Source organism: Phoenix dactylifera, chromosome 16 (genome assembly GCF_009389715.1).
Source record: "Phoenix dactylifera cultivar Barhee BC4 chromosome 16, palm_55x_up_171113_PBpolish2nd_filt_p, whole genome shotgun sequence".
Classification (NCBI taxonomy): Eukaryota; Viridiplantae; Streptophyta; class Magnoliopsida; order Arecales; family Arecaceae; genus Phoenix; species Phoenix dactylifera.
The window spans coordinates 9,129,812-9,200,430 of record NC_052407.1 but is presented as its reverse complement, the minus strand read 5'-3'; the positions used below and the strand labels follow the sequence as shown (position 1 = coordinate 9,200,430).

The 70,619-nt window shown below is 39.6% G+C and overlaps 6 protein-coding genes and 1 non-coding gene across 25 annotated transcripts in view; 3 read left to right on the top strand and 4 right to left on the bottom strand.

The window, feature by feature from the left end:
* The window catches only part of LOC103700808, a 6,450-nt gene extending 5,547 nt beyond the window's left edge, over positions 1–903 (bottom strand). For 6 of the 7 annotated variants that reach the window (XR_005506522.1, XR_005506524.1, XR_005506523.1 and 3 more), the window contains exons 1-3: positions 597–898; positions 374–503; positions 1–261 (exon numbers count right to left, since the gene is read on the bottom strand). The exon at positions 1–261 is cut by the window's left edge and continues 378 nt beyond it. Coding sequence is in view for 2 of the 7 variants with exons in the window: in XM_039114455.1 (XP_038970383.1) it covers positions 1–261; positions 374–503; positions 597–673 (468 nt within the window). In the remaining 5 variants the exon portion in view is untranslated. Of the gene's footprint in view, positions 262–373; positions 504–596 lie in introns of all 7 variants that reach the window. The other variant, XM_008782676.4, reaches the window with a different exon arrangement.
* A 4,296-nt stretch (positions 904–5,199) lies between these two features.
* LOC120104061 (protein arginine N-methyltransferase 2-like) lies at positions 5,200–7,375 on the bottom strand. The gene is made up of 2 exons (XM_039114454.1): positions 6,607–7,375; positions 5,200–5,583 (listed from the first exon to the last, which is right to left on the bottom strand). Exons 1-2 carry the CDS (start codon positions 7,295–7,297, stop codon positions 5,270–5,272), a joined length of 1,005 nt encoding a protein of 334 aa, XP_038970382.1. The 5' UTR covers positions 7,298–7,375; the 3' UTR covers positions 5,200–5,269.
* Positions 7,376–11,152: 3,777 nt separating this feature from the next.
* On the bottom strand, positions 11,153–14,551 carry LOC103700809 (subtilisin-like protease SBT1.7). The gene has a single exon (XM_008782678.4). It carries the CDS (start codon positions 13,983–13,985, stop codon positions 11,676–11,678), a length of 2,310 nt encoding a protein of 769 aa, XP_008780900.1. The 5' UTR covers positions 13,986–14,551; the 3' UTR covers positions 11,153–11,675.
* An 18,442-nt stretch (positions 14,552–32,993) lies between these two features.
* Positions 32,994–42,568, top strand: LOC120104060. Of its 12 annotated transcripts, none has more exons than XR_005506521.1 (7): positions 32,994–33,374; positions 34,529–35,383; positions 36,582–36,667; positions 38,132–38,266; positions 39,461–39,905; positions 40,200–40,262; positions 40,363–42,568. XR_005506521.1 is itself a non-coding variant. In XM_039114451.1 (5 exons), exons 1-5 carry the CDS (start codon positions 33,063–33,065, stop codon positions 39,585–39,587), a joined length of 1,515 nt encoding a protein of 504 aa, XP_038970379.1. In that variant the 5' UTR covers positions 32,994–33,062; the 3' UTR covers positions 39,588–42,568. The 12 variants fall into 12 exon arrangements, 3 of the variants coding, with proteins under 3 accessions (XP_038970379.1, XP_038970380.1, XP_038970378.1); XR_005506516.1 differs by having other exon boundaries at positions 32,996–33,374; positions 39,289–39,905; positions 40,150–40,262; XR_005506520.1 differs by having other exon boundaries at positions 40,200–42,568.
* A 798-nt stretch (positions 42,569–43,366) lies between these two features.
* Positions 43,367–43,469, top strand: LOC113462331. Its single transcript, XR_003384508.2, has one exon. It is a non-coding gene; the product is annotated as a U6 spliceosomal RNA (small nuclear RNA).
* A 3,789-nt stretch (positions 43,470–47,258) lies between these two features.
* LOC103700811 (uncharacterized protein At2g23090-like) lies at positions 47,259–52,102 on the top strand. The gene is made up of 3 exons (XM_008782690.2): positions 47,259–47,538; positions 47,646–47,686; positions 51,801–52,102. Exons 1-3 carry the CDS (start codon positions 47,466–47,468, stop codon positions 51,918–51,920), a joined length of 234 nt encoding a protein of 77 aa, XP_008780912.1. The 5' UTR covers positions 47,259–47,465; the 3' UTR covers positions 51,921–52,102.
* Positions 52,103–54,066: 1,964 nt separating this feature from the next.
* On the bottom strand, positions 54,067–67,927 carry LOC103698788 (casein kinase II subunit alpha-2-like). Of its 2 annotated transcripts, XM_039114448.1 has the most exons (10): positions 67,399–67,927; positions 64,235–64,364; positions 60,088–60,282; positions 59,298–59,455; positions 57,089–57,179; positions 56,864–56,929; positions 56,151–56,233; positions 55,932–55,995; positions 55,791–55,859; positions 54,067–54,430 (listed from the first exon to the last, which is right to left on the bottom strand). In XM_039114448.1, exons 1-10 carry the CDS (start codon positions 67,719–67,721, stop codon positions 54,371–54,373), a joined length of 1,239 nt encoding a protein of 412 aa, XP_038970376.1. In that variant the 5' UTR covers positions 67,722–67,927; the 3' UTR covers positions 54,067–54,370. The 2 variants fall into 2 exon arrangements, with proteins under 2 accessions (XP_038970376.1, XP_038970377.1); XM_039114449.1 differs by lacking the exon at positions 55,932–55,995.
* Positions 67,928–70,619: the final 2,692 nt, after the last annotated feature.

Here is a 70,619-nt window from a genome sequence, read left to right as displayed (position 1 = left end):
AACAGATGGAACAGTCACCACTTTCTCTAGTTCTGGCAAGGGACAGGACAGGAAAAGAGCAAGCTCATCCCTTTCTCCTTCATCCAATTGAACCCAAGCCATAGCCTTCCCCCCCTCACGTGTCAATTCCCTCAAAGAATTCTCCACCAGCAATATCTGATTCCCAATCGCCGCAACGAATTGGCTGTGCCGGGTCCTCGCGTCCTCTCCGGCCGAGCAAGCCTTATCACTCGACCTAACCGCCCGATCTAACTCCTCAAGCTGCAAATTATAATCCAACAATAATCAAAATCCCTCCTTGATCAGTAATCATTACCAAAAAACCATAGAGTAAATCAAATCTTAGCTTCAAAATTGCAACTTTAGAAGTCACCTGCCATTTTGCAGTCCCGAGGGCCGTATGAAGCTCCCTGAGGAGCTCGCCAGAGGCGTCTTCACCATTGCCGGTGTTGCTAGAAGCCGCTTTTCTCTCGGCAATCCATCTTCTATACAGCGATTCCATTCTGGAAAAGGGAAATCGGGAGAAATGAAACCAAAGATCCTTCGGCGACTAGAATTAGAGGAAGGAGGAGAAAAAACTACACAAAAATTGGTACCTGTCGGCGGCTTCCTGGACTTCCTCGGCGGCGGCGAAGAAGGGATCCTTCTCCCACCGGTCGAAGCACGTAGCCATCCGGAAATCTCTAGGACCGGATTTAGATCTCAGAAGAAGTATTTAACCCCAATCCCAAGCCTAGAACTCGGTTTCTAGGCGTATATTATGGAGGAAAAGGGAAAGAAGCCGATCCATTCGCTCTGGCTTTGGCGTGTGGGGACGAAGAAGACTGACGCGGCGCAGCCGTTAGCGGACCGAGGGGGGCCCACCGGAATTTGAGGGATCTCGCGGCATTCGGAGATGGCCGTGCATTTTTTTACCTGAAACTGACCGGGAGATGACCGGCATGCAAGCGAACCGCACGTGAAACACATATGAAAAATGGAAGGAAAGGAAAGAAAGAGGGAAAGAGAGAGTGAGCGCTGGTTATTTGACTTGGGTTGAGAGCTGACTCGTTTGAGAATCTCCAAATTTCTTAGGTTTCTAGATTTTTATTTTTTAAAAAAGATTGTTTAAATGTTCTATCTTCGATATGCACAAGAGTAATTATGCATTCTTTTTTTTCTCTTTTATTTTGGCTTAAGTACATCCTCTCTTTTTTGAGTTTCTTAATTTTTTTCATAGAATTTTTTTCTCTTTCTCTCTTGCAATAATCATGTAAACAGAAGGGACAATAATAAAATCTTTTAGATCAAAGGTTGCCGCAATTGCACAATTGCTAAGGAATCTAGTAATTGGAGCAAATATTTTATATATTGTAAAGAAAATTTATCGTGGATATAGGAGGTGGGGCCATTAGATTGCTAAGCATTATACTTGCATGTTTAAAGTAATCAAAAATTACTTAATGTCATAAATTTATAATAGGGATTATTGGAAGCCAATGAGATACTTTGTGGTAGAGACACTGGATGCATACAGTCACAACTTATGGAACCAATAATTTACTAATTAGAGGATCGAAAAGATTAGTGTTGCCGCCCTGAATCTAACTCCTAACATCCTGCTTAAAGAGCAAGAGTAGGTATTCTTTTGTAAATTTTATATAAACTTTTCAAATTGACATTTTGAGTTCATTTATAAATTCGTATATCCTTTGCTGCCATTAAAACGCTATCAGGGATTTTTGGAGAATCTTTTTCAAAAATATGATGAACGCAGGGATAAATAGAGCACCCACTTCCTCGTTTATAGGAAAAACTAATTTCTTTTGAACGCTTCTTTATCTTATCCAAAAACATAGGGATAACTAATTACTTTTTAAGAGATAAATTTTCTTATCTATAAAAATTAAGGATTAACTTCTCCTTTGGTCGCCCTGTTTCACCCCGGCATCCACTATATTTTATTAAGAACATGCCCTGTCAAAAGATCTTATCATATGTCCTGAAGGGAGATCTTATTAGTCATCCAAACATGCCCCAATATATATATATATATATATATATATATATATATATATATATATATATATATATATATATATTATATATATATATATATATATATATATATATATGCAAACTTTGTTTTCTTGATTCACATGGCGTTTAGAATAAAATAATGCTGTTTTTTCACACTGTTGAGCAACTTAATGATTTTTTTTAAAAAATGGTAATAGATAGGTAAATGTTGATAGGGTTGCAAACAAATTGGGTTGCTCATGAGCAGCTTAGGCTCAGCTTGCTCTTGGCTCACTTGAGCTCAGTCACCTAAAAAACAGCCTAGCTCAAATATGTTTTAAAGCTTGGCTCATAAATGAGCTGAGCATGAACATAGAGCTTATTCAAATATAGTAAAGAAGCTCGGCTTGGCTGATTAAAGCTCGGCTCAAAGCTTAACCAAGCCGAGCTAGGCTCGAGCAAGTCTTGTTGAGCCCAGCTCAAGTTTGTGCCAAAGCTCGAGCAACTTATTTATAAGCCAAGCCAAGCCCAAGTAGAGCCCTACTTTTTGTTTATTGGATGATATGAGAATCAAGCCCTAACAATGTCACCACTTCAACACTATACTAAGGTTGCCTATGGCATCTTCTAGGGCTAAAAATCAATCATCCTTTTAACGATGATGATGAAATGGTCGGTTCTTCCTCGATCATGGTTGAAGAAGAAGCTACAAATCAAGAAGAAAACCAAAAAAGAGCTCCAAAGAAAAGAACAACACTCATCCTCTAGATTGCCTTTTTTCTGTTTCATAATATCCTTTTACTCCCATTTTTAGCATCTTGACTTTTTCTGCTTCATAACCCAACTTTGTACTATAGGATTCAAATACGTAAGCCCTTGACATGGCAACTGAACTTTTGCCATCCAAAATGCATGAATAATGCCATGTAATGGTAAGAGAGGATTGATGAACTTTCCATGCACGCATAATGCAAGCCTTGGAGCATCTTCCCTCCATAGAAGAAGTCCACCTTTTTTTTTTATATATAAACAAAAGGTGATGTTATCCAATGCCTCTCCAGCATATCCTGATTTCACCCTTCCAGGTACACTAGGTAAGTTGTCTAATCCAGTCGACAGATTTGTCCACTAAAGAGCCAGTTTTGTTTTGGTAGGAGTAATAGCTCTGGTTTGGAGAACTGGGAAAGTGCAGACTAGTTCATGGTCTCCCAGTATACGATCCTCAGAAAAATCAGACTTTTATTCAAATTGGGCCCTGGAATTAATGTTGAGATTAGCACTCATATGAGTCAGCTTTTCTAATTAACCTGCTCCAGGAGACTAATAAATGCCAGTGTATGCTAAAGTTTGACATAAAATGATCCTATTATTTAGTGGTAATACAATCTGCTGATCTGTTTAGCAATAATTATTAATAATAGCAATTTCAGTTAAGGTCTGGTCGGCTGCAAGAAATTTTATGGAAAAGAGAGGAAAAAAAAAAAGAACGGAAAATTGTGTTTCCTCTCTGCTGCTTGGAATGCAGGAAAATTTGGATACATTTACCTCTCCAGAGAAGTGTGAGAATACCACTGATTTGATTCAAAGAACGCATCAGTTCCTTTTGATGAGGCATGATAGGACCAGATGAAATGATTTATGAGGAAATTCAGGAGTACAGTGCCACTGTCATACTTATAAAACAAGACCATACAAAACAAATCCTATAGAAGTGTTCATATTCCTAATGTCAAAAACAGAGGAAACTTTAGGAGTCGAATGGCACTGTTAGTTATTCATTTATTTGAGGAAAAAGTTTTCAAGGAATCAGGGTGCACATTTGCACCTGCTAGGATTCTTATGCTTGTCCGCTAAAATACAAAATGGTGACATGAAGCCTAGATCCCCAGGCAAACATAGAATTTTACTAACCTCTTTTTTTGAGATCAGGAGAGGCGACTCGAGGATCAAAACGGTAGAGGGCAAAGAAGAGGTACCATCCAAATGAAAGTTCGATGATGATTTTTCTGACTATTTATTACTAGAAATCTCACAGCATAAAGGTCTACCAACCACTCAATCAGAAACTGGCAGGGGAAGCCAGTTAAATATTGCAAAGTAAATATTTAAGTTTTGGGGCATCTGCATCTAGACATCAGTAAAATGATGGCATCACTGCCCATATACTGGTCAAAGACTAGGAGAAAGACATCCAGATGATGAGGGAAGGACTCGATTAGGCATTAATGATATATTTTTTTCTTCACCCTTTTAAAGAAATGCTATAATTATCCAAGAAAAAGGGAATTCTAATGGATGCAATCTTTGTTATCAAGCTGTTGAGAGCTTAAGTGGAACATGAAAAGGCTTCAGTCAGCTAGTTTGTGCTTACACAAGTATGGATTTCGTTACAACTCAAATAGTATTAAGCAGTCTGAAAGAATTCTTCTCTAGATAATCAAGTTGTCACTAAAATGGTCAAAAGCATATTGTGCCACAAGAAATAAGTTTGTATTTGGTCCGGTCACAATAATTATGTAAGAACATAAACTATGATTCTTGTTCAGAGTTGTCTGACAACCTCATTTAATAAATCCTATCATATACGTTTATTTTTGGATAATATAATGTAAACCAATGAGATGAGAACCTGGATGGATCCCAAATAAAAACAACATATGGAGCATGACTCTTTAAGGGATCAGGGATTTGAAATGTCTCTGGTCCCAGCTATAGTTTTCCCGAAAAAAGAAAGAAAGAAAGAAAGACAGAAAATAATGAGGCTACAAGAAGTGAATTGAAAGGTGAAGGATCTTCAGCAATATGAACAGAAACTGATCATAGAAAAAGCTTAAAAATTGTTGTTGAAGGTAAATTCTAACATGCATAAAATTGGTTTAACCAAAGGGCCAAAATCTCCTGCTGCTAATTGAGAAAAATGAGCATGATATCTAGGACTTCTATGGTGGTTTTGGGCATTTCGGGTTTCAACTGCCAACCTGGTTCATGCCATTAGAAAAAAGAAAACTTTATAAGCCTATAAAGGAAATAAGACAGATGCCTCAGTAAATAGTTCAGAACACAAAATTAAGCCCAAATCTAATAGATGGCTCCTGTTGGTCACAGTCAAAGTCGCATTTTAATCAGTTCATCAAATAAGCTTCCAAGTATATTTTATCAGACTGCATTTCTTTAAGTTAAAGATACCAAAACTATCCAGCATGCAGCGGAAGTGCATATTTTATACATGCCTCAAATTCCAAACAGTTAAACATTCGAATTCAAATTAATATCATTCAGAATCACATGCTGCCTGACAAACAGGGAGGTAATATGTGTCCAGCTGCCAGTATTTGTGTTTCACACCCTCCCAAACCTCCTCCGCCAAGCAATCTTTAACAGGCAAGGGAATGAATTGTGTAGAATATCCTAGATTTCCAAGTTCTAGTGAAACTAACTGACAGTAAACTACATGGAAAAATGCATTACCACCACAAAGGCCATTGAAGTATGAATAGATTCCTCCAGGTTTTAGTAGCCTAGGGAGGTGCTGGTGAAATTGCCTCAGGTCCTCATAGTATTCCCCATAGGTGTCGAAGAATATTCCTGTACAGGCACAAATGTTTCATTAGACTTTAATTTTTCTTCTCTTTTTTTTTTTTACTTCAAAAATCAGAAAAACGCACATAAGCCATCGAAACATAACTTGATTGCATCTACAAAGCACTCCATCAGTTAAGTTGTTAATAAGAAAAAAAGGTCACCAATTGCCATTTCATCGCCAAAAGATGGCGAACCAATGAGAGGTTAATACTTGAGAACGATGACGTTAAACAGAACGTGCTACCACAGAAATGTTTGCATGCAAGCTATTAAACTAGAAGAGTCTACAAGTGTTACTATTCCTTTTGCAGGTGACTAAAATAAGTTAATTCCTTTCTCAGATGCCCTAGAAGGGTTCAACATTGTGAATATGATTCCATTATCACGTATTTATTATTTATCTTCTTATCTTCTTTGTTTTTAACATCATAAATATTTCATTTCTGGGGGGAAAAGATCTTGAGCAGCAATGAATGAATTCATGCACATTATCTCTAGCCCTAAATACTAGCGGCGGAGTCAGTAATTCACATCCTGGCATAACTATGATGGTTATTGATTCATTCATTCCTTATTCTTAGGTTCCCTCTCCCTTAAGGTCGAGTTGGCAAACATTTCTAAATTTTATTTCATATTTCTATAGATCGCCTACAATATCACTCTTAATGAACGACTTCTTTGTAAGATAGTAAAATAAATATTCAAGAAATATATTTTAACGGTTGCAGTAAGGAGATATTTTAGAAACAAAAATCGACTAAGCATGTAATAAAATATGAGTTTTTGTAAGAGAAATCATTTGTATCTAAATAAAAACAAATTTAAAAAACAAACAAGAACCGTGAAGAAACCTTCCCACAATAAACATGCAAGGAGCTAAACATGGACAAGAGGGGAAGATAAAGTTCTCCTATCCATGAATTCTTGTTGCGAGATCGGGGAATGAGATTTCCTCTTCGCAGGATTCAGAAAACACGTAGAGTTTTATCTATCAAAGCGATCAAATTGAGAGAGAACAAATCTTACCATCGTAAGATCCGAGCTGAGAGAGGACATCTTGCCACCTGCCAAACACGATCTTCACATTCTCCTTCTCTCCCCACCCCAGTCGAAGCATTCGGTCACGAACCTCCGGATGAGCTTCCACGATAGTGTGCTCCAGAGGCTTATACCGCTGAATAGCCTCATCCACGAGGCCCATCCCGAAGCCTATATTAAGGACGCGTCCCCCGCCGCCGCTCCCACAGATGGCCCTCGCGTGGGCCTCCATCAGCGGCCTCTCCCACGCCATCATCACCGCCTTGCTCTCCGCATCCATCAGCTTATCCTCGCTGAAGGCGACCCTCTCCTCCAGATAGTTGGAATCGCCACCGCCGCCGCCGCCGTTTTTGCGGTCCGCGCGGGCGATGGTTCCGAGGACGAGCTCGGCCTGGATGGCGGCGTTGAGAAGGGCGTCGAAGGCGTCCTGGTGGGAGTGCTCCATGGCGAGGTCGCCGGCGGAGAGGCCGGAGGGAGATAGGGCGTTCCAGGGGGCGCCGGCGGCGAGGAGGAGGCGGACGGCGTCGGCGCGGCCGTGGCGGGCGGCGTGCATGAGTGGAGTTATCCCCTGGGAGTCGAAGTAGGATGGGTCGGCGCCGGCGGCGAGGAGGTCCTGGATCCTGGCGGAGTCTCCGGCGGCGGCCGCTTCGCAGAGGAGCTCCTCCGGTTCCTTCTCCATTCTTTGCGTGCGGTCTCGAGTTCGATGACAGGAGCGAGGGGGAGAGAGAGAGAGAGAGAGAGAGAGAGGCGGCCAGGCGGGATTGCAGTTTTAGGGCGGCGGGGGGTGGTGGGGGGGGAGGTGGGGACCGGGACTGTTCCACCGGGATGCCGGCCTAGATCTACTTCTAGACCGGGCTGGCCCGGCGTCTTCTAATTGTGGGCCGGCCTACTCGACGATCTCAGGGGCACATCGCGAAAGCCCAGCTTTTAGCCGCCGGTGCTAAACAAAAAAAAATACCTCTTTAGGATACCGATAGCAATGCTTTGAACAGGAGATCACATTCAGAGTTTAGAGAGTACCATGCCTACCAGATTATACATATATTTCGGAAGACGAATCGAGCTACTGATTAGGTCGTTGCTCACCATTTTGAAAAGATTCCCTAGACCCACTTTGAATCTGTTCTTCCATCTTTATGGAGTATTTTATTCCTTGACTCTGATGGCAATGCTCATGCGAGACTAATGTGAGCTGCCGATGTACTTAAAAAAAACAGCAGATAATCCTTAGCATGGCAGTAAATACCATTGCCAATTTGGTCGATCGCGGTCTATGGACCATGCGGACCGCACTGCACCGTGAGGGCGCAGTCTATGTCCCCGGTGCTGCTTCTCCACCGCAGGTCCACCACGTTGATTGCGTTGCCGTCCAAGGTAAACCGGGCTAGCACGAGAGGAAACTGGATGATATCAAGATTTCCCTTTGCCAAAAAAGAAAGGCCTCCCAAATCCCAATAATATTCTTCAACATTTAGAGACAGACATGTGGAAACTTATGGCGACAAGACCGTTAAAAATCGGAAGCCTTCAACTAGGTGAAATAATAACAGTAGAGTAGATGAAGTTGATTTCCATGACATCTTTCTCCTTAACTAAAACAAATATAAAAATTATATATATGAGATGAGATCCATCCTTTTTTTTTTCTTTTTAGATAAATCTAGTATCTCATGCCTGCCTAGTACGAATACATATGCTGCCCATAGAATATATGATTATAGACCACCCAATCTGCTACTCGGGTTCACTGCTTATAGACATGACTTGCAACAAATAAAATACAATTTTCTACTAGTTTTCAGATGTCAAATAATAGAAGATGTTCCTACCACCATAGCTAAATCGCCTTTAAGTAGAATATATTTGGCTTTTAAAAAGAAGTAGCATATCGAATCCTTTATTAGGCAATCCTCAATTTTGCTCTAGATGCATCAAAAAATTGTATTCCACCAGCAGCCGTTATAAGTTGAGAATTCGGACCATGATCATAAAACTCACTCCTCTTTTTTCGACTCTATTGCCGATACTACTATTAAATTTGACCTTAAATGCTATTCTAATAAGTGAGGTTGTTGGTGAGTTTTATGTCCTTTATATTCTTATTATCGATTTTTTAATAGTCGTATTGTAAATAATTTTAATAGCTTGCATAAATGCTAAATATGAAACTACGCGTCAAATTTGGCGGACGTTATCCGTTTAGATAGTGTTCTTTTTCTTTTTTTTCTATACTTAATTTTTTTTTTTTTTTTTTGACGAGTTCTTCATGCAACGCGTGTACGAATATACTCAAAAAAATCAAAATACATAAGCTCGTGGAGTGCCAGTGGCAGCTCCCTCTCTCCTGGCCACAGGGCGTATCCTGAGTGGTGGGCCGCGTAGGCAGCTACCCAGTCAGCCGTCCGGTTAGATTTTCTGAATACATGCTTCACCTCAAAGACCACACCATCCCTCACCATCATCCCAATGTCCTGGATCAGAGGGTGGTCTATGCTCTCACCACTCGGTCCCTTCCAAATCCACCCAATAACCGTAGCCGAATCGCCCTTCAGAATGATCGAGCTGGTCCGCAGCACCTACCGCGCATGGCAAAGATCTGCCCAAATAGCTCGCAACTCCGTTCTTAAAACTGATGCGTCGAACAACTGGCAACGGTTCGCTGCCACTATCCTAAAATGAGAGTTCCGTATAACAAAGCCTATCCTGTCCCGTGTACTTCCATCTAATACCAATTCGTTAAAGTTGAGCTCGAGGATGCTCGGAGTGGGGGCTTCATTTGGTGTGATATACCAAAGAGAAAAAAAAAAAACTTGCATTCTTGTAGGCAGAATGAACGGCTGCAGACGTCCAATCCGTCTTCATGTCACGCCCATTGCCCTGTCGAGCTCTATTCGACGGCAGCTGACTCTGCCGTCCTATCAAAAGGAACAAGAAAATAAAAAAAAAAGGGTGGGCGGAGAAATCGGGAGGCCTAAAGGCAAACCCAATTAGTGCTTTTGATCGCAGGCATCTTATCGTAGTGATCCAACCACTTCACGTGCCTGCTGCCCAAAAGCATGCAACTGCGTTCTTTCTGAAAAGCCGCCCAACCACTATAATTACATTCTCTGTCTTTAGCCATATATTGCTCATGCTTTATAAAAAGAGAAAAAAGAGTCACGTGACCCGAGATCCCTCCGGAGTTACCGGCGACCCGATTCATTTTATTTGGCAACCTTTACTCTTACGTTAACGCCCACCCGGGCAGATAATTTATGTTATTTGGCACATATACTGTAGATAATTATCAACATTAAAAAATAAAAAAATAATTTAATATTTTATATTTTCAAATCTTAATAATACAAACTATATTTTAATTAATTTAGTAATGAATTTATATAGAAAATTCAAAATTCTAATAAGAACCCATATAGAAATAAAATATTAAATTTTATATAAAATTTTAATTCTACTTTTCATAAAATTTTAATTTGAACATTTATATAAAAATAAGTTTTTATATATATTTTTTAATTTGGTTTTTTGCATGAATATTCTTCTAAAAATTTAAATTTACGTAAATACCCTCTTAAAATTTAAATTTACTTTTGTACCTTCACAAAATACTTTTTTTGCACAAATGCTCCTAATATAACAATTCTTTTAATATCATTAATAAAGCCATATTTATTTTAATTAAAAATAAAATAAAATGTTAAAATTATTTTTTTTACTATCAATTTTTTAATGACGTTAGATGATGTGGATGCATGTGAAAAAATAAAGTTAAAAAAATAATATAATAGCAAAACAAGTATTTTACGAGGTTATCAATGCGAATATCAATTTTAAAAAAATAGTTATGCAAAATTTGATATTTAAAAAAATATTTATAATTTTTTTTAAAAAATTTTATATCTATATCTGTTAGATTGGACGAGTACTGGACTCTCGTTGGCATGCCCTTAGCTTCCACTGGATTGTCCAACCACGCGTGATGCGTCTACTTTGAACGGATCCGAGGTTCACGCTCAGGCATTCTACGCAATGTAACGGACATTCTCCACTTTCTAAATGCTTAGAAGGTGCAGCTTTTCATCATTTAAAATTCTGGAACGAGGCTACGAGACCCTGCAGCAGCAGCACCATACATGAGCAAGTGCAGAAATCCTCGAACATGTATTCATGAAGAGAAGCGTATATAAAAAGGCTTTGTTATAAAATAGTAGGATCACAACTGTGTTAATAACATATGGAGTTGTATCCGAAAATTGTGTTCTCTAACACAAAACAATGAAGATTATAATCAGCATTAGATAGTATGATCATGTATTGGGAACTAAAGATGCACCAAGAGGAGCATTTTCTTATTGGTGCTCAAGCTTTCTAACCGTTTCGATTCTAAAAATCAATGTATTTTCTTACTTATAACCGTGGATCCGATCTGACTCACTTATCTATTGGATTGAATCTGGATCCAAAATTAAAATCCGAACAAGAAACCAAATTGAGTCGGAATCACTCAAAACCCGACCCAACTTATTTGCACCTCTAACCATAAATAAACCTTCATACTAAGTTTCAAATCAATGGCTACATTTTCCGGCCCATCACCTAACATTTAATTATCGCTACAGTTGAAGTAAATTGATACACTTTCCTGCTGTTGTTGGGTATGCCATAAACATCATTAACCAAATCAACAGACAGCCACCATACAAACTAAGCTCCTTTACTTCGATTTCCATATTTTAGGGACCCAAACCAGCTCAGCACCTTGCATCTATTTTGTATATAAATAGTATACAAATTGCCCAAGTAAGCTTTTTTTTTCTCTTGATTTTCCATTTCCTTGTCCCTCCATCCTGCTTAATTAGCGGAAAACAGCAATAAAATCGCAAATTTGCAAGTAAATAAGGAAGCAAGCACCGGCAACGTTTAGTTGTCACGTTGCCATCTGAAAATAGCAGCAACAAGGACGCTGTGGTCCACCGGCTTGCTGGCGTACCTCAGCAATCACTCCCCACCCCATCAATCACCGTCCATTTCTTGTCGGTCGTTGCGATGATGTGATCTCAAGTCCAGGTGAACGCGATGGGGCTGGCGACCACGTGCTTGCCATCGGACCACTCGAGGCGGCCGAACCCCGACGATCCCGACGGCAACGATGGCGCCGAGAAGCTCACCGTGTAGCTCTGCTTCTCCCCCACCTTCGTGAAGCTCAGCTCCGCCGGCTCCACCGCCACCTTCACCTCTCCGCCGGTCACCGCTGTCGCCACCGTTGCCTTGTACGTCCCAGGCCCCCCCACGCTGGTCATCGTCCTCGTGTGCTTCACCGTAGCCACGCCGACGCGGTCCCCGCTCGCCGTCTCGAACGCCACCGCGAAGGACGGGTAGTTGAGTCCTGACACCGCGTAGGTCCTTTTACGGTCACAGGTGTAGTTGGTCCTTTTGGCGACGGCGGCGATCTGGAGGGAGGTGTAGTTAAGGGCGCAGAGGAAGTCGATGTAGTCGTCGGCAGTGAGGTCGTAGACGAGGCCCGGGTCCATGCCGCGCCGGGGGTCGACATGGCCGGCGCCGTAGTCGAAGGGGGTTGCGGCCTTGCCGGTGGCGACGTCGAGGACGCCGCCGTTGCCGCCGGGGTAATCGGCGTAGGCGGTGGTCATGAGGGCGGAGCGGATGGCGGCGGGGCTCCAGTCCGGGTGGGCACCTTTGAGGAGGGCGGCAAGGCCGCTGACGTGGGGACACGACATGGAGGTCCCGGAGATGATGCTGAATTCCACCCGCCGCGAGTCCACCGACAGCCCCGTGGGCCCCACCGCGCCGGTCCACCCGGCGAGGATATTGACCCCGGGGGCAATCAGGTCCGGCTTCAGGATCTCCGGTGTCACCACGTTCGGCCCCCGCGACGAGAACGCCGCCACCACCGGCGACGGCCGCACCCCCACCTTCGTCCCCCCGAAAACGATGGTTGCCGTCGGACTCATCTCGGACAATAGATACCTTTTGATGGCGTCGCCGGCCTTTTCGCCGACGCCGTTGGCGGGGAGGAGGTGGGCGTCGGCGACGAGCTCCTCGCCGTTGGCGTCGGTGTTAGCGAGGATCATCCCGGCTCCGCCGGCGTCGCGCACGACGTAGCCCTTCTGGACCCGGGGACTGATCCCGCGTTCGCAGAGAACGATCTTTCCGGCCACCTTCTCCGGCATCAGCGTCCCCGGCATGCAAAGATTCCCGCCGGTGGCGTTGCTGGCGTTCCCGGCGTACACGATGGGAAGCGGCGAGCTCGGAAGCGGCTTGCCACTATAGAGGGAGACTCCACTATAGTTCTTGCCATTTCCGAGCACCACATAGGCTGGGAAGTCCCGGTCGAGAGTTCCAGCCCCCACGGTGGTGATCCAGGGGGCGACGTTGGAGAGGCTGGAGGCGGAGGGGCCGGAGTTGCCGGCGGAGCACGAGACCAGAACCCCCTTCTCCATCGCGTTGAACGCCCCGATCGCTACGCTGTCCCTATAATAATCCGACATACCGCCGCCGAGGGAGAGAGAGAGTACGTGGCACCCGTCGTCCACCGCCCTGTCTATTGCGGCGAGGATGTCGGAGCTGAAGCACCCGCCGACCCAGCACACCTTGTACGCGGCGACGCGGGCCCGGGTCGCCATTCCCCTGGCGGTGCCGGCGGCGAAGCCGAGGAGGCTCGCGTCCGTCACGGCGGAGCCGGCGGCGGTGGTGGAGGTGTGGGTCCCGTGGCCATCGCTGTCGCGCGGAGATCGCAACTCCCTTGTCTCGTCGATTGGGCCCATGCTGGCCTCGTAGCCCTTGGAGAAGAACCGCGCCCCGATGAGTTTCCGGTTGCAATCCGTCGCCTTAAAGTCCTTCCCCTCCTCGCACGCGCCCTTCCACCCGGCCGGCACGGGCCCGAAGCCCGCGTCGTCGAAGCTTTTCCTCTCCGGCCAGACGCCGGTGTCGAGAACTCCCACCACGACGTCGCTGCCGGTGTTGGCCTGGGGGACGAGGTCATCGCTCTTGTCGAGGCCCAGGAACTCCGGTGTCCGAGTTGTGTGGAGCTCGTAGCGGACCTCCGGGAGGACGGAGAGGACGCCATCGAGGGATTCCAAGGCTTGGGCCTCGGCCGTGGTGAGGCGGGCGGAGAAGCCGTGAGCGACAGTGTCGTAGGAGTAGAGGATCTCGGCGGAGCTAGAGACAGAGCGGAGGGATGCGTCGTACCAGTGGCCATGTTCGGCGAAGGTGCTCGGCCTCCGGGACTTGGCCATATGGACGATGTACGTCTGCCGCTTCTCTTCTCCTACCGCCACGTAGAAGGAGAAGGAGGAGCAGAGGAGGAGGAGAAGGAGAAGCGCCGCCGTGGTGGTGGTCGCCGTCGCCATCGCTAGTCTCGCCGTTGCAGTGGCGTCGGGATGATGTTTATATAAAGATGGAGGGGGACAGGAAGAGTGAGAGTGGGGTTGGGTTGGTGAGGAAGGGTGGGAAAGTGGGTTTCGTTTCGTCTGGAGGAATGATTTCTTGCTGAGAACGAGAACAAAGAAGATGGTACAGAACAGCAGGCAAGAAAAGAGAAGAGCGGTGAGGAAGAGACCACGAAGAAGGAGAGAGAGAGAGAGAAGGAAGATGGGAAGTGTGAGAGGACGGTCACGTGGGTTTCGTCTTCTTTAGCGTTTGCTCTCCTCTGTTTTGTTATTCTATTTTGAATGTACGTATTTTAATTAGAATGAAGAATCTCGGGAAGAGTCTGTCCCATGCCGCTCTCTTGACAGGCGCGCTCTTTCTTCCTCCTTCCTTTTTTTTTCTCTCTCCGCTCTGCTCGCCGTCACAAGAAAGTTGAGAGAGCAGGAAAAGGGCAGGAATGAGTGGGAGAGAACTCTTGGCCCAACAAAAAAAAAAAGAGCAAAAGAAAAGTGGGAGAGAACTCAGGATGAGAGGAGGAGCGTAAGAGCAAATCCTCTGTGCTGCTACTTATAGAATTTTTTTACTATTTACATGATACAAATATTTTTTAAAAAATCTGACAAATTTTTGGCCATGTAATTTTGGCTTGATCCAATCAAATGGGGACCCCAAATGGTCCCAAATAATATTAAACCGATATCTAAATTACCACGATAAGAGGGCATTAGTGTAATATGTAGAACTATTACACAGCTTCATAATCAACCAATCTCTTAAGTTTGGCAAAAATTTCATGAGTTGCATCAATCTTCTTTTATCAAGAGATAAAAAATTATTCGTATATATATATATATATATATGAAAAAATCACGCACCATGTAGGTATGAGATTCAATCTGCTAATTGGTTTAGGCCTTTTATATTGTTTTGATCGCTACCTTATCCAAGAAAAAACCAATCACCTAGGTAAGCATTAATGATTCATGTTTCTTTGATTTCATATTTTTTAAAAAATTGATCTAAATATTATTTTGGCCTGTAAATTTAAGCCATGCTGCTAACTTATTAGCTGTAAAAGGGCATATTGATGCCACAATGAAGAGTGTGAGCAAAAAAATTGGTAACACGTCACCAATTAATAAATGCCTTCTAAAAATATATGGTATTTAGTATTACAATAAAAATATAACAATCTTGAAAATGTCATTCATGGAGAAAGGATGGCTTTGCTTTTGTTTTATGTATTTAATGAATAGCTCTTATTCAACGGTGCATTGTTGCTGCTTTCCTCTTTAAAATAAATGAGGTTTTGCATGCATTTACACTGGACTCTCTTTATGTTGGAGTAATAATATTTAACAAATAGGAGAGCTCTCCGGTTCTAATTCCTTCCGGTAGAGATGGAATTAGAAGCACTTCACTGCTGCATTCAACCATGACGGTTATATGGGATAGGACGTTGCAATCGCAACGGGATCCATGGAATCATGGACCATCCCGTAAATGCATGGATTCCTCCACATATGAGAGGATTTGGACGCATGAGAGAAAGCGTGAATTGTTGCAATTATTTGAGAAAAGTATCAAAGGATTGAATGATTGTATGTACGGAAGATAATAGAATTTAAATAATTCATATTCAAACAATGAAGATATATATAATAATTGATCAATATTATAATAATTTAACCAAAAAAATCAAGAGTTTATATCTATTCAAATATAATCACAAGCACCACAACCAGTTCGTGGTCAGTTCCAAAAAATTCATACTACAATACCTCTAGTCCATATAAGTTATGATATTATTTATAACAATATAGGACTTTATCCAAAATGACTAGCCGAAAGGTATTATTTGAGTTTTTTGATTCCAAGATCTACTCGACGAATAACTGATATAGAATTAAATACACATATGTATGGATATTCATAAATATAAGAGTGACTACAGTCATAGGATAACCATTAGTCTCGTTTTTTTATAAAAAAACAAAAAGTATCATACATAATGTGTACAGATACAGTCAAGAAAATCAAAAAACAAAACATTACGAAAATCGGCAGCAACAAAAAAAGCCACCCAATCCGCCGCCTCATTAGCCTCTCTAAAAACATGCTTCGCTAGAATCCTCAGCCCTCCACAAGCCATGATCCGGATATCTCCCAGCAAGAGGTGGTAATCACAGACCCTCTCGAGATCTGTATGATCCATTAATTATCGTCCCAGAGTCTCTCTCAAAGAGGACATTCCTCTCGTGCAAAGCACACCAAACATGCTGCATGCGAGAAAAAGAAACATTAAGCTTTTGTGCTGTCACAGGATGGAAGAAAGCTGGGCCAGTGTGGCTACTATGGAAAGCTCATAGCCACAAAGGCTCACCACCGGTGGTGGAGGGGCCCGCACGGGTTGAAATACGGGGTGGTTTCCGCTGGCCTGGTGCCTTTGATGGGGGTATGTCGCTGGACTTCTCCTGCCACATACTAGTAAGTGGGAATTTGGTCGTACGGTGGATATTACACACGGAGCGCGGGAGCGACACGCAACCACCGGTGGTGGTGGTGGTGGGAGCACCGATTACGGATAAGATCACGCTGTCACGGGCCGTTCTGGGGAGATGGAAACCGGCTTTTTGTTTGGGTGCAATGCATAATCTTGCTAAGGTATATTATATAGCTACCGTCATCACTTTTTTTTTGCTCTTGCATCAATAAAGAAATCCAGAACAAATGTATCTCACCATCACTCGATATACATTTTTTATTACAAGGTGGATAGATCGTGCACATCTACTAGGAATATATTCAATAAAATTAAAGAATAAGAGATGATTTAAGAGGGAAGAGATGGTCTCATAGCTGTCCTATAAAAAGCTGAGCAACGAAGGATTAGCCATCCTATTTGCCTCTCTGTACTTATAAGCCGCTTAAAATACTGTACAGTTCCTCGTCTTCTGCAACAGTGGATGCTCGCAGTTCATCCTATAGTGATTTTGGATCCACTTGATCACCGTAGCATAGTCTTCTGCACTTCACCCCCAAGGCGAGCCTTGCATAGTCCATGCCTTTCTAGATAGCACTTAATTTTGCAGTGAAAACAGATGTATCAAAAATGTAGCTTTCTCCGGCAGTTGAAATACGCACCATGTTTTTCTTTTTCTTCTTATGTCTTTTTTGCAAGTAGATGCAGAACTTGTTCTTATCTTGACCGACATTGTCTTCACAGCATCTATTCTCCTAAATTTAGGATCCAAATAAATACAATTTAATAATATATATCTTGGTAAATAGATAGTTGGAAGGTAAATAATAATATGCATGGCATCCTTAACTGAGGCACCGGATCCTACACAATGCTGCCACGGGTTTTCCTACAACTTCATCGACATACAGCTTTACCATGTTGCATGTTTTTTAATAAAATAAAGTTGGATGGATTCCGCCTGTGGAGGATTAAGGCGATATTACAGTAGAGAGAGAGAGAGAAGGCCATGAAGTAGTGGTGCAAAATCTTGGACACAACCATCAGCTAGTTAGGGTGCAGAGGATTTAATAGCCTTGGCTGGCATGGAAAATTCATGCATCATACATAGCGGTACGAATACACCTAAAGAAAACAAAAAATAACAAGTTTCGGAGGGCACTAGATAGTTTAATTCCTCTCCCTCAGCCACAGAGTCTTTCCAGAATGGTTAACCATATAAAAGGCTACCTAATCTACTGCCCCGTTAGCATCTCGATACACATGTTTACCCTGCAACGTCATCCTTCCCCTCATTATCGCCTGCACATTCCTAAGGAGCGGATGGTAATCACCCATCCCTCCCAGGCTCCCATACTCTGCTGCTTCTAGCCAATAACAGTAGTCGAGTCGCCCTCGAGCACTAAAGTATTGGCTTGCAACATGCGCCATTGAAACTTCTTCATGGCTCATATAATCGTTCGTGATCACCTCTTCTTTCAATGTATCGAGTGCATTGGTCAATTAGAATCAGATGCATGGGCAGCCATGAATGGTGTTATAGCTCATATGAACTGAAAAAATACCTTTGCAACCTATTTAGTAGATGTATCATGCACCCCTGGTTCTAGGCAAAAAGCTTGTGCAATAAACTCATGGCACTGAGAGATGCGTGGCTGTTGCAATCCCTTTAAGAATGAGGTTAGCCTTAGAAGAGATTTCTTGCTCATGTAGGCCATGCTGAGAGCCGAGCTATGATAACCAAAATGTCCATAATTTGGCGATTGAAGCTGGATAGTTTGACTCTGTTTATAGGAAATAGTCTGATACACTTCCCATTTATATATCTAGTAACTTTTTAATTAGAACTCAGTCGGGTTTGGATTTTGCATATTGAACTTAATGTTTTACTGGGCAGGATTTGGGCACGGCTATGTTCAAATTAAACATATACTCATTTGGTTCGTAAGAAGAGGATAAAAAAAAAGTATGGCCATTGATTTTTTTATTTTTTTTTGGAGAAATATCTCATATTTAGCCGGAGTTTTCAAATGAAAAAGACGGAAAAATGGCTTTTCTATAGAAATAAGATTTTCACATTTTGCGAAAAAAAATTCATGCAAGACAAGAAAAAATCATCTTCCTATTGATTGAAATTTAAGATATTCTTTTTTTTTCAAAAGTACCCTTAATTTTTTAAATAGAATAAGATAAGGTTATTTTTTTATTAAGAACATAATAAATATTTTATACAACTTCCTCAGGGTATTCTAAAATGTGTTACTTTTCATGTATATTAATATGTTATATTCACGCTTTGATGCAATAGGTACTTGGACGAGATTTTTTTTTTTTGAAAAAAAAGTAAATAACAGGGTGCGAACACAGAGATATTATGTCATGAATCAAACAAATCAAATTAAGCTTCACAATAAACTGAATGGGTTCGGTTCCATTAATACCAAATCAGGTTATGATGCAAGTCAAACTTTCCTCAAACGCAAGCCTGACCGTTTATGGATTTATTTGCAGTGGCTTTTATATATGGTCGGATCATGACATCACAGTAGCTTTGCAACTCACTAGTAATTAGTGAAGAGGAGGAATTAATGCTGGTGTTCTTCCCCAAGAACCTCCCTCAAATGAGTGTAAACCCAGTTACTGGTCGACTATAACTCTATAAGGGGGTTTGGGAATTTTTTTAGATATTTCTTCTAAATTTTTAGAAATTTCATATTCTAATTTCCATCGATATATTTAATCTAAATTGGTTTAATAAAATCCAATTTATCAAAAAAAAAATATGGGATCAAAATGCCAAATATATCCGGATGGTTTCTTATAACCATAGTTTACAACCATTTGTAGGGATCCTTTGGGGAGGCATAGCATTTTCCTAGGAGGAAGTTTGATCTTATTATCTATTTACCTTCATTGTTGTAAAGAGTTAGGTGCACGGTGAGAGGTCGTAGTCTTCATGCCAGGCGTCCAGGAGGAGGTCACCCTCAATTTAGAAGCTTGCGACCTTCAGATAGCTTACAAAGAACCTTGAACATAGATTGCCCGTTTGAGCCTTCCGTCACCATCTCTTTTAATCTTTGGTTTATGATGCTGTAGTAAATGAGCAAGGTACGTAGTCGATGGCGATTGCTATAGTGAAAAAAAAAAAAAAAAGAAAGAAAGAGAAAAACGATTGCATGTTAGAGTTTCTCTACGTGCTTTTTTTTCTGTATTTTTGTTAGCCTAGATACACAAATATAATTGATAAATTAAATATTTCTAATATTTAAAAATAATAAATAAGAAGAATAAACTAGCAAATAATTAACTTGACAATATAATAATAAAATGAAGAAAGAGAGAGAAGATGGCATGTGGATTGAAGCACGCAGATGTGTTGTCTCAGAAAAGTTTATGCCCCCCATGCACGGGTCTACTGGCACAGATTTCCTACAGATACGACGACCCAATACAGAACCACGTCTTCCCCGTCAGTGCGCCTCCACGGAAGAAAGAAGAGCACATTCACGCTTGCAGATAACTCAAAAGAAACTTAGAAAAATTATGAGGAGAATAAAAATTTTCTTTATTTCTTTTCTCCCTAATGATCCCTAGAGTCCTTTTTATCTAGACTCTTGAAATAGGGAGAAGAGAAAATTTTGATTGTACTTTGACATGATCCCTAGAGCCCTTTATATAGGCTTATGCGCGTCAAAAGAAGCAAACTCTCCTCCCGCGGATTGATGACGTGTCTTCTTGTGCTCTTTTGATCAAGCGGCTTATTGCATCTTGGCCATTCATGCTTCCTTCCTTCTTCGAGGGGTCTTTCCATGCTTGCTCTTGCGCTGGACGCATGACACTTGTCATGGTTTTCTTTCTTTGGAAATTTTTTCATATTTGTTTCTTTGCTTGCGCACGGATGCTTGCCATTTGGTCGTTAACTAATTTGATTTTCAAAATTTTAAAATATTTAATTTAATTCAACAATTTTTGCCAAAAGTTCATCTTTATGCCTGCCTTGTGTAGTTAGCACTTGCCTTGTAAAAATTTAACGTGGTCAAAAAGAAGGTGATTATGAATTCTTGTGAGCCATGCATGACCAGAAGCTGATCAAGTACTGTTGTCTTTGTCTGTCTTCTTGGGTACTAGCTGAGAGGGATAGAAAGCGGCATCAATTATTGATGAAACGCTGTTTTGTTTTGGATGCATTTGGGTTTCCTTCAGGCACTAATAATCAGCAGATGTTTCAATCATATTCCTTTTAATTTGTGGAATTGGATGCTGCATGCTGCTTTTGGATCGTAGATATTTTAGAAAGCTTAGGGAATATGGAACTAAATATTGCATGCGAGACGCTCTTGATGCACCGTTTGCGCTCTTCATTCCTAGATGATATGTCTCTAGCTCTAAAATTCCTCAGTTTTTCTATGTTATATAATGTGAGTAATTATTCTTCGTATCACGGTGTAGACGTGTGTTTAGTTTCACAATAATTATGCATTGGATAAATTTTGGGTATATGTACAAGGTCTAAGAACCTAAATAAAATATTTTAGGTAGCCTTTTTGAGTGGGGTTGTAGGTTCCTACAAATAATATCAGGCTAAGCTTAAACATGAAAGTAAGTGAGAGACATACTAATGAGGATACCAAGATTTAAAGGGGAAGAATATGGAAGAGCCATGCTGACTTGTGTTTAGTCCTATATCAATTGTATATCGGAAGTTCTTCTCCTTCGATCTTTTAAACCCTAATCATTTTGAGAGATGATTTTTCTCATCCATGCTATTAAGGATGAAAGATTCCAATCATAGCAAAAAAAAAAAAAATCTCCTCCCTACATAATCACTTATCCTCAAATATCTGTTTTTTTTTTTTTGTTATTCCATAGGTAAGCCATAAGCCATCTAGGAATCCAAATAGACATTATAGAATATGCTGTCGCTCCATAATGGCATGAAACACTAGTCATCCTTAAGTTAATTTTATTATGTAATATCTATAAGATAGATGGAAAATAGGTGGTTGTGTCATGGAAAATTGGTGGCTCATAGGAGTATCCGTACTTGACATTTCAAAGTTATTATGCTTTCATGATAGTTTAGTATTTTAAGTATATGCATCAAAAAGATTTTTACCTCTTCAATTTGAAACCTATTACTCAAGTCTTAGCCCGAACAGGGATGCAAACTCAGGACTTCTGGTTTGAATATCGACTTAACCTACCGCTAAACCCTAAAATCTTAACTTTTTATGGAAGTGGTCAACAATATATATATCAAGCTTTTATACTAATAATAGACTAGATTGTTTCAAGAACTTGGATTCATGTATAAATTAGTCAGGATGGATAATTAATTATTCTTCAACATGAGCTTGCAATTAAAGGTGTGATGGTGAAATTCATATATTAAAACACTCCATTTCTCAAGAAAAAGGAAAAACCATGACCTCCATGAATTCTGATAAAAGACAGAGATCTATGCGAATAAATGAGCTGGCGATGTGTCATGCATGAAATCTTATAGGCCATCAAATGAAGGTGCAACCACCCCCAATTATTGGTGGAGCCAAAATAATTCTCTATCTTGCATGTGAAGAGCTTCAGCTTTCTTGCAGGATTCTTCTGAAAGTCGTCGTGATTGAAACGAGCATGTTGACGTGCATGAAGTTATATAGATGACTATAAGCTACACCTCCACATATATCGATCGTCGTCCCAATAGTCTTTAACTGGACAGCTGTTTTCTTTTAGACATGTACATGTTCCATGCCAGCCCTAATTTGCCATCAAGCTGCCTCAACCACACTCTCTTTCTTACGCATGGCAGCATTTTTCGTCTAATATAAGGTCATTGATGAGTCAACTGATGGCTCCAAAATTTATAGTTCCTAGTTTGGCACATATAAATGATAGCATGGTCCCACTTTGACCACAAAAATGTAATACATACATATACACACACATATATATGATGCATTTATATGTATAAATACACACACACACAATCCCTAGTGATCAACTGGCCATGATGTGTACTAGTGAACACTATATTTTAGAAACTATTATTATCATTGGAAGTGTGTATTAGGTCATTAGATAACTAATAAACCAGGCGTATATCAGCTGGCCACACACTATATACCAGGATATTATTGGATATATAGAAATTTTCAAGTATCATTTTCGATTTTAAAAATAATAGAGATGCGAGGGACTCTGTTGCTAGAAAGAGTCTCCTTCTTGGTCCCTTTAATTTCCACTTCAAGATCTGTCCATATTGCATGGTACGTAGCAAAAAAAAAAAAAGAGATTTCAAACGATCTTCTTTGGTGCGCGGACCAGAAAATTTTGTTCCAACGCCAAAATCCAAAAGTTGGGTCTCTCCCGAAAAGAAAAGGATGCCAACTAGTTGAGCTACGCATTGTCGGCATATACTTCACCGATGAATGTGCCTCTATGCTTTATAGGTCACCCATAATTTTCAGCACATACATGTTCTAATGCTCTTGTTGCTGGAAATTGGACCTGAGGGCGGCCGTCAGCTGAGGAGGAGGAGCTCCGGTGCGAGAATGGCGGGTGGCGTCCTCCGAGAGACCTGCAAAATGCCGGTGGACGGAATTTCCGGCATCGGCCCTCCGATGCTTAAGTCAGAGGGGAGCTTAATTTTGGAGAAGGAGAGAGACTGTATATAGAAGTCCGAAGTCCTCCCTTGGGAGGAAGAAGCCCCTTTTTAGAGGAAGAAGCTCCCCTTTTATAGGGAGAGTGCCAGGATTACCTGTGATGTGACTGGGCGAATTAATGGGTTACCGTCACGATTCGACGTGGGCGTGGAAGTAATGAGTTGTTGTAGATGGCCTGTTCCCATCATGGGAGGAGATGACGTGCAGCTAGAGCTTCTTTGTGGCGTGCAGTGCAGTCCATTCTTGGGAATGGTGAGGCGTTGACAATCGTAGCAGGGTATGGTCCCTGGTTGATATGTCGTGACGTGGCCGGCAAGTAAAGCATGGTGCGGTGAGGCTGCTGCATGGCATGGCCGCAGCATGTGGACGATAAGGTCAGCCTTCTCAGGTCAGCTCGGCCTTCTGAGCTCGGCAGCCTTCTGTGCTCGGCCTTCTGAGCTAGTCAGCCTTCTATGCTCGGCTTTCTGGTCTCGGCCTTTTGGTCTCGGCTTTCTGTGCTTAGCCTTCTGAGCTCGGCAGCCTGCATGAGCTCGGCAACCTTCTGTGCTCGGCTTTCTGAGCTAGGCAGCCTTCTGTGCTCGGCCTTCTGATCTCGGCCTTTTCGTCTCGGCCTTCTGTGCTCAGCCTTCTGAGCTCAGCCTGAATGAGCTCGACAGTCTTCTGAGCTCGACAGCCTTCTGTGCTCGGCCTTCTGTGCTCGACCTTCTGAGCTCGGCAGCGTTCTGTGCTCGGCCTTCTGAGCTGTCGGATTTGGGTGCTTTAATTGTATTTGTGGGGTGGTCTATTTTTCCCCCCAACACTACCCCCCGACTTCCGAGTTCGAGCCGCTTTTTGGCTCGGGAGAAGGAAGTAGTCCAGTCGTTGATCATCCTGTAATATAGCCAAATATATATGGAGATGTGTGTGCCAAATAGGGTGTACCTCTCATGCAGTTGGAGTTATGTGCTTTAAGTCGACTCAGCAGCCTTCTTTGGCTTGTGGTCGACTCAGCAGGGTGCCCCCACTCAGATCGGGGCGTATTGTCGTAGGAGGCGTCGAATGGCGTTGAATGTCGTCGAAATGTCGTCGAATGTCGTTGAATGCCTCGGGGGTCCGCATAGGTACTACCCCTTTGTTGTTGTCGGGCGCCACGGAGGGCCGCGAAGGTACTACCCCATCTTCCCGAGGTCGAGGGAGCTTGGGCTCGCTGTCGAGTTATCGGGGCATCTCGACCTTAGTCGAGGAATCGTGCGCAAGGTCGAGGGGTCGGGAACGCACTGTCGACCTGCGACGCTTTCCGAGGTCGAGGGGTCTGGGAACGCACTGTCGACACACGGGGCATCTCGACCTTAGTCAAGGAGGCGCTACGGGGGGCCGCAAAGGTACTACCCCGTTGTCGATATCGAGCGCCAAGGAGGGCCGTGAAGGTACTATCCCGTCTTCCCGAGGCCGAGTGAGCTTGGGCTCACTGTCGACTCAGCGGGGCATCTCGACCTTAGTCGAGGGATCGTGCGCAAGATCGAGGGGTCTGAGAACGCACTGTTGACCTGCGACGCTTCCCGAGGTCGAGGGATCTGGGAACGCACTATCAACACTCGGGGCATCCCGAACTTAGTCGGGATCTTTGAGGGAGATGGAGATGGAGACCGGAGATGGCTATGTCTGTTGGCGATCGTGCGTTCCCACCTTTTGGAGACATTTTGATGGCTTTCGAACTTCGAAGTCCCTCAGGACTTGGCTTAGTACCAGCTTTCTTTGGCTCGATTTTCTGGGAGAGGTGTTCTGCGCTCGGGCTTCTGAGCTCGGGCTTATGAGCTCGGCAGCCTTCTGGTCTCGGCCTTCTGAGCTCGGCTCGGCCTGCATGAGCTTGGCCTGGATGAGACTGCTGCAGGTCATGGCTGCAGCATGTGGATGACGAGCTTAGCCTTCTGAGCTCGGCTCGGCCTGGATGAGCTCGGCAACCTTCTGGTCTCGGCCTTCTAAGCTCGGCTTGGCCTGCATGAGCTCGGCCTTCTGAGCTCGGCTCGGCCTGCATGAGCTCGGCGGGGGCTTCAGTGATGGCGACGCTCTGAAGGAGAGCAACGTTGCGAGCGCCGCCCTGAGGAATTACACCCGTGAGGAGGGAGTACATGCTGGTTTCCTACTTGCTGCCGAAAGACAGAAGACTTGGAAGGACAATGAGATTTAATGGGGCTGTACCCTTTGCCACAGAGGCTTACAATCCCATTTTAAAGCTCCATAACTCTCCTTCTCCAGACCTCAGCTTTTATTTCTTTTTCCCTCCAACTCGTTGACGTGAAACTTGGGCTATTACTTCTCACTGGTTGCCCCCACATACGTCGTTGCAGCGGGAGCCATGCCTGATTCGAGATGGCTCGGGAGAAAGTTTCTTCCTCTGCTTAACATGAACCCGTGGAGGCGGCACAGGGGGGGCCTCCACTTGTTGCAGGCTTTGGGCTGCAATGGCTAGCGCTTGGACTTGCTGCACTAGCGCGTCGAAGTGCTCGGGTTGGATTTGTGGAACCTGATCTACCGGAGATCTTGGTGGTGAATTCTGGACTGAGCGTTCGGAACTTGGAGCATGATGCCGAAAGGCATTAAAGGCTCCTCTGCTCCTTAGTTTCATGGCCGCAACTCGGGCCCTTCCTCTAGCGCCAACTGTTGCTGGAAATTGGACCCGGGGGCAGCCGTCGGCTGAGGAGGAGGAGTTCCGGCGCGAGAATGGCGGGTGGCAGTCCGTCGACGGGTGACGTCCTCCGGGAGACCTGCAAAATGCCGGTGGCCGGGGTTTCTGGCGCCGGCCCTTCGATGCTTAAGTTAGAGAGGGGCTTAATTTTGGAGGAGAGGGACTGTATGTAGAAGTCCGAAGCCCTTCCTTGGGAGGAAGAAGCCCTTTTTAGAGGAAGAAGCTCCCCTTTTATAGGGGGAGTGCCAGGGTTACCTGTGATGTGACTGGACGAATTAATGGGTTACCGTCACGATTCGACGTGGGCGTGGAAGTAATGAGTTGCCGTGGATGGCCCGTTCCCATCATGGGAGGAGATGACGTGCAGCCAAAGTTTGTTTGTGGCGCGCAGTGCAGTCCATTCTTGGGAATGGTGAGGCGTTGACAGTCGTAGCAGAGTATGGTCCCTGGTTGATATATCGTGGCGTGGCCGGTAAGTAAAGCATGGTGCGGTGAGACTGCTGCAGGGCATGGCCGCAGCATGTGGAAGACAAGGTCGGCCTTCTGAGGTTAGCTCGGCCTTCTGAGCTCGGCAGCCTTTTGTGCTCGGCCTGAATGAGCTCGGTAGCCTTCTGAGCTCGGCAGCCTTCTGAGCTCAGGAGCCTTCTGTGCTCGGCCTTCTGAGCTCAGAAGCCTTTTAAGCTCGGCCTTCTGTGCTCGGCAGCCTTCTGAGCTCGGCAGCCTGCATGAGCTCGGCCTGGATGAGCTCGGCCTTGCTGTCGGATTTGGGTGCTTTAATTGTATTTGTGGGATGGTCCATTTTTCTCCTCAACAGCTCTAATAAAAAATCTCTTGCTTGGTGTACCTATATTATTCAGCTGGACTTAAGTCGCCTACTAATGAACATCATCCTTCTACCAAGTATCTTTCTCCGGGTGATTTATGGTGCTGCCAATTCCGAATTGCAATAACTTTTGCATCATTAGTCTCTCTAAGTTTTTTTTTCTTCATTCCATGCATTTTTCATTACTTAAGTATTTTCCACTAGCCAAAATACTGTTTAGTATATGTCATCTCAGGATGCCATCAATGCGTAGGTTAAATTGGTGCAATTGGAGTGCCATAGCACCCCATCAAGTTGTTTCAAACGCATGAGATGCGTCCCATCTCACTTCAACCAAACAATCAGTTCTATAGGTTTCTGCTGTCAAGCAAAAGAAAGAAAAAGGAAATTAGTGACGCATGTAATATTTTAAATAGTATTTGCTGAAAATTTTTGCTACCTCTTGCTTTTATTTTTCACTCGCTTAAAATGTTATAAATTCTTTGCTTCCAGAAACCATGAAAAAATTATAAACAACTTTGAGAAATAAAAGCATTTCATCATATATATGCACAGTTCAGTCTAGATTTTTTTATTGGATTTTTAAATAAAAATTAAAAATAAGAGCAATTCCAAAGGGATCCTGACCAAGAATCTGATGAGTTATTTTGCCGAGGTAGGAAGGCCCCATCATTCTGACGTCCCTTGATCTTTTGTGATTGGTCGCTATCTGGGGGTGAATGAGCGCACCACCTACTTCAATTATGCGTGCAGGTAAGAAAATATAAAATATGTAAATAAATTTATTTCATTATACCGGTTTTTTAATAATTTTAACGGTACGGACCATTAGGATGTGTCTGATACTTTATACTCCACATTGAACGCCCAAAGGCGTTTGACACGTCAACATCAACGATCTTGAAACATCTTTGTACTCTGGTGCTTCATTGGGTCTCTGATCAGTTCTTTGTCTCTTGGCTTCCTTTGTTTCAACTTATATTTACATGCAATTGATCATGCAATATGTATGGCGCGGATGAAGGTATTAGAATTATTAGATGCATGTGGTTCTATCTAGAAGGCACAAAAACTTACACTAAGATTCGATGAAAAATGGTAAGATGTGAATATGCCGAAGGAGGGTTGCTTCGGCATGTGAACATTATATGGGTCTGAGTCGATAGGTCTGGTGGAATTCAGGTCATGTTTGGCTATACCCATGTCTATATTCAAAACCAAACGCAATTAGTGGTCGAGCAACCCATTGACACGCTAGGTGGCGGTTAGAGCGGCTTACATAGCATACCAGATCTGGCTAGCAAGGAATGCTCAAACTTTCGGTGAGCATAGTATGTCGCCAAGGCTTGTAGCAGAGAGTGTTCAGATGCAGGCAACAGAGATTAGTCAAGCTTCCTTCTTAGAAGGGCCTTTGACAGCTCTGAATATTTGGAGTTCCCATTCTGCCTTGGCAGCACCCCGTATGGTGTTCTTCATCCGGGAGCCCCCACCCTCCAGCTTCCTCAAGGTCAACTTCGATGAGTCGGTGCTGAATAGAGGCATGAAGGGTGGAGCATGTTTCGTCATTAGGGATCCAAATTTCAGGGTTGTGGCAGCGGGTGGCTGTCAGTTATTTGACTGCATGGTTCTTGCTACAGAGCTGAGAGCTGCCTAGGCGGGCCTTCAACGTGCCTAGCATGTGCTACTAGCTAGTTTAGTCATATTGGAGAGTGACTCGGCTACGGTCATCTGCTGGATCCAGGGGGTCTGAGGGTTGCTGCTGGCGACCATCCTTTGCTTCGAGACATCTGGATGATGATGAGGAATGGAGGGATTGTCCAGGCTAAGTATGTGTTTAGAGAAGCTAATGGGGCTGCGGACTAGATGGCTACCTACGTGGCCAACCACGCCGCAGCATCGTGTGGGCAGGAGATGGGGAGCTGCGGAGGTAGCCAACTACACCGACAACATCATGTGGGCAAGAGATAGGGAGCTGCCTCGGGGGCTTTGTGATGTTCTGTTTTCCGACTTCATGAGGTGTATCCGTACACGCATTGTATGAATTACCCATCTTAGTAAAAACATAGAAAAAAGAAACCAAATGCAAATAAAACTTCCATCCATATCCAATGTTAGAGAGAGAAAAAAACCCAATTTGATGATTTGTAAATTATTTGCTACACTTTTGGATCATTTGTTTAGATTATTTGATGCACCCTAAATGATGAATCATAAATTATGAAACATGAAAAAGGAAATTAATTTAGAAAATATGAAAAAAAGCCAAATGGTTTTTCTTTAGCTATTAGTTCTATTATATTGTTTAAGCATCAATGCAATTAAAAGACATGAAGAAGAAAGAAATATTTTCAAAATAATCAAGCTTAGTTGAAATATTATGTCTCTATATATTTAAAATATTAAAATTTTAATAAAATCAATTAGTCATAGCCATACATGAATGGATAGAATTTGGTTGAATAGAGTGGATTATGGTTTGCTTATTCTCTACTCAATATTTTATTATATATATATATATATGTGTGTGTGTGTGTGTGTGTGTGTGTACATATAGATATATACTTTGTCAGATTAAAGTTTTCAAGTATGTGTGTATCGATCTAAATTCATAGCAGATTGAATAAGACCCAATCCTAATTTTTTCAAGCAAACCAGACCTAATAATTTACTGGATCTATTTTTCAGACCCAAACCCTATAACTTGGATTGATTTTAGGGACTAGTAAGCTATAGCCTTGGCTCTCGAAAGCAGCCACATCCTTAACTGCAAGACTAGAATATTCAAATACTATGCGTAGAGTAAGAGTTAGTAGATCAGGTTAGCCAGCAAATCCTATAAATAAGTTATAATTAAGGTGGAAAACCAATAGAGGAAAGAGTTAATGGTTGCAAATGTTTAGTAAAATTGTTTATGGTAATTAGTGGCAATTTTTTTTATCAAAATGGTTTATTTTTTCTACTATGATGGTAGAATGGTTTATGTACCCTCGAAATGGCATTTCTTGGAGATTTTAGCATGAGTGACCTCCTAACCAAAGATTTGATCTAATAATTAAATTCAAAATTATATTCTTGAACTGGGTGTTCCATTACATTATAGACAAACTATATATGAAAAATAGACCCACTTTTAATCAAAGTTTTCAGCAGCGCTAACAAAAAAAGTATTGGTTTGATTTAGAAGGATCATAAGACTCGATATGAATTATATTGGCCACTACAAGTAGGCTGGATAGAGTCCATGAGCAAGTTTTACTACATTGAAAGCCGAATTGTGTGCTATTTTTGGAGGCAAAAACTTAACCATACGACATTCAATTGAGATGATTTTTCTTTTTTCCAGATTGAATAACTTTTTAAAATCTACGACATAGTACCAACTTTTTGGGAGGTTTAAATGGGCCAAAATTTCATCATTATTTTTGTCATATAATGACCGTTATAGTAGAATAATGGTTATATTTAGAAAGCACGTTATGCGTATAATTAACATTTTTATGTATACATGTAACATATTAGTAGACCTTTGAGGTACTGCCGGAACAACCATGATTTTGGATTTTCCTTACTATTGGAGAAGGCAAATCATTGTTATGAAGTTTGAGTTAGATTTTTATGCACTAGGATTATTGCTGAAAAGGGTGATTTGTGGTACTCATGTTGGCCTTACGTGGTTTGAATGCCTCATTGATCTCTGAATTTTTCCCTACCTTTTTGCACATTCTCTACTTACGTAATGCTTGTCCTCTTTTGCCCTTCTTATTTTCTTTTATAAAACTGGAATAAAATCTATCTTATCTGTTCCAAGTTGGATGCCATGCATGCATGTAGAAAATTATGAGCATGATAGCTGGGCATCAAAATGGTTCTTAGGTGTCCCACTGATGAGCTGAGACACCAACCACAGCTGCGAGTCATCGTCCAGATAGCTCATAATATGTGGTCTTCCATACCTGGAAGGAAGATGACTTTTTTTTTTATTAATATTGAGTAGTAGAAAATTGGCATCCAGATAAGGAATCTAGTTGGATTGCAAATTGGTAGCGGAATGGAAGAACAAATCCAACCGGGATTTGTGGCAAAGATTACCAACCATTTCTCTCCTTCAGATAACAGATCTTATCCGAAATAATCGCGTCCTTCAATAATTGGGGCATTTGCTGGCTTACAGCTATCTTTGTCTCGCTCCATGCAGAGGGCCAGGAGAGAGAGACTTTGCATGGGAGAATGGACAAAGAAAGCACGTCATTTCTCATGCTTAATGCCAAATTTTGGGACCGCGGTCAGTGTTGATATGATTTGAGTCATTTAGTAATTTAAACTAACGGCAAGCTTTTCTCTTCAATGATCAATCATATTCATTGTTAAAACTATATGGAAATATACGGATATATGTTTGGTCTTCTACCAATTATTCGCTGGATCCTAAGTACTTTACATAAGTTCAAAAAATCTAAATAGTATTTTTGCTACAAATAATGTTAGAGCGGATCTGACCCATATATGGATTAGAGGACACTGTACCACGGATCTATTGGTGCTGACTGTGAGTCGATTATGATGCTTGTAATTAGATTTATATGGATTTGAACTCTTAGCTCGATGAAGACGTCAGAGCTTAAATAGGAGGAGTATGTGAGGACCCGTGCGGATGTGTGTTTAGTCCCACATCGGTTATTCTTTGGGTAAATTTTAGGTATTTATATAAGACCAAGGAACCCAAATAATACATTTCAACTAGCCATTTTGGATAAAGTTTTAAGTTGTTACAAAATCCAGCAAGGTGTAGCATATGATTAGGGTTTTGATGCTGATATCCCCAAAATCACGGCCTCTAAAATCCCTATTTGTAGTCGTTATCTCCTTATCAACTCAAGATTGGATATTTCGATGAGAAAATTTGGCTAATGCAAAACAAAGGATGACAGCAATAAAATTGTACGGTCCCTCTCAAATGCAGCAGTTCACTAACGAAACAGTCGCAGATTGTACGGTCCTCTCACATGCAACAATTCACTAACAAAACAGTCGCCGTACGTTCCTACTATTCCATGGACTAATGGCCCATATTTAAACCATGGATGTAATTACCTAAATTCTAGTTCTGAAGCAACTCAATAGCTGATGTTATTCGAATTTATAAATTATATATTTTGGTATAATAAAGGAAACAAAAAATAAAAAAATGAATTGTAAATTTAAATTTTAATTTGATAAAAAAATATAAATAAAGAATAAATACGAATAAAGAATTTGTGAATTAGAAACTATATGGAAATAGTTTATCCAATTAATTCCTGTATGCTGAAAATTTCCTCAACCAGTTACTAGTAAATCCTTTTACAAAGTTTGGGTATATCATTTATATCATAAAAATAAATACAAAATTATATAAGTCGATCAACATTGAATTTTTTATCCTGCTTTTGACAAAGCTAATTCATCAAGGCTTTTTTTGATGGGAAATAAATCGAAAGAAAAAAGCCTTTGTTAAAGAAGAATCTAATTTCACTAATTTTGTTGGCACTAAAAATAAAACTCAAGAAGAAAATCCAAAGAGAAGATTTATATTATCAAAATTTTCTTTTCATGTAATATAATTTCTTTTTTTCAGAAAGTAGTGATTTTGAGAGAAAATAAGCAGGCATATAGCTTAAGATAACTTATTTGTATCTTAATTACTTTCTCAATTATGATCTCTTCAATTTTCTTATTCTAAAGAAGCGATAGATTATGAAATGAGATCAAACCAATTTCAGACATTGTGAAGGATGTGTTACTTTTAGTAGATTTTGCCTTTCTGCTTTGAGCATGACTCTGTCATCCTTCTAGTCCATGTTGTTTTATCTATTTTACTATTCTTTCTTTTCCCTTCTTCTTTATCTTGAACCCTTGGGATTTCTTTGTACCTTCGCCTTTTCATTTTCTTGATGAAAAAGTCTAGTCTATGCCTAATCTTTTACTAGAGAAAAAAAAAAAAAAATCTTACTCCAAGTCTCCAAAAAAATGTGAAAAAAATATTCAATTTTCTTTCCTTCCTTTTTTTTTTGGTTAATTTATATTTTTTATTTTCTCTAGGACCAATAGAACCTAAGAAATTGAAAATAAATTACAAATACAAAAGTATATGATTGTGCATGGGCCTGTTGCATGACCAAGGGATAAACCTGCAAATGTTATTCGGAAACGGCCCAAAAAGAGACAAGCCCAAGTTATCATTAACAGGCCTAAATGACCGTAAATCCATTTCTTAGCCAGCGGCCCCAAAAAGAATTACTTCATACGTGGAGGTCTATTGGTAAGCCACGTCACCACTTTTCTTCAGGGTAATTCGCCGTTTAGCCGCGGTCGGTCGGCGGAGGACGGCCTCTTCTCTCTCTCTCTCTCTCTCTCTTCTATCTTCTCCGACGCCGATTTCCGGCCGCAATGGTACTTCGAGCGAGAGAGCTCCACCGCCTTCAATACCTACTCCCAGAGGCCTTTGGATCGCTTTCCAGGGGCGGAGGTTACGGGATGGCCGGCGGTGGGAGGAGGCTGCTGAGCGCCGGGAACACCAGCGGCGAGGAGTTCGCCGGAAAGAGCGCCTACGAGGTGCTCGAGGTCTCGGAGACCAGCTCGTTTGCCGAGATCAAAGACTCGTTCCGGAAACTCGCCAAAGAGACCCACCCCGATGTCTCGCCGTCGCCGGATGACCCTGCCGCCTCCCAGCGGTTCCTCCAGATCCTCGCCGCTTATGAGGTACGAAGTTGCCATCCTTGTGAGTGCTTGATAGCATGATCTGAATCGGGTGAGAATTTAATATCTTTGACGTTTTGCTGAATTTGATATGTGTCTATTATGGATTCGTAGAGATTGATATATTTAGGGGAATTAGATCACTGTGGAGTGTTGGTAGTGATTAAGACTATGGTTCGAATGACTCGGTTGTCCCAAGGAGACAAAAATTTGGTTCTTTTTTTATTGAAAAAAGAATCAACTCTTAGGTTACGAGTCGAGGGGAATTGGTGGATTTGACAAGATAGAGGGTTCTTATGAATTTGTCAAGATTATGGTGTTTAGGTTGATGAATTTTGGGATTATTATCTCCTGTGAGCTGGTAGTAGTGAGTAAGCTTAGTGTTTGAGTTACTAAATTCGTTCAGAGTTTTTAGGTTAAGGATGAGTGACAGTTGGTGTGCTGCATCAAGGGTTGAGGTTTGTTTACCTGATGATTTGATGTCAATGTTGGTGGGACTGATGATTGCAATCCTTTTTGCAACTCTTCGTTATAAATTTTAGATTTAATCCGGGCTATCCGATCACTATTGTTTAAGAATTTCCCCTCTCTACTTATGTTGTATAGGATTAGCATTGGGCAGGTGAGCTGAATGTGTAATGATACATGGGATTCTAGATAAGTGATTTGAAGAACGATTGTTGGGTTTGTGAGGTGCACATGATGATGTGAAACTATGATGCGAAAACTTGGAGGGAGATTAAATGAAAGGAAGGAGATCACACAACAATACCATCTTACCGCAAACTATATCATATAAGATGATAGGACAATAGCATGGTGCTATTGAGAGTAGTCAATAGACAACTTGTAAACTGGTTAACCTAAACTCTGCAGTTGTTCTACCGGAAAGTATAATGTCCCGTCACTAAATTTACAATATCTCACTATATTGGCCCAGATATTATTATTATTATTTTTAATGTTAAATATGTTAGTTGGAGGCTAACATGCTGGCTTGTATATCTCCATAGGCATAAAAATTCAGTGCTGTACTAGCATATGATTGCATTTTGCAAGAACAAACAAAATTAAAATGTGCTTCCTAAGAAACTTGTTAGATGTGCATCGGCTATATCCTTCTAATTCTTGTCATATTTGTTGTTATTCTACTGCAGATTCTTTCGGATTCTAAGAGAAGAGCCCACTACGACAGCTATTTGTATTCACAGAGAACAATACCTCATAAAGATCATGGGCTTGGTTCAGCTGTTTATGCATACAATTCACCTGTAATTTTGACAAAGCAAAATAATGTAGTGGAGTGGCTAAGGTGGTACAGACTTACTATTGATGACATTCTTATGCAGAAAAAAGTTGTGACAAGATCTGGTTACTTCGGTAAACTTGAGAGCGAACTTTATTCAGCAATACGTACTGCATATTATGGCCCAATTATTGAGTCTATGGATCTTCTTCCTGACTGTTTTGAAGCTGAAGAGAGGTCTGTATATGAAACTTCTGAGGTGTTGCACTTGGTTTCAGGACGAGATCTATTTGGAATTGTTAATATAGTTGATAAGATTCCTCAGTTGTCACATATAAGCCATGAAAAGCTAAATCCCTTTGATTCCGTGGCTTCTGGACTTTGTCAGTATGTTACACATACTGCAATGGAAAAATGTTGTGATTCTTTTGGAAGCATTAATATCCATGAAGAAGATGTTAAACAGGACAGTAATTTTCAATCAGATGTTTACAAAGATCTTGAATTGCATATCTATGGAAGAGCAGTCGCTGTTGCAACTAGGAGCCCTAAATGCAAATGCATTGGCACACAAACAATAGATTCTGAAGATCACATTCATGTCTTTCTTACTTTACATGATGCTCAAGATGCAGTTTCATCTGGATCGAAAATTCTCCTAGGCACAATAACTGGATTAGGAACAAGTGCAGAAGAAGCATCCTGTTCTGTTTATGATGGCAGTGGTACAAAAACTCATGTGATTATGAAACACAGAACTTTGCTGGTCTGTAATTTTATTTCACTTTAGGATTTTTTAATTTCATATTCCTAGTTATTTTAGATGTAATATTGATTCTTTATTAGTCTAGTGCCATTATTTTCAACTTGCTGCAAGGGTTTCTCTACCTTACCTTACCTTACCTTGATCATCCTTTACTCATGAAATAGAAGATATTTTAAATCGGTCTAATTATTTTGCATATTTCTTAACTTTCATGATCAAAAAACTTGATTTTCAAATGATTATCTTTTTCTTTTTGCGTCAGTGCTATAATGAAATTATATGGTGCATTTCTGTTTCCATTTTTCCAACATTATATTCACCTCTTCAGTTTTTTGTTCACCATCCTGGGACCCTCTTGCAAGCATGCATAGACTTTGTTGTCCATCATACTAGGTAAGTTGCATTTCATCTTACTGAGTTAGGTGTTAGAGCATGCTTCGTCATTATCTCCACTTTGTCCAAGCACGATGAGGAGAATGGAGAGGAAGTCTAAGAAGAATCATGATTAAACAATTAAAAAAAAGAAAGAAAGCATGCTTTTGTTTGTCATGAGTGGTACAGACTGTGTACCGCATAGACGAGACCATGTAGTTTTAAGCATAAACAGGCTGTTTGGCTTATCTTCAGTTGCATGGGCCAGTTTTGGACCCGGTTAATTCATCTTCGTCTTCTCTTTTCTTCTCTCCTTCCTCTTCTATTTCTTATATTCTTTCTTGTTGTTCATCTATGTAGTTTAGATCCAAAAAAGCTACAACTTGATACGAGAGCAAGAAAGATCTTGCTCTAGTATGGGAGAAATTGAAATTTGTTGTTATTTGGTTGTCAGGTCATCTCTCTGGAATCTGAGCTTCCCAGCAATGTCAAATTTTTTTAAGGGGTAAAGATAGCAACCTTCATCGTTGACTGCCATGATTGTGGCTCCATGTTCTTAGAGCCGTAATCTGTTGGGAATATGAATACACACCTAATGTTCAAAGAAACCTGAAATGTTTGAATGTCATCTAGAATTAAATTTTTTGTTAAAAAATTGACCTGTCAGCTTATAATCTGATACAGAATATGAGAACTAAAACAGTGTTTCTTTTATCAAAAGTTAATGCAAGTGTTCTTCATGTCCCTAGATTGAGTGGTTACATGTATCTATTGTGTTTCTGCTGCACATTCTACAATTGGTAATAGTACTTTTATCGACTCCCAGGTGAAGCACGTGCGCTGGTTTCGAGTTGGGGGTGAGGTCTCATCTTGTGAATGCCAGTGTAGTAGAGCAGGCTTACCACCTAGCAAGTAAGTTGTTATCTTCTTGTTTCCAGACTCTTTATAATTTGATGGACCCTTTTATTGGCTTCTAGCTAACTGTCATAGTGTCAAATCTTATGCTTACCTCACCTTTAGTTTTTCCCCATATTAGCAGATTAAACATTTAAGCTTATGCTGTAGTTTCTTTAGCAAGCTGGATACCTCGCAGTCTTGTGGGCATTGTGGTTGGCAAGGGAATGTATGCCAGAAATATAAAGTTGGCTTTAACATTTGTCACATGGTAAAACATTGGATAACTGTGTGGATATTGATGAGAAACTACTGGAGTCTTACATGATGGATTTTTGCTAAAATAGATACAGGTAACTTGCAAGTGATGTCTTGACAAGTTAGGGGGCAATAGCCCCTACTAGGCACCTTGAAGCTTAATATTGATGGACATGTTGTGGTAATATGGGACCTGCTGGGTTACAGAGATTTATCCTTAGAACTCCTCTTTTATAGTGCCTAGTCCACTGGTCTGAGTCAAGGGTTCTTGGGTATAATGTGTTATGGGCGGAAGTGGAAGGTGACCATGTAAGGTGTCATTAGACTTCCATGCAGCAGGGGCACAAGTGGAGTGTGATTATGTAAATGTCAGGATTGATCAATAGTAATATATTACCGATATATTCGAGCTAGTTTAAGCTACCTATGCCTTTTGACTTAAATGGCAATACATTAGCAATTTGACTCTTTGGCTTGTAATTTATGCATTAACAAGCAGTTTCTTATATTCAACATTGTGTTCTTTCAACTTCATTTAGGCATTCCAATTTCAGCAGAATCTTGGATATTGCTTCCTACTTTGAATGGGTTTAAATTTCGTTAACAGTCTTCATGGGTGCACCAGTACAGGTTATGTGTAGATTCCTTCTCATGCCAAATTGTGTTTGGCCCCACCTCAACTTTGTAGACTGTTGATGATAGGCCGAGCCAGACATGAAATGTTCTCAAACTTCTAACAAATTATGACTCGGATTATCAAACCAAATCCATAGGTGCTACCGACTTGTTGGTCATGGAATCTTCTGAAGATCTGCTATATATGAAGTAAGAGATAATGCAATAAATTTCAATGGTGCTTGTAAATGTACTTTATAGTGAAATAAGGTAATCCTGTTTTATAAAGCCCATGATATCTGGACTCTTAATTTGTTGGAAGAATGAGTATGACTTCAATAGAAACAAGAATTGTTTTCACAACAATATGCATTAAAAAAGTAAAAAACAAACTCATGAGCGGTCCAAAAGCATTACAAAGCTGTGGCAGTTTGGATGTAAAACTGAGACTGGAGCATAGGGGCCAGAGAGTCCAAAGTGGACAGAAAAACTTGCACACTATCATTAAATTACTATTGCTCTTAGTGACCGAGTACTAGACATTTGATATGCACTCTTTTTTCTTAAATAAAAAAAAGATGTCATGCCGTATGCATCTCTATTTTGCAGATATTGGCTGTTTGAGCCTCGTTGTAGCATGCATGACATTGGTGGCTGGTACGTTGAAACATTTGGTCAGGACAAGAAAAGAAGGACTGTGCCTTCCCAAAGGCAATGGGATGGTATGACTGAACATCCTGAAAAGTAAGTGTACCATGTGACTATGATGCCTGATTCTGTAATCATCTTATTTTGCTGCTATGATAGACACATCGTCATCTTCTGCTATACAAGCATGTTTTACCTTCAATTAAATTATTCTTTGCATTTACACATTTCTTATTTATTGGACATGTAGCTCATAATGTTAGATGTTCATTTACCGATTTCTGCCTTTGCTCATATTTCTGAATCCAGTAAGGGTTTGACAAATCCAATACCTCATTATTGTGCTCAACAATTCAACAATGACACATGACAGAACATTGTAGACCATTATGATATACGTTGCTTTCATCCACAAAACTGTTCTCCAATGTATCACCATCATGCATCATACATCCCTTTTTTGCGCACTTCTAATCAGCAGGCTATTAGGTTACCATAATACTATACACCTAGACTTTACCAACGACTATCCTCTGCTCTATGAACAAGACAATCTTTTAACTTTTGAACAGTGATATGGATATGTAACATGGCATGGACAATTGACATGTCCATGACTTTGATGTAACAAAAGAGTTAAAAGTTGAATAGTTGTGGATATCTAGATTTCTGATGATGCCTTTGCATTTCTTATGTTGTAGTACATGCCAGTAATTGCGTAACAAACATTACTAGTATATTGACATCTAGAAAATCGCAGCACAATCCCCCCTCCTCTCTCTCTCACTGTTGACAAACAAACAAGGATACTTTCCAAGATGACAAGTACATACAAAACTAGAAGCACATTCCATTCCTTGCATTATATTACAATACTTTAACTTCAATTAGGAGGAGTAGCTAGTTATGTTTGCTTAGCTTGGTGGGACCATAATCTAGTCATAATTGTTAGGCAATGCTGCTTCATATATATTGATTCTGATTATGTCTTTAAATATTCTGGTTACATGGCCAATTAAAAGTCCTTTATGAATATATTTAGATAAACTAAAATCTTGATAAGAAGTTTGTATTTGGTTCTTTTGCATGTCACAGACTTTTAAGTATGTGAATTGCAGGAGATTGCATCCTGCCATGTATTTGCTGGCTCTGGCATATAGAACATTAGATCTTGAGGATGCAAAAAGAAGGAAACGAAGTTTTAGGGGTTTTGTGGAAACAAAATTTTATAGTATTCTTCATTGGTGTCAGAAGCTTCTATAATTTGATAAATTTGGATTTTGGACATAGGAAGAGGAGGAATTTTACGGACCTTCTGCTATCTTGGGACCTTTTGACAATATTCAGTTTATCTTTTCAAAGGATGTGTCATTGTCACCATTATCATCTGTGGTTCGTGTCTCAACAGTGCACCTGAAAGTAGCAAACAGTTGCAAAAGGATATAATATGGTGGACCCTGCTATAATGCAACTTCTATAAATTTTCATTTGCGTGCATTGATGTTCAGACGTGGCTTCACTGAATGGTAGGTCCAAGAACGGTGAGTTTTATGAACAAGACAATCTTGCAGCTCTTATCTCTTGGTATTGTACAGAAGGAATTTCCAGGTTTCGTATCTTAATGATATCAATGAATACAACTTGGACTCATTACCCTATGAAATTAAAAGGAGGATCCAGTTTTCGAGCATGCAACATGTCCTACCACCACTCCTCGCATCAGAGACCAGCAAAGGTCAATAGCCAACTTCATTCTTCTCCCAGCAATAGTATTCCATAGACGGAATATGGGAATTAAGTTATCCTTTATGTCATTTATTTACTGTTTTTATGTTAATCCCATGCTTCAAAGGATCGAAAACATTTCAAGAAACTGCCATTACAAAATATCTGTAAATCAAAAATAAGAATTCCATATTATGGTTACAGAAGATAATACTTTTATTACTGTATGAATATATTTTGATTCCTTTTTGCAGGAACTACTTAAACCCTTGCCTATTTCTCTGCATGTTTGAACTCTTTCCAGGTCTAGGGGGACAATGGAGGACTGCTCCTCAGTTACTTGAACTTCAACTGCATAACCAATAAGGTAGGTGCCTCCACCCTCAGCTGGCATTACTTGAGCTTGAGCTGTATTTACTCTTATCCTTTTCGGGAATTTTACAAAGTTTTTTCCCTTTTTCGTGCAGTTATCAGTTTAATTTTATATCCTCACAATGTGTGGGCATCTTGGTGTCTAAGATGTAAACAAATGAAAATTGGAAAAGTAAACTCTGTCCATTTTCAGCCATTATCCAGTTCAAATATGAAATCTCACCATCTAAATCAGATACTCTTTGCTTTCCAAATGGTTTAAAAAAAAACTTTTTATTTTCTTGGGGAGGAAAAGGTTTTTTATTTTGCTATGCAAATTGAGCCCCTATTTGTGAGTCACATGCCCATTATCCGGTGACTATAGTGGTGCGACTGCAGGTATGGTCTTATCATTTACTTGATAGTTGATGCAGAAAGAAGTATTTTAAGTAGATGTATTAGGCAAAAAATGTATTTTAAGAAGATGAATTAAACGTGAAATGAATGGTCAATGTAAACTGCTGGATGCTTTACTCCTCACAGCAAGAACGTACATTAGTTTTGCAGAAAGATTGGAAATTAATCCTTAATGTTCTCCATCCTTTCCTGAGCCCAATAGCCCAAGTCGGGTCCAATTCTATTGAAAATCGATGAAGATATAGAACTTATATTAAATCTATCATGATTCATGAACAAGTTTCCCAAATACTGAAAATTTTCAAGCAGGCCTCTGGTCTTAGGAACAAAATGTGAGCATATTCAGTGATCCACAGCATTGTTATTCTCGAAAGATCAAGCATAATCACAAATATATGAGGATTAGAACGTGTACTTTACATCGGTATAGCTGAATCATTCCCAAGGCCTATAGACAAAGCACGTAGCTTACGCCAACTATGCCAGATCTCCTTTTTAAATCATGGCCACATGTAAATTACAAGAATCTGTTTATTTTCTACAAGATCGTTGCATATAGAAACACATCACTCTATCTCAGATTTGAAGTAAAAAAAATTATGTTCCACTTGTTCATTTGGTGGGCTATGCTATAGGTTTTTTTTTTTAATCACTAATTCATTTTAATTTTAAGACTTAAAATTTACAGTTGTTCTTATTATTATTGAGTTTCTTATAGTAGGTAGGCATTAAACTAAACAAAGTTTTCTCTTTCTTGAAGTTCCTTGAAGGAAAATTCCGACAATAATATTCCAGGGATATTTTTTTATAATTTGCTTTGCAAAACTCGTTCTATGAGATAAATTTGACTTTTGACCACTTATCAAGTATTAAATAGGATTTACTTAGGATCAACTCAGAGCTTTCTTAAAACCACCTCCATTGTAGGATTTGCATGCACCAGTTAGTTGCCAAAAACTAGCTCTTTCTTGAAACTATGATGGCTTCCATCTGTTTGTGGCTCAATTTCTAACATTACGAAATCTAGTAATTTCAATATATACTTCACCCAACTTACAATCTCAATTGTCACTTTAGTAATTTCAGCTTCCAATATACACTATAGCCAAGATTAAATGGAAGAGATGTGCCTACCACTTGCAAAGGTCTGCTTTCAAATCAAAGGTCAGAACTGACCCTGCTGAACCCCATCACTAATATACTTCATGTGGAAAAGGGATGGATTTTTAACTTCTGCGGGGTTGTGTGTTGAGACCTTGGGGTGTTTTGGCTGTCTTTTTAGGGTGTTCTATTGTAACAGGCGATGCCTTGTTTTCATGTGACGAGTGGTGGTAACTGTAATAGCCCAATCCCTTGGGCTATTGGGCCGGCCTGTGAGGGCCCTAGAGTGGGGGAGCACGTGCGCTGCACGTGTGGGCGGAGTGGGCGAGGAAGAAGACTCCCAAGTTTATCTCGGCGGAATCTGAGACTCCTAGGGCAATCCAAGTTTATCTAAAACTTTAGGTTCTCATCTATTAAAGTCCTCCTCCTTCGTTGAATTCCATCACTAATCTTTTGAGAAATAACCACGAACTCCAAGCTTCTTTTCTGGATTTCTTTCTTGTTGGTTTAATTGAGTTGTATTGGATGTTTGAAAAGCGATTTCATAATTTATATTTTTATTTTGGTGTTGATTGCTATTTTCAAACTATATTATATTATTGGTGCAAATGTGCAGAGCTTCTTACTAGGTCGTAAAGCGCACAATCATTTTTCTCTCTTTTTTAGTATTTGGCTATGGTTGAGATCACAAATGAAAGGGATGAAATAGATAGAGCATCATTATTCTTGGTTGGATGAATGAATTTTGTAATTATGTATAAAGTTTATTACTTGTTATGAAATGAGATTATTTTTGTTCATAGATATTGAGGTTGTAATAACTTTTTCAGGCCTAGCATATTTTTTAGGGTTTTGTCCTTGGAAGCGTATGACCGTGTCATGTGGCCAACCCGGGTGATGAGTTTGGGGTGTGATAGTAACCCCACCATTTTGCTCAAAAAAAGATAAATTATTTGTTTAATATTCTCGGTGCTTCTAAGTTGCTGGATTTATGGAAAACAAAGACAATCTGAAAGTTGAAACTAATGATTGACATATCCATTCTACTATGATGCATTTTTGAATGCCAAAAAGGGATTTGTTCCTGATTTAACGTAAACATGTAAAATCATCATACTGTTTCATTTTAAGCTATATCTTTCTAAGTTATCATGCAAGGGTTTTCTTAAGCTCTTTATGCTCTTGTGGATTTTTCACCATCGATGTATGTCACTTTGCACATGATTCTTAATATAATGGATTTCTAGCACCAAACGGATGCATGATATGTCATATTAAATCAATATATGGATGTCGAGCAGCAAGACAGCCAAAATCCAAGAATTAAAAAAAAAAAAAGAAGATAAGAATGCCTGAACTGTTAAGTCGTTGATGTTCTCCTTGTATGGTGACAAGAAGAAAGGTTTAGAGTAGGGAGAGGAATGGAGAGATAAAGCGAGGGAGGGAGGTCCAGTTACCTACAAAGGCAGGGCACTGGCTGTTTGGGGAAACAACGGGAAAAACAAAGAGGTGAGGAGATCGCTATGGCTTTGGGAGAGAACTGGAGAAAGAGAGAAATAGAGGGAGAGAGGAGTGGTTTTGGGAGAGAATGAAGGGACGATGGTCTTTTCAGAGACATCTGATAAAATTAGAACGATATAAAGGAGATTAGCATGGCTCCTGCACAAGGACGATACGCATAAATCAAAAAATGGTCTAAATTTTTTCGTCTTATTTTTCTTAATTCGGCTGATAATACTTATACTAGACTTATGTGAGCTATCGTTGTAGCAGAGAGGGCACTGTCAGAGAGAGCTCCAGCCAAGTACCTTTTTGAATAATATATATTTTTTAAATTTTTTTATTAAAGTCTGTTTTGTAAAATCGGATGGAAAACTGGACTCTGGACTATGTATGCAAAACCGGTTTTAAAATAAATTTATATATAATTCGAAAATCTGATTTATCTCAAAATATATCTCATGGTGGTGATGAGCGATGAACCAGGAATGAAGTCTAATCCATCTTTAGAACCAACGAGTTAATCGGTACATAATGTAATCGATTCATCAGTAAAGAAAAGCCCAACTCCTCGGTCAAAGCTATCCCATGCTGGTTCCGTTCCCAATGGAGTTCTTGTTATTAGTCTGTTTTGGAAACCGAATTTTGAAATCATATCTTGTATTTTGTATTTTGTTGTTTTTTTTTCCTGATAAATTAGATTATATCACGGAGATATCATATATTTTGTGCAGGATTTTTCTGGGATATATTTGAAGGTCTGATTTTTGAAAGCAGGTATGTGAAGGTCTGGGATAAATTAGCTCATTCGTAATCATTTCAGCTTCATGATCTCTTGTACGCTAACTCTGTTAACCATTAAAAATTAAAAGTTTTGGGTCATTTCCAATAAGGGAGAGAAGTATCTCTTCTGATCCCTCGCCCGAACCCCATTCTTCTCTTTTCACCGCTGATCTCCACCCTTGGTGGCCTCCACCCCTCTTGTCGCGCTGGAGGAATCCCTCATGGGTGGTTTCTGGGTTCCAATAAGTGGTTCTACGACGAGTAGTGCCTCCGGCGAGAGATGCAGGCTCGTCGACTGGTAGAATTATTTTAGATATATTTTTTATTAAAATTTTAATTAATTTATAATTGATTGTGCCAAACTTAATCGATCTTTATCAAAATTGTCAAAAATAGTCAACCTTCTAGTACCATATAAAAGCTGCTCCTATATCACCTAGCTATCTTGACCCCCGCCACATCACCCGGCCCGGAAAATCTTAGCACCAAGACCGACATCTTTCAATTTGGCATCCTCCTCCGCAAGATCATGAGCTGTCGTAATGCCATCAACGTCCGCTCCTGCCGTGCTTCGCCAACGTCCGCCGCCGCATCCCTCCCCCCCTCCCCTACAAAAAAAAAAAAAACTCTAATGCGCAGCTGGTGAGAATTGAATTTTTTCATGCTCGTCGTGAATTTTTTTATTAAATACTAAAAATTTATTTTTATAGATTTTTTACAAAAATTCCAACTAAATATAAAATATTTTTTATTTTCTTGCTGACGTTTCTTTTTTTTTTCCGAACCCAAAAAATTCAAAGTTAAATCAGGTTTGAAGGGGAGCTAAGATTTTAAATATATATTTATGCATGTTATGAATTTACGACAAAACCAAGGAAGGTAATTTAAAAACCACCTTAGAAGGAGAGTTTCAGAAGTGAAAAAGGGAAAGGAGAAGATTTATTATTTTACTGTTAAGATTCTCATGCTGTCTTTGGTGTTTCTTCTACTCAAGAAGAAGGTATTCAAAATAAAGGAGTATAGACTTGATTGCTTTTCCATAAATTTGTTTTTGATACACAAATAAAATAGTAATCTAAGCGAGGTTACTAAAAATATAGGCACTGCATGGCTTTAAACTGATCATCTTAGAACTCTATTAGCTGGATTTAAATTAAAATTTGGGACTAGACATAACCCTTTCAGGATTTTGCTTGGGCCGAATCTGGATGATCATTGGTATCGTTTCTAAATAATTTTGAATGATTCCTGAATTGATTCCAGCTGGTTTTCACTGGAACTGCTCTGCGCCTAATTTCACGAATATTTGTGCCCAAAGTTAAGACTTGCTCCAACCTTAGGTCTATATACTAATACCAGGGTTAGCTTGGGACTGAGTTAAATGCAGAGAATTTATGTTGAAGTAGGTCGCCTTCATGCCTAAAGTTGTTCCTTCCATTAACCAAGAATAGCAGCTTCACATAAAAATGCAGCCTGTGAGCTAATTTCCTTACTTTTCTGACACTATCTAGTTCATTTTTCATTTTCTTTGAAAGTCGTAAAAAACTATGCAAATAGGGCCCTTCCTCTGCATATCACTTCAGAGGATGTCCTGGGTTCAAGCCCTACATGCAATTTTTCCCAAAAGTTTGGCTTGGATTATATCACCAGTGCTTCTATTGTTATCCTCAAAAATTAAGAAGAAACCTGTTATGAGAACTTTGTATCAGCCTATCGGTATGCAAGTACTCATGCTGCTTCTTCTTCTTCTTCTTCTTCTTCTTTTGGCTAAAATTAAGAATTCACATAATTCTAATACGTCTATATCTAAAATGGTCAATGAATGAAAAAAAAAAAAGAAAAGAAAAAAAAAGTTGTTGGCTACTTAATTATTTTTTTCTTTTTTAAGACGGCAGGTCCTCTGTCACGTGATACATCACCAAAGTGGAGAACAGCTCAAGAGGCACACCCAACGACGTAGGGGCGAGTGGGCCCTACGGACACCTGTCCTCCCCGTCGACCACAGGTAGCAACTGCCAACTGCCGCTTCTCCATTTATTGAGCTGTTCCTTGGAAGCATTACTTTATTCCAAAAACAGCATGCCATCAATTTTTCTCTCTCCTCTCCGGTGGAGATCTGATAAGACCGCTGGCAAAGCGGTCCGCGGCTACGTTGCTCTTAAAGTCAATATTAGACGGCTAATGGCATGGAATTATTTCGTTTTATAACAATCACCTCCTGCAAAGTACTTATTCTCGCCTAGTTTTGCGTTTGGATTGGGTTTTCACCTAGTGACGTATAAACTGCTGTTTGGCCACTCAAGCTTCTTAAAACTAGTGGCAATAATACAACCAAGCATGAGTAGAGCAAAAGGGAGATAAAGCTCTTCCAAAATGGTGATACGTGGCGCATGATACGGCTCTAGTGAAGAGGCTAATACATCAAAGGAAAGGAGCACTTTCAAATTGAGTAAATATTAAGAAGGATTGAAGTAGAATGATTCTTTTTTACTACCAAAAAAAAATTATTTTTAAACAAAACAAGAAAAGGAGGTTTCCAGCAACTCAATATAAATAGATAAAATATCAAAATGCAAAATATTACAAGAATCGAGTGGCGCATGATCCCAGAACATGCTGGTTTCTTCCAAATTTGTATTTCTGTTAACCTTTGTATTTTAATAGAAATATGTGATTAAGGTAGCTTTGAATATCCATGAACATGTGAAGCTACTACTTTCTTTCGTAGAGTTAATTAGAGGGAGGAATCACTTTGAACAATGATCGCTATGCGAATTATATTCTGAGAAAGTTATAATATTTTCTCTAAAATAGAATGATTTTGATGCTTTTTACCAAGGCAAAGGACCTACTTCAAAAGATAAAAAAAGAAAAAGAAAAGCCCTACAATATATGGATCTAAAAGACTAAAATAATCATTAAGAGAAAGGACTAGCTTCTTACAACTCATCTAAAACAAGGGGCTTAATATAAAGTGTAAACCAGCTTAGCCTATAGCGATGTACAAATACCAATCTTGGAAGGGTTTTTTTGTGAAACAAAAAGAATTCTACACGAAATTATAGGGAATTTGGAATCTAGGATCAGGACAGAGGTCATTACCAGAAATTTTTTTAAAAAAATATCACCTAAAGCAATCCCGTATCAGACTATTATAATTCCGCTTGCATCTATTCCCGTTGTCCACGAAGCCACGCTTTTTTATACATCTCTCTCTCTCTGTTTATCTTCCTCTTATTAACCCTTGGATCGCTTCCAAGATTTTCCGGGCCTCTCTCGTTCCCCTCTCGCTCAGCTCCAGCCCCTGCCTTCCCCCCACCGCGACGCTTCCCTTCCGCCCCCTTCTCCCCTCTTGGGACTGAGCAGCGAACGAAGGAAGAAACCTCGAAGAGAAGAAGAGAAGAGAAAGGTAGCGGAGATGGGAGGAGGCAACGGGCAGAAGTCGAAGATGGCGCGCGAGAGGAACGTGGAGAAGAACAAGCCCCCCAAGGGTTTTGATCTCATCCCCCCTCTCTCGATGTCTCGATCTGTTGGAATTCTTTAGATTTCGAGCTGTTTTCTCACCGATCGATCGACTGTTTTGACGTTTTCGGTGCAGGGAGCCAGTTGGAATCCAACAAGAAGGCCATGACCATCCAGGTTCATCTCTCGTTCCCCTTCTCAATTGGAATAATGTTCTGATTTTTTCAAAGATGTTTTAGGGTTTGATCTTTCCGTTGTCTCTTTCGAGATCATATGAAATCGGTCAGATCTTGCAGAATCGTTCTTGTTTAGTGGAAATTTAGATGGTTAAGGTGAATACTAGTCATAATGGAGGAGGACAGCGTTTTATCTCGAGGCCTTTGGATTACCCACTGAAGTTTATAGCTTAATGGCAGGTTATTTGTTTGTTTGGTTATCTTGCTTTGTTGGGGGATTTGTTTGTCAGCATGGTGGTTCTTGGAAGAATGTTCTAAGAATGCTCAGTAGAGATCAAAACGATGATAAAAAAATCAGATATTTTTATAGTTACAATAATATAGCGAAAGAGAGGATATGCTCCTTTAGAAAACAATACATTGGCATCTATGAGAAATTTTCACTGGATACACCGAATATTGATGACTTTATGAATTTGGTGGATTACTTTCCATTGCTGAAGAGGGTGAATGAGACTTGGTTAATACTCATAACCAATAAAATATTTTTAAAATCTTGTTACTATTTGTCATTCACTGTATAAGCATTTTAATCTTTTAGTTATTGGAGCAAACCAAATTTATATCTGTTCTGAACTATTTTGTGGTTTGCTATGCAAATGGATTTATGGATCCCCCATTGGAACAATTGTTTGCATTATATGCAAAATACGTTATTCTATATTCAGTAGTATGACTATGTATGACTGTTTTGACATTCATTCTTGTACATATGTTGTTTCTGTTTCTTACATGCTTTGTGTTAGTGAAAACACATAGAAAATGAGATATTTCACGGTATTGTTTGGTTTTCCTGATCAGTTTGTCCAATTATTCTCCTATTTGCATGTAATATTAAGTATCTTTTTTTTTAGTCTATGATTATGAAGTGCTATAAGAGGTTAAATGTAGCTTTACATGTTTTATTTTGGCATTATAGACCTCCCATAGGACAATGATCAGGCACTAGAGCGATTTGTGCAACTAATCCTTTTGTTATCACTGTGTCTATACACAACACATTTTTGTTTGTGTGTATCAACTATTTTGGGAACAATATTTGGGTTTCAATAGGATGAGGGTCAATTGGTCTTTGTTTGAATGGTGATGATTTGCCTCATTTATGTATTACTTGTATAGAACCACTTAAAGGGATAAAAATCACTTTTAACGAGCTTGCTACTATTCTTTCTTTATGTTGTGGCCCATCCAACTAATGTGGACGGTCATAGGACTAGACAAGTCTTTTTGAGCCATCAGTGGTGATTGCTTTCTTCATAATTTCATAATTGGTGCTAAACTACCTGTGATGTTTTTGGCAAGTTTCTCCTGTCCTTATCTTGCATGACCTTTTGATGGTGCATCATTGATTGAAAGCTACATGTTGGTGCTTGTAGGTTCATTTAGATCAGATTTGGGACTGATGTAATTAGCAGAAATTAGTTTGTTAATTTGATATACCTAATTAGATATACCTAATTAGAATTTAGAAGAGAAGAACAAAGTGAACAGAGTATAGAGTTAAATTGGGCTTGTGAAAAGTAGAATATGAAAAAGGGGGAGAAGGTAGATGGAAAAGACAAAACAAGAGAGTTTTATTTTTTCAAATGATCATCAAATCAACTACGCCTTCATCTCCTCCTTTTGTACCTAAAAATATCAAGATTTACTAAATAGCCTCCTTATTTAACTAGGACACCTCTGGACATTTTCATAACCCTGAGAAAGAATAAGAAAAAGAAACATATGTAATACTTCCAAAAAGTAGCATGCTTTTCCCCCCTCTGTAGAGTCCATCATAGAAAGCCTTCAAAATCAGTTGGTGACACAATCATAGTTACTCAAAGAACTTTCCTAGTGCAGCTAGATCTAATGTAGGACTTATTGACACTAATTTTTACAGCTTCATTTGGTTGTGAAATAGGGAATTGGGGGGGATAGCAATCCTTATTGGTTGTTATTCCTCCACAAAGGTACTTTTCCCATAGTCAGGGAATGATCTTGTTTTTATGTAACTGGAGCAATTATGAAAGGCATGGGAATAAAGAAATGTAACAGAAAAAGTAGAAGCGGGAAAGGGATAGTGAAAATGGTAAAGATAGGAATAATCCATAGCAGAAATCACCACATAAGTCAGTTCTATGGGGGAGGACAGAATCGACTTATTACATGAAAAGGAGGGTATGCTGTGTTGACGGGAATAACTGTCCCAGAAAAAAGATGCAGAGGTTGGTGGAATAACCCACTGTCCCCACTCTTATCTGGGTTAATCTCGCAAGAAAATGCAGCCTTGCTGAAATAAGTATCCAAGACTCACCAGAAAATAGCCCTAACACTGAGCACCAAATTTGCAAGAAATGTAAAATATCTATACTTATAACGGTAATATAATACATGAAAAATTGAAATAAATAAATTAACTAATTCTAAATCTATTGTAAATTTAAGCTTCATGTATATTAGTAAAAAGCATCTAACCGTAGTTGATCAAGTGCTTCAGTCAATTATGAAGTAGATGACTTGTTTATATCTATATGTAGAGGATTGTTATTCAAAAAATCGGGTACAGAGCAGTAAAAGGAACAAGTTGGTTTTTCCATACTTGTCAGTAGCAAAGTTAATTTTGCAACTTCAAGTCAGTGAAAGGAAATAAACTGAAGGCCATAGGAGCAATGAATAGTCGAATATTAAAAAGAAAACATGCAAGAAGCTGGCATGATAAATTTGACCCTTTGATAATGTTAGAGGAAGACAAGGACAAAGATCATCATGCATGGCCAACTTTGGTTGACCATTTATGTTGGTGGTTAACCATCATTAACCTTTGCTAAAGAGGTAAATAAAATCTATGTAACTCGCAATATCTGTAAAGTGATTTGAGCATAGATTTGCTGCACTTAATTATAACACTTGCAATAGTTGCATGCTGCCTAAAAGACCCAACTAGTGACTCTGTTGTACAATGGCGCTGCAAACCAGGGCTGTTTTCATCAGGTCAAGAATTTTTTGAACTTCGGACTTGTGGGGTATTTGAATTATCAAGTTCAAGGTATCTTGGAGTGAGGGTTGTATCAAACAAAGATAAGGTAGAATTTACCAAATTCATTTTGGTAATTTTGTTTTGGCTAAACTAAATTTTTGGAAACAAATTTTCTTTTAGATGAGGAATATGATCACTGATTGTCAAGGACATCCTTATATGGGTCTATGCGGCTGTGTGTGTTAGATCTGTACTATCATATAAGGTAACTATAGGTAGCTTCTTCCATTGCGCTTTTTGTATGGAGGTTACAAGGGTAAATATGGCTTATTAGCTCAATTCCATCAATTCCAGCTCATCAACTATAGCTACAATAGCAGGTCATCTGATTCTTTACTAGCTGGTTACAAACAAGTGTTCTGTCATGTTGATGGAAATGCAAAGTTTTACTGAATTGTTAGTCTCCCTCTCTCTCTCTCTCTCTCTCTCTCTCTCATGGAGATATTTTATGGTTCATTTAGAAATTCACAAACAAGTTAATCATGGTTTTGGTTACAATTATAATTCTGATGCTAATATATCAGATCTAGAAAACTTAAGATATAGGGATTGTATGTGTCATGGACGTACCTTAGCAATACCTTGCTACATTGTTTCATTTCTCTGATGAGATAATTTATTGTTTACATTAGATAAGTTCTATATTATTACATTGTGTCAAGGCTGCCCTTATCCTTAGGCAAACATATGGAAAGAAATTGGCGATGAAGAGTTTTTGATATGAATACTTGAATGTGAAGTAGGTTTCTCTCTTGTGGGGGAAGGATTATTGTTCACAATTTTGCTTTTTAACATTGAACTTGCTGATAGAGACCTCGTTAATGACACTTTCTTTCTGGCTTTTGAGTGCAGAGCTACGATTCCATGAATTTCCAGGCTAATTGTTATGATTTGAATTTCCAGGCTAATTGTTATGATTTGTGTTGAACTGTGTTATCATCATAAGCCAAAATTTCATCATTGTTATGTATTGTAGGTCTCCCGCTTGAAAGCCTTTTTTTCAATTATTCATATTGCTATTTTGACCTGAATGCAGTGCAAGGTATGCATGCAGACCTTTATTTGTACCACATCAGAAGTGAAGTGCAGAGAACATGCTGAAGCAAAGCATCCAAAATCCGATCTCTATCAGTGCTTTCCCCACCTTAAGAAGTAACAGCGAGCTATTAGGAAGAATCTTATCCAGTTAAATTACATTAGATATGGATATGTTTTATAATTTAACGGATGTAAACTTTATCCCCTGGACTATTTATGTGGAGTGCATCTTTATGTTGTAGTCCATTCTGTTGTCCTACGAACTATTGGAGAAAGCTGGCATCCTTCCTGTTGAACTCATTGCTTGTGTTCTGTTTCTTTCTCATGGCTTAAATTTTTTTGTGGATGCAGATTTCCTGGAAATTTGTAGAAAAGGTGAGGAAAAAGAAAAAAGAAAACATGACACCGACGACTAACAAGGGTTTGTGAGGCAGTTTTTCCCTGAAATGATAACTTCGCCAATGCTTCCATGTGTCACGTCGCATAAATGACGTTAAAATATTGGTTGAAATGTCAGTAACCTTGCATGCTCCGCTCAAAGAAAGCTTGCCCACGGTGAGCCGAAAATGATGCTGGTTCCTCGTTTGGCTCTTATTCTTTTAGCCTTTTCTGCAATAAAAAAAAAGTTCCATTCTTTCGAAATTGAGTTACTGGGGAAAATTGGTTTCCGGGCAGCAATTGCGCTGCATAGGCAGTATCAGGTTCTGGTAATCATTTTTCTTTTGTCTGGAAAGATCTACCTCTTAACTGCCTGCTTATTATTCCAACGTAGGTTCGATCCAGGTAGCCTGGCGATATCGAGAAACATAAGTGAGTTCTGAAAAGCTGCCGGCGATGCTTCCCATTGTTACGTTCTGAGCCAAAAACAATGAGGGCTGAAAGCTGCATCGCAGTGCCCTCACATCTGCCGACATTAGGACGGTGCTGCAGCTGTTTGTAAAGCTGGCCATAAATCACCTATATTAAGGATTTCTCATCGGAAAGGCTGTCATTTCCTAAGCCAAAACCAGCGAGAGCTGAAATTTGCATCGCGATTCCTCGGGCAGTGCTGCATGTCTCTAAGCCTGCTGTATATCATATAAATTACCATACAGATATACATCCAAGCCACTTGCGTTGTTACTACATGTTTCTCAAGATATTTGGAGGTGCCTTCCGACCGTATGCGTTCTGAGCTTACCGTGATTTGCTCCCGCTGAGAGACGGTGGAATCTATCATGTCCTCTTTTTTTGGTACATTATCATGTCCTCTTTCAGTTTGGAAACACGGTGCGGGTACGGAGATTGGCTACAATTTTTCAGAAGATGCTCTATACAACGATCCAGTTGATACCTTCATAGAGTACCTGAGGAGCAGTTCTAGTAGGCTGCCCTTCAGATTTGTTACACTTACAATTATCTATATTGTCTATCATATCTAGTTGGCCAGAAAATACCTAAACTTTTTGAAAAAGCAGTTCGGTCGGCAAGGTTCATTTTGGAAAGGGCTCGAATGTAGGATGCTGAGATTATCCATTCGGGTCCTTCTGGAAAATTCTTGATAACTCAAGACATTTGGGACGCTATCTTAGCTCTTGCGGTAGAACCCACTGAAGTTTTGTCAAGGCCAACTTTGATGAAGATATGATGGATGGTGGTAGCAGAGATGGAACAACTTTGTAATCAGAAGCTCGGACTCTAGACTCATAGTTGGTTGTAGCCCAATTTTCGAGGCCTCAATTCTAAGAGAGGAGCGAAGGGTCACTTGGGTTGGCTTTAGCATTTAGAGAGCTTTTTTCATTCTGATTTAGGGCAATTCTATAATAATTGGCTGGATCTAGGGGTGGTCTAAGAAATATTCACCTCTGCTTCAAAAATATTTGGAGTTTGATAGAAGGATGCATTCCTCTTGCAGCAAGATACATCTCTTGGAAGATGAATGAAGTTGTAGGTTAGATAGGTTCATTCATGCCTGACCAATTTGATGGGGTGCTTTGGACTGATATGATGCTTGATTGCTCTTCGAGACTTATAGCACTCCGACAACTTTGGATGTGTTTATGCTAGAATAATGTTAAACACCCGTCTTAGCCAATAATAATTGGCATCAAAAGAGATACATCAAGCATGGCACCAGGTTGGGTTTTGTATAAAGAGTTAGTTTAAATTATCATCTCTTGAGCAAAATGTTATAGGGAACATAACAAAGCCAATTTATCTCCAAGCAAACCAACAAGAGTCCACGCCTTCGCGATTTTAGCTCCACAAGAACAGACAAATGCCAATTTGACCTCATGCTAGATGACCTTGATCAAAATTTAAACAGCCATAATAGAAGGATCTTGTGCTTACACAAACATCTACATGTTCTAAAACTATTCAGGAAAGAATCGAATCGGGACCAAGGACACAGTTAAACATTCATGCACGCAAATATTGCTCAGAAAGGGGTACAGTATACACAACTGTCCACTGTTGTTTGATTAGCACTACAAGGCAGCAAACTTGTATAAAACCAAGTACCCCCGATCAATGACATACATTGCATAATTCACAACATACGTCAATCCCAACTTCCAAGAGCCAACATTACTGTGTGCGAGGCCTGCTATTTTCTGCAGCTCTCACTTGAAGGAAATATGGATGTGCCTGCAAATCATAAAGAAAAAAGGAAAAGAAAACAAGATTAGGACATAAAAACAAAATCATACAAGAACTTAGATAAATTACAACATTTGTTATTTGATGAGACTCAACAAACATAGCAAGACAAGTCCATTGCGATTATGAATGAGATTGCAAAATATACCTATGCTATTAATTTCCCTAATTCTTTAGGGCTGCTTCAACAGAACTTCGTTGCATGGCCATTTACAGGCAACTTGAGCTATTGCACTTGTTTGTCATAAGGCACTCTTGACATCAAAATGAATCACATATTCAAATAAAACTGTGTAAGGCCGTGAAAAGTGCCTTGCATATGAGCGAGGGCTAATATCACCCCATTAGCACCCTCAAAAGGGTCATTAAAGGGTTATTGCCTAATTATGATCCTGACAATCCAGGATCCTAAGAGGGACAAAATGGGATGGAACTAACTTTTGGCAACTTTTTGTACAAAGTGGTTGCCCCAAGAATTGAACCTATGCCATTGTTCTTGTCAGCCCAAGCTTTTTACCTTTGCACCAAGCAATGGCTCCTATCATCACCCTCAAAAGGAAAACTCATCCCACATCCACGTAGCCAGCATGGATGAATCATGCAAAATACGTGATCCATTTATTTCATGTTAAATCATTATGTCATGGACCTCAAGTTTGATCCATCTGAGCAATAAAAAGAATGCATCTGATTTGACCCTGAGACACAACCCATCTAATGCTTGTTGAACATACCATAATCAGTAGATAATTGTTACATAGGGAACCAATAAATCATATTCTTAAATTAAATGAAAACAAATAAATCAAATTCTTAAATTGAATAAGTCTTCAGGTCTGCAGGTAAATTGGTCCAAGAGACCAGGAGCAATACTAACCGAACAACCTTATCTATCAAATTTCTCAGAAGTGACTAACATACCTCCCAGGCTCCCACCAGATTTCACTCATAAGTCAAATCATAACAGCTTAAACTCTTGCTAATTACATGTATAGTCCCACCTACTTATCTTCCAAATCAAAATTAGGCATATCTTTGTTTTCATGAACTTATAGACACTTCATAAAGAATATAGCAGTCATAGAATACTGACAGGGGTTACAGATAGAATTGCTTAACTATTTAATGAGTCAACGAGCAATTAGTATGTCAAATAAAATGCCCTGCGAGATATAAAAAGAGATAAGCTGTCTATATGGATTGTCCATGACAAATGTTCACAAAATCAATATGTAACTAAATACTAAATTACGAGTAAAATAGCATAACAACAAGCGAAATACAACTAAGTTTCAAACTGCAAAAAATAAAATGGCATAACCACATGTAAGAGAAAAAGTTGAATTACCATAGCTTCCCGGGCTGCAAGCCTATCCAGGTGATCATAGCGAAGAAGCTTATCAAGAAAATCAATTGCCTGCACAGCATGCATCCAAAATGTCATGAAAGAAAATTTTTATGATAAGAAGTAAAAGTGCTAATAGAGAACCTCCGGAGAAACTAGATGCTGGTTGTCTGCATTAATAAATTTAGACCAAGGTTTTCTGCTGTGCCTGCAGAATGGAAAGTAAGGTTGAATAATGTGCAGACAAGACTTTAACCTTTGCCAAAATATTACGGACCACTTTGCATTTAAACTTAAAAACAATTATTTAACTCAAAAACTTGTTTATGTAAATGATGTAAGAAAAAAGAACATGAGATATACCTGCCAACAAGAGCTTCAAGTTGTGGGTCAAGCTCTAAGCGATATTTGTTCAAATAAGCATTTAATTCATCTGTTCCAAGAACCTGGGGGGGAAAGCATCAGGCAACATTAAAAGTCATGCTTGTTCCCTACAGATGCAGCATCCTAGGGATATTTCCATTTAGATAGACCCATTTAGAATGAATCTATTTAGAAAAGAAAAATAATTCGTAGAAGAAAGTAATAAATCTGTAGTAGTATATGACATTGTTAACAATTTCTCTAAAGCAGCATCCTTTATGCTTCCTATTCTTTATTTTTTCTGGACAGCAAAGTTTTCTAAATACCAAGGCCTCAAATTTTGATACATCTATGTCAACGAACTCCATGGAACTATGGGTATAGAACCAACAGATTAGACTCCAGTTGCTAATCCTACAACAGAATAGGCACCAAATGAAATAAACCCTTCGTAGTTCCATTTAACCACACTCATGTTTTAACAAAGTTAAAATAGGAATTAAAAAAAAGAAGTTAATCAATATAAATGATCATCAGCTATAAAAGCTAGGCATATTTCCCATCATACTTTAATTGGTAAGCAAGCAATTGAGAAATCAATGATATGAATGTCTAAAGCATGATAGTACATAAAAGCAAACAGGTAATAATTCAGAGGGCATTTTCAGCTAATCATCCCACTGAAACAAGCAGCAACTTCAGGATTATATTACCTTAGCAATCTTGACAAGCTGATCATGGTTGTCATGGCCATAAAAGAAGGGTTCCTTGCGAAAAATCTGCAGTCAACCACTGATAATATAAGTTCATAATAAAAAAGGTAATAGGAAAATCACCAATGAGCAATGAAGAACAACTATAAATCTATAATGGCAATAAAAATAAATTAAGCATTGCAAGAAAATTGAATTTAAACTTCAATAAGACAAGACACATACCATTCCAGCAAACATGCATCCAAGGCTCCACATGTCCAAGGCGTAGTCATAATCTTGTAAATCAACAAGGAGTTCAGGTCCCTTGAAATATCTGGGTCACCAAGAAACGCAGCATTAACTCAATGATAGAGAATAAAAAGGAATGCAGGAGAAAGAAGGGGGAGAAGGAGGAATGTAGAATCCACCAAAACAGCTAATTATAAGAAAACAAAAGTAGTCACCTGGATCAGTGGACATATTACAGAGTATTACCTAAAACCCTACTTGAAATAAGTGATTCCTAGACCTTGATTGACACCCAAATTAACCCAAACTAATTAGGCATAACTCAAAAGAACAAAACAAATCCAATAAACTCTAAAAGATCAGAAATGCAAGTTGGCTTGACCACAACTAATATGTGATGGAAGAGCATTTTCTAATGATATTTACCAACTTTGTGATTCGTTTAATAACATCTTTTATTCCAAATTTGGTCTTTGTTCTCTGGAGTCCTTGATGGTTGTCATGTGCTTGGGTGCTTTCGTCTGGGCATCTTAGCTGATTTGTCCTGCATTAGTTGCTTCAATTGCCCCAGTAACTTTTTTGGTTATCTGTCTTTAGCTAGATGGCGTGTTCATACTTCATAGGGACATTTTTGCAATAAAAAAAGTCTAAAATATTCCCTGCGGCATCAGCAACTTTCACTTTTCTTTTGCATGGTGCTCTAGGACGTTGTTGTTAAAATCTTACAATTCATGGTATGATCTTACGATCCTGATCAAAATGTCCCTAAACGATCTAGGTCTCATCTCTAGATCAGGGTCATTTAGGAACGTAGGATCTAGATTTGTATTATGAACTATATTGTCCCTTGGGCCATTAGATCCAACTTGATTATGCTACTCAGTTTTTTAATCATGGGAGTTTTAAACTACTTATCACACTGGTTACGTCTTGAGTAGTAGAATTCGCAATCTTTCTATGGAGTTTGTGGAGTTAGAAGTACAAGGATAATTGAATTGACAGGTATTATACAAATATCTTGAATAAGTGAACATAACACTTGCTTCATCAGGCATGCCGCATATGGGCGTATGTTGGTAGAAAGTAGAATTCTAATATGTATGCCTCCTCTGTTCTCCATTCATCTACTCTATATATGTCTCATATTTCAAATTATATATTTCAAAAAAAAGAGAAAGAAAATCAGAAAAAATCTAACAATCTGCAAGCCAATCCATGATCCCAATCTTAACAACATTGTATCCCAATCTTAACAACATTGCCTAAGGAAAGTAGGTAAAGAGGAAGAAGACAAATAAAATGGGATCAAACAGACATCTGCTGAGGCTTGAGTCCAGCTTACTCAAGCTCATTTGGGTTTCCGAAAGTTCGGACAATGATGAAGACACATTCTCAGACTGGACGATAGTGGATGGAGAGGGAAAGAAGAGATGACAATAAGGGAAGAGATTTTGAGGCTGGGAAGGAGGATAGTTGTGGCAGCAGTAAGGACCATGCTGGTGGGCTTGAGAAGAGGGGGTTTGGGAGTAAGATTTGTTAGGGCCTCGCGGAGGAGGAAGGGGGAGAGTTATGGGCTCTAAGGAAGCTGAGCATGATTAGACAGGGAATGGAAGGGAATGGTTAGGTTTTCAAAAGCAATGGTTAGGGTGTCAAAAGGAAACAGAGAGTAAGGAATGGAAGGAACGAGAACAAAATAAATGAGTTTACACTTTAGCCTCTGCTTCACTGGTAGTACAATGTCAGTGCTGGATCTGGATCTAATGCATAAGATGTTTATTGCATATGCTTATTTACTAGCATTCACCTAAGCCACCAAAATAGGAACTAAAGAATACCATATATTCTCATTATTATAAAACATGCTGTTAATATATAGATACAAGTAACTCGAAGGCTATCTTTCTCGTAAGGACATGCTCTCTGATACCTTTTTTGCATCCACCAATGATGATGATTATTATGACGACGAACAACAACAACAATAACAACAACAACAATAATGAGGCTGATGAATTGTTAACTACGTATTAATTTATCAAACAAAGTAATGTCAATACTGGAATTGCTGTAAAAGTCCTTATGGAATATAGCATTGAGAGGTTATGCAATTATGAAATAACAGAAGCTATAGCCATCACAGCATGAAGCATAAGCAGCATCAAACTGTGGGTTGGAGGAAAAACAAATCAAAATCCACATTAACCTTGAAGCAACACGAACATTGTATTCCTTGCCAGGATGGTAAAACTCAGCAAGTCCCCAGTCTATCAAACGGAGTTTTCGAAGCTCATGATCAATCATGACATTGTGAGGCTTGACATCTCGATGCATAATTCCTTGAGAATGGCAGTAATCTAGTGCCTGTGACCACAGAAGAGCACCAAGGTGACATCTAGCAATTTACAAATTTTATGATCATTTTAATATTTATTTTAAATAAATGAAAATAAAATTATTACTGCAGCCAACAAATAGTGATGATATGCAGTTAAAATCGCTTATACATGCTTGAGGCATAAATTCTGAGTGATCAAATGGAAAAGTTAACTACACTGACGGTAGAAGCAAAAATAACCGCAAACCATTTCATGTTAAGTAGACTCTAGATGATATGGTAGACGAAAAGGAAAGAGCACCAATGTTAAAATTCTTTTAGGAATTCATGCTGACAAGTCAATACTTTGCATGTGGGCAATACTTTTTGATGGAAAACAAAGTAGTCCTGGCATTCATGTTGAAGGAATCAGAACCATATCAAAATGGAGACAGCAAATTGACCTCCAGATCATATAGAGTGACATCGCAATTGCAGTTACAATTGCAGCTAAGGATATACATAAAAGTACTTATGTATCAGTAATAATAGTTTCATGTTGCATGTTATGAATTTTCAAATTCTCGGTTACATTTTAGCACAGATTCAAACAGATGAACGTGATCTGCATAAGCAAGATACTAAGGAAAAAGATGCAGAGAAGTGGACCAGGAAAAACCTTGAGAAGCTCATAAATGTAGTAGCGGATGTCATAATCAGTCAGTGTGGGGTACAACACTTTAAAATCTGTGCTGTTTACATATTCAAATATCAAGCTAGGAGTTTTTGAGTGCCGATCTCTGACAATGTCAAGCAGCTTGACAATATTTGGACCCCCACAAAGGTTCTGAAGTATTTTAATCTCCCTCTTTATCTGCAAAAGTAGCAATATAGAGATTATACATGTGCCATAACTGCAAATGATAAGTCAATGCAACTAAGATGTAAAATAGCCAAAAATTCTTCATTATTTTGGAACAAGGATAGCTAGTAATCTTAAAAGATACTAATTTAATTCAAGAGGAATGAAAAGCAAGGCAAACAAACCACTGGTTGACAAATCAGGAATATAATTATTACAAACCAGTCATCTAAACATGCTCAACTTATAGACCAGTCTAAATTGTTTGTTATATGGCCGCTTCTCAACAATAAACAGCACATTTTACTAAAATATGATTTACTTTCAATTTCATTAGTTGGAGTTGATAGCTCTAGATTTTCTTTAGAAAAGAAGGATGACTAGGCAATGGAAGAGATCCTGTGTCTCCTATGCAGTGAAGAGTCATTTTCAGTATTTTATGCCTTCGAGATATGAAATGAACCAGGTCAACATCATAAGGTATCACAAGTGCATTGGTTTTGACCAATGTGAGCACCGCTTAAGAAAATTCATTTAAGCTATATTCAAGAATACAGGAGATGTATTTGAATGATCTGCAATCACTGGATAAGGTCTTCATTGATTAATTAGTTTTGTTACCTTTGGCTCCTTACACGGGGGCCCATTGCTTGGAGCAATGGTAAAGGCTTGGACTGACAAGTGCATTGGTATAGGTTCGTGTCCTGGGGCAGCCACCATGTGTTAAAAAAAGCTAAAGATTTAGTCTGTCCCCAATTCGCCCCTCTCAGAACCCTGGCTTGTCCGGAACATAACTGAGTCATGGCCATTTTCTTTTTGGCTACTTACATGGTTTTGCAGAAGTATATAAATCAAGCCAACTAAACAAAAGGATATGCTGACCCATCAGAACAATGCCATGACATAATGGGTTTCTAAAGGGTGAAGTTCATTTTGGTAGGTTGTCGTCTGAGATTCCCAGTAATGATCAGATTTTTATAGTAAATTGCACAGAATATAAGACTTACAATAACATAATCTAGCCTACAAACATCACAAATATTTTAGATATCAAATCTAACTTTTGATAACAACTGCAAAGTTCTAAAACCTCTCCTGCTTTTTATCTTTGCTATAGATCCTCCACAGGTACATATAAAAGATTTTCCAAACTTGCCAATCAGCAAGCTAGCTTACATAATACCAACACTACTCAAAATTTATAGGAAAAGAAAAAAAAAAGCATACTTGTAGTAGCACGAGGCCATCAACTCCTATCTTACCTGAAAATGTTCACTTTTCCAAGGTATTTGAATTTGGTTTTGATTGATATATTGACCTGGCCTTAGGCCTATACTATGTCCTGTTTCATTTCAGGAACCACTATGTTCTACCAAAACTAGATAAATGATAGGATGGGGTAAGAGTTGTTCCTTTGAAAATTTGAAATTAGTGACAAGTTGAGCTCTCAAAATGATCACCTTGGGTTGAACATGGATTGCCCTTTCCTGATTGACCTTATCGAAAGGATGGAGGAGAAGAAAAAGCTTTATCCCACTAGCTCTCCTGTCCCCCAGCAACTCCCACAAAGGCTGAAGAAGACTCCTACTGACTAGCTAGTTGCTCAAGGAAAGTTGAGTTGACAAGATGGCCTGATATGTTCTGATAGATCGAAAGAGTAGGAATGGATAGAGAAGAGGGAATCTTTCAAAAATAGGGGAAATCCCCTATTTCTATCTATTGATGAGACAAGATATCTATCTATTCTGGATCCATCAGAAAGAAATCGATATGTATCTGATGGAGTCTACATCGTATGTAGAGCGCCCAAGCGCTTTTTTGGCCAGCTCAGTTCTCTTATCCATCGGTCCAATGCACTGGGCTCATCTCATGGAGGGAAAAAGAAAATGTAGTTGTGTTGTTGTTGTTCGCCGCCTCGACGCATTCCCCGGCATCGTCCCACACAGAAAGAAAGAGCGCGGAGCCCCGGCCCGACCTGTAGGTGATGAGAACCAGAGGGACAATTTATGTGTTTGTTTAATGTGATATACTAATCAATATTAGCAAAACTCCATTGATCCTTGCTTTCCAGTTCCCATATAGAAAGATTGATAGTGACCTTTTTCACTTATAATCCTACACATAAAAGCACAAATACGACCTGAACAAAGAAGGAAAATTCGCTGAAGGTATATAGAAAAAGGTTGTAGTCTTCCAAAATGGCTAGAAATGTCCTTCCTTCAGCCAAAAAAATAAAAAGAGATACCAAATAGTTAACTTGCTGTTCATTGCACAAGTTTTACACCAGCTTTGATTTATGGATTTGAGCCCCTCCCCCACTGCAAAACCTACCAAGACACAAAAAAGGAAAGAACGGGGGGTGGGGATGGGGGGATTCGATTACCATGTTCCTATGAGGTTTGAACAAGATGGCAGATTTGCTATATCCAATGGACCTAGTTTGAATCAATTTTAGACTCTTGCTTGTTGGTAAAAAAGAATCTCGACACTTCTGTTAACTACACTGAATATTTTCTGCATCCAAATGGGCAAAACATAGACTGAGGGGTCTTTTGTGTGGAAATTGGTTCATGACAGCAAATACTATGACCGTTGCAGTCGCACATCCAAGGTACATAAGAGGAAAGAGAGTTGCAATAAATAAATGGTCTTCTCCCTTGTAATTTCCTCACTAAGTTGCAACTTTTCTGCACATTCAAAGGCATCTAATTCACATATAAAAGTATCAGAATTTAAGCAAAGTGAAATAAAGATGCAATCAACATATTCATAGCAATTAACCATCCAATCAACTGGTTATAACATTCCTATAATCCAGATCTTCTCATCTAAGTGGGTAAAAGCAGAACAAGGGGCAGGTTGACACAGCACGACTATAAGGATGCAGCACCAAGAAAAAGCCTATTCTAATGAATATGACATAGAATCCTATAAAGAGAAGGTTTTTGAATCCTAGTGACCCTTAATTTGGGAGAAAGAATGATTACTCCTAGCCCATATAATAAGTTGTCAATTTATTCGATTATCAAAACCATTATACTTTATACACATACATTCCATACTTCTCCAACATTTAGCTAAATCTTATATTGTATTAAAAATCATGTTGATATAGCATGGCTTCTCATTTAGTTACTCAATTTGAAAGAATAATATATATGACTTTGTTTTCTTATCATAATTTGCCATTGATGCTAAGTTCTACTCATTGAGTATTTGACTCTACAATATGGAGGAAGCAGAGATACTTCAAATCAGATACTGTGTCCATATTGAATAGGTATCAGATACTGATACTCATCGGATACTTCCCAAATATGTATCCATACTTGTGTAAAATATTGTATTTATTTTAAATTAAAAAAAAAACTCTAGATACTTTTAAGATGCACTCAAGATGCTCCCCCAATACCTACAAAAATGAGAGGAAGGGTGTTCTCTCTTTTATTGATGTTAATCTTTTACAGGTGAATGGTCAACTCTATAGTCTATGATGTTAATTTTTAAATATGAAGTATGGATCGGGGTCAGATTTGAATGATGACTTAATGATGAGCTAGTAAAAGTTGATAATATCATGTGAAATATGGACTGCATTATTTTGATAGCCTAGTATGCTTTAGGAATATTTTTTATAAACATACAGAAGTATATATCCTTGTTTATGTATGCATGTTGAATGAATAAATACAATATTCTTATTGACATGTCCTAGCCGTATCACGTCCTATGTTTTCAAGGTTTGCCATATCTTTGTATCCAAATCATATCATGTTCATATCCCATACCCGTGTCCGTGCTTCCTTAGTCAGTAGTCAATATCACCATCCATGTCATACAAATTATAATCCAGCCCTTACAACTAATATATTTCTCATAGTTAATCAAAATAAAACAGTGAAAATAGGAATGGACAGAAATATGATAGGTTTGCTGGAACTCAAAATTTATCATTTATCAGTACCTTCTTCTTCTTGACAGGCTTGAGTATCTTGATTACACAACGTTCATTATTGGACACATTTATGCCCTCAAAGACTTCGCTGTATTTCCCTCTTCCAACCTTCCGAACGACCTCGTAATCATCCTGATCACTGAATGAAAAGAACATTGAATAATTTGTCAAATGTTATTATGACCTTTTACCAGTAGTAGTAAAAGGAATCATTTGACTAATATCTTGCAGCATTGTGCCATATTAGTTTTCCTTTACTCCATTTGTTGAGAAAGCCACAGCTGTTATCTGTGATGCCATCTTCTGGCGGTTAGAAAGGTAAACAGATTAAAAGGCTAAAATTAAAAAAAGGGGGCAAATTTACAAACAAATGCAGACAAAATTCTTAAAAAACTGAAGCTTCCATGTGCTGTCTCTTACTTTAGTCAATGAGTACAGAAATTGCTTTAGAGATACTAACTCTGTCAAGTCAATAGATAAAGATCTCATCAGAACTTCTCACCAATAGTCACGTCACAACTTCCTCAACAAATCTTCAAGAAAAGAACTTTACAGGAACAATAGTATTCTCACAGCTCGAGAAATAATAAATGTTAATGCTCTAATGATCTCTCCATTCGTTGGTGCCTTTGAGTTGCATAACCTCAAGAAGGTAAGACAGATTGTTTGCAAACTAGCTTAAACTAAGATCATATTTCTCCTCATTGGAGTCACGAATGTTCATTTCAACTTGCTAAGGTGTTCTTTAGCGATCCCCATTCCTCAGTTCAACTTCCATCTAGGTTTTCCTTAATATTATACTTGTGTTTGAGGCACTTCAACACATTCAATGTCCTCAGCAGGAAAACTACTTTCACTCTTTTTTTATGTGACTGGTATCAAAAGGAATTTTCTGCAGCACGCTCTACTTGTTCTAGCATGAAAATATGCTTTTGTATTGTATAATATTGCTCGAAGTGGCATCTTGAGAAAAAGCATAATGATTACATGACCAGTGTCAAATCATGTCATTTATAATTGGTACATTAAAGATGAATTCAGTTAAAGATATGCCATACTGTACCGAAACGGATGGTATAGAGCGCAGTGTACTGTACCGGTACGCCTAGTACAAAAATAGGGGGCATACCGACAATCTATATGCCGAACCAGCCCCGTACTAGGCGTACCAACATAGCAATAAGATGGCCTCGATACGAAGCCCGGTACCAAGACGACATACCTTGATTCTGTTCAATATATGAAATCTTGCCTTTTTTACCCTCTTAAAGTTAAGGAGAGAATTGGTAAAGTGCTTCATACTTATGCGCTTAAACAACATAATCATCACACGAGCTCTCCTTTCTACCAACCGATTTTTAAAATTTCAAATCAGGCCCAGCCCCTTCCCAAATTTGCCTGGAGAAGAATTTGAAGTAGTTTAAATTACATTAACATGATAACTTATACTAGAAGTTCCCAAACTTTGATGCATCATAATTTGATTTGAAAAGGCAATATTATCTAGATCGAATATGTCTTTATAACTATGGTGGGGCTAAAGCCATAGTCATAAAAGCCACTTTCGAAGACTTATGATAAGATAAGAAGGGAGCTTTGATAAATATCGACCTAAAGGGATTCTATAGCAAGTTTCTACGGAATTCTACATCTATATTCAGAAAAAAGGTAGTAATAAAGTTGATCAATGGAAGTGACAATGTTACACTAGTGTAGGGAATACAACTACTGCTGCATGAATAGTAACCTAACTATCCATTGAAGTAGTAAAATTGTTGAGTAACAAAACTCTAAAAAGAGTATAAGGGTTCAGCATTCAGAGCTGCATTACTATGAGCAAAGAGTCATAGTATTCGGATCGTCGCTTTTCGAAACATCTTGAACCACATTTCCAAATTATCATGTCCAGGGAATAAAAGCAAGAACGTGGACTAGCTTAAGAGCCCTTATCAGGCAAAGGAGGTTAAAGCATGAATTCAACTAGTGATGTGGAAGGAAATGTAAATTATCTTTTATGAAGTGCAAATTAGAGATCACGCTTTATTACACAGACAAAGGGCTCAGAGTAAGTGGCTCTGAAAGTACACTCTACAGCAGAAGGTATATGATAAACTATTAAGGGAGAAGATAGATTACTTTCCAGCTTCAAAACACGTTCTACTTTTTTCTCATTAAAGCACTTTTTGAGATCCAAAACCCTCTCTAGGCATGGCATTTGTAAGTGATCATCTTTTGGCCTCCTCTGCAATTATGTTTTTTAAAATTTTCTTCAAGCTTTTCTATCATTTTTTTAGCATCATTGTGTAGGTCCAAAAAACTCCAAACTAGAGAGATTCAATATAATTAATTAGCCCTCTTTACTTTGTTTTGACGAAATAGCCAAAGCATAGTCTATGGTCTTTTTTACTCCTTTTGGAAGTTTGTACTTCAGTCCTTCTGATTTCCAGAAAATTCATACAGCATACAACTTATCCTCTAAGCTTCATGTCCACTCATTAGATTGCCCGTCTTTTAATAAGTCTTGATTCTTTCACATTTGACCTCAAATTGACCCAAAAACTTCTTTAAAAAAAAAAAGCTATTACCATCCAGACTATTTGAATTGAATGTACCAGAAAATGATGCAAGATGAAGAACATCAAACGATGCAAGATATTGCTTATTAGTTCAAAGAGGTTGAAAAATTCTAAAGCACAAGCTCAGTGGCTGCCAAACAAATGTTACGACAAGAAACTGCTTGCTCCACAAGTCAACTTTGCTATCCAGGAATTCAGAGACCATATAAACAGAATTAGTCGCTAAAACATGTGTACTACAAAGCAGCCAATACTCACCAAATCAAGAAACTGGATTATTTAAATCTCATTGTTTTCCAGAAAGAAAAGAAACTTATGTCAATCCATTAAATGTTATCAGAAACCAACATACATATCAACAAACATACAAAAAGCATAGAGTTACAATTTCAGCTGATGTATCTTAGATCAATAAAAAACCAGAAAAATCAGCACTCGCTACAAGATAGAGCTAAAAATAAATTCAAAAGATAAAACTTCATAAATAACAATTCTCAGTATTAGATCCGTCAAGCATGAATTAGAGCCACAAGAACCAAGAAAGAAACGGCGAAAAATGAGGACTAGAGCAAAATTAGGGTTCCGATGCTCTCTTACCCCCACTGAACGGTGAGAGACTCGTAGTCCCAGTACTCCTTCGGGCGGTGGACGTTGACGTCGGCGTAGACCCGAGCCTTGGACATGGGGGCGGCAGCGGAGACTTCCAGGATCCCGAGGTTTCCGCTGGCGTTCGTGATCAAACGGCCAGGGAGAACGTTCCTATCGTTGTCAAGCGGCAGCGGCAGCGGCGGCGGAGGCGGACGAGGAGGAGAGCCCACCGGCGGAGAGGGAAGAACCAAGAGCACGGCCGCTAGCACGAAGCCGACGAGGAAGAGGCGAATAGAGGCATCTTTTTTTTTTTGGTACAAGATTAGAGGCATCTTTCATTCATTCGTTCGTTCCTCACTACTCCAAAGAGATTAGGGTTTCGATTCGTATCTCTCCGATCCAGCTCTCGTCTCCTTTGCTTTCGTTTTTGGGAGGATGGGCAAAGGAATAGGGGTTACGTTGGAGAGCGACAGACGAGGGTTCCTTCCCACTACGGCTTTCCAATGCGTAAAGATATAACCCCAGTCTGCCCCGGTTTCGCCTTTTTGGGGGGTTTATGAAGACGCAGAAAGTTTCATTCCTTCCAAAAGGTGCCATTATCTATTAACATCGTATTAAATATTTACAATAATCATTATAACTAGTATTCGATATTTCAAAAGAAATTAATATAAGAATAATAACTAATATTATGATCATTGGAACAGTATTATAATAGAAAATAATGAATAATAATACCGCTAAATAAAAGTATTATTTTCTAAAATATTAAATTATTTAATAAAATCGTTATTTTCTCATGTGCCAATTTTTTTTGAGCAATAATTGATAAAAGTTTTGGATTTATAAAAAAAATTAGATAAATGGATGGTAATCTAATTAGCTGCTTTTATTCATGTTATATAACAACTATCGTTATGCTAAAACGACCACTATTTTATTCTATAGTATTGTTTTAGTTGATAAAAATCTATAAGTGCTGATTTTTTAGTATAGAAAATTCAAACTTATCCAAGTTTTATCCATGAAATAACATAACTTAAACAAACAAGAAATAAGTTGTTTCAATGAAACTACCATGTAATCAAATGGAGCCTACGGTTGTTGGTAGTATGTTTGCTATTTTTAGACAAATGTTAGAATATAACAAAAAAGTATAACCTCAAAAACCTACTCGGTAAGATCACAACAAACAAAGCCTAAGGTTATTTTCAATATAAGTAAAGATAGCTAAAATGCTTTCTATCTCTAGCATAGTGATAGCATGTAGTACAAATGTCTCGAATGAGATATTTAATAATCGATTTTGCAAAGAAAAAGTTTTTTCCAGCATGAAAATTATTTAAAGATTTGTAGGTCTAATTCTAGGACCAAGAAGACAGCCTAAACATTATATATCGAATATTTAAAGTATATGTTGTATAGAGTATCAGATATTCAGTAAATATATATCATTCATCTCAAAGTTAGAACCAAGAACAAAATTGTCCATAAATTCTTACATATGTATTGTTTTGTAAAAAGAATTAATTTATTATTTTTTAAAGAAACAATACATAGGTGATTATTCTTTTGCAAGAATCACTTTAACCCAATTAAAAGCATAAAATAGGACTACATCCTGCATGTGTAACCCTACAATTTACAACAGAGCATTATCCACCTTTTTTTCTCCCTTCAGGTAATCACAACACCCGCAAAGACCTACAACCTGGCCATGTAGGCTGCTTCATCCCTGGACTGATCATGTTGGCCCAAGGAATGGCATCCACGCCAGGGTCTTACTCTTATTGTTGCTGGAAATTGGACCCAGGGGCGACTGTCGGCCGGAAGGGGGAGGCTCCGCCGCCTGAGTGGCGAGTGACGGTCCGTCGGCGGGTGGCGTCTTCCTGGAGACCTGCAAGAAGCCGGTGCCGGGCTCTCCGGCGCCGGCCCTCCGATGCTTTTGTCAGCACAGGGGCAATATGTGGGAAAAATGGACCGAGAGAGAGAGAGAGAGCCCCTCCTTGAGTGGAGAAATACTCCTTTTATAGGGAGAGCTAGTTCACCTGTGATGTGACAGAGTCTGTCGTACGATCAATCTTTTAATGCCCGATCATGTAGGTCAATGCCATCATCGCAGGAGATTAGGCCGGAGCCCAAGTCGTCATGGAGCCATGCCGTCATTTATGGGCATGTGAGTTTGCCGTGAAAGGCTTGGTGTCCGTAAGCGATGGAAGCCATACGCCTTAATTGTTGAGTAAGCTGAGGGCCTGCGAACGCCATGCGCTTTGATTGTTGAGTAAACCGGGAGTCTGCACGACTCATATACGTCGGCTGTTGGTGAAGTCAACACGTAATCTCCCGACTAAGCTGCGGGAGGACGTGGTCTCAGGATATGGTTTGGGCGTTCTTGGGTTGGCCAGACTAAGTATTGCTAGGTCGGACCCCGCCCAGGGGGTCCGCTCGGCTGGCTCCTCCTCGGAGGAATGCGCTCGGCTGGCTCCTGCTTGGAGGAATGCGCTCGGCCGGTTCCCGCGCAGGGGCTTGCTTGGCCGGCCCTCAGCCTGCTCGGCCGGCCCCTGCTCGGCGGAACGGGCTCGGCCGAGGATGCGGCAACACTTTTCCCCCAACACTACTCCCTGACTTCCGAGCTCGAGCTACTCGGGAGTTCGAGCGCGGAAAGTAGTTTTGGCCGTGTTAATGTAGCTTAGGGGGATTTTCGAATTTCCGCGCGTTCTAAGGCGCTAATAATGGGCAGTCGCTTTGTCAGCCCCTTTTCGCTTTTCGAAGCGTCCTCGCGTCGTGGGCTCAAGACGAGACCATACGATCCGACGCGACGCTCCCGTACTCGAGGTGCCGGTTCGGGTTGAATGCGGCATCTTAATTACTAGGATTGACACGTGTCATGATCTGGTCGGTGAGCAGCGCTCCGTCCCGCGGATCCGGGCCGTTGGAGGGGTGTATATATAAGTCTTCCTTGGGCCACCTCCTGCCTCCTTTCTTCTTCTTCCTACTTTCTTCTCAGTCTGGAGTAACCGATTTCCGGCGAACTTCTGACAGGTTCCCTTCTTTTTTTCTTTTTTGTCCGGAGTCTCCCTTCTTCCTCTCCTTTCCGATGGGTTCTGGTCCGAATGACATTGCGTCCGTCATGAGCGAGGTAGAGGTTGAGATGGTCGAGGAGTGGTTTTTTCCTCTGCACGGGTTCCGTTTGGAACCCGCCGGGTTGGGGGACCGTGTTATGAATCCCC

Excerpts from the sequence above, each read along its gene's own strand:
- LOC103700811 (XM_008782690.2), top strand. The coding sequence starts at position 47,466 with ATGGGAGGAGGCAACGGGCAGAAGTCGAAGATGGCGCGCGAGAGGAAC. Across the intron at positions 47,539-47,645 it reads GAAGAACAAGCCCCCCAAGG|GGAGCCAGTTGGAATCCAAC; the intron begins GTTTTGATCTCA and ends TTTTCGGTGCAG. Across the intron at positions 47,687-51,800 it reads AGAAGGCCATGACCATCCAG|TGCAAGGTATGCATGCAGAC; the intron begins GTTCATCTCTCG and ends ACCTGAATGCAG.
- LOC103698788 (XM_039114448.1), bottom strand. The coding sequence starts at position 67,721 with ATGCCTCTAATCTTGTACCAAAAAAAAAAAGATGCCTCTATTCGCCTC. Across the intron at positions 64,365-67,398 it reads TCTCTCACCGTTCAGTGGGG|TGATCAGGATGATTACGAGG; the intron begins GTAAGAGAGCAT and ends CTTTTCATTCAG. Across the intron at positions 56,930-57,088 it reads GATGCATGTTTGCTGGAATG|ATTTTTCGCAAGGAACCCTT; the intron begins GTATGTGTCTTG and ends GGTTGACTGCAG.
- LOC120104060 (XM_039114450.1), top strand. The coding sequence starts at position 33,063 with ATGGTACTTCGAGCGAGAGAGCTCCACCGCCTTCAATACCTACTCCCA. Across the intron at positions 33,375-34,528 it reads AGATCCTCGCCGCTTATGAG|ATTCTTTCGGATTCTAAGAG; the intron begins GTACGAAGTTGC and ends ATTCTACTGCAG. Across the intron at positions 35,384-36,581 it reads TGAAACACAGAACTTTGCTG|GTGAAGCACGTGCGCTGGTT; the intron begins GTCTGTAATTTT and ends ATCGACTCCCAG.
- LOC103700809 (XM_008782678.4), bottom strand. The coding sequence starts at position 13,985 with ATGGCGACGGCGACCACCACCACGGCGGCGCTTCTCCTTCTCCTCCTC.
- LOC120104061 (XM_039114454.1), bottom strand. The coding sequence starts at position 7,297 with ATGGAGAAGGAACCGGAGGAGCTCCTCTGCGAAGCGGCCGCCGCCGGA. Across the intron at positions 5,584-6,606 it reads TCAGCTCGGATCTTACGATG|GAATATTCTTCGACACCTAT; the intron begins GTAAGATTTGTT and ends GTGCCTGTACAG.